Source organism: Ochotona curzoniae, unplaced genomic scaffold (assembly GCF_017591425.1).
Source record: "Ochotona curzoniae isolate NIBS_2020 unplaced genomic scaffold, NIBS_Ocur_1.0 contig_2861, whole genome shotgun sequence".
Classification (NCBI taxonomy): domain Eukaryota; kingdom Metazoa; phylum Chordata; class Mammalia; order Lagomorpha; family Ochotonidae; genus Ochotona; species Ochotona curzoniae.
The window spans coordinates 655,411-722,068 of record NW_024465620.1 but is presented as its reverse complement, the minus strand read 5'-3'; the positions used below and the strand labels follow the sequence as shown (position 1 = coordinate 722,068).

The window sequence follows — 66,658 nt, the reverse complement described above, 5'->3', positions numbered from 1 at the left end:
ATGTCAGCCTTGTCTGGTGCCAAGCCAGCTAGCTAGGTCAAGCGCAGGCTGGAAAACCACTGAGAGACAATGCCACGGTCCACTGACTGTCCCCTTTTCTCTTCAAAATGAGATTCTGGGGCTGGCACTGCGACGTGTCAGGTCAAGCCTCTGCCTGTAGCGCTGGCAGCCTCTATGGGCACCAATTCAAGTCCTCCTTTCTCCACTTCCCATCCAGCTCCCCGCTCGTGGCCTGGGAAAGCAGTCGAGGACGGACCAAGTACTTAGGCCCCAGCACCCACATGGGAGACCTGGAGGAAGCTCCTGGCTCTTGGCTCCCACCTGGCATAGCCCCAGACTCCTGACCCCTCTTTACAGCCCCAGAGAAAAACCCTATCCCAGGAGGCTGGCTCCGTCACTCTCCCCACAACTCCAAGGGAACACGGAGGAGATTGTACCTGCAGGTCAAATGCAGAGGTGCGTGGCAGCCCCGGTGTATACCCCCCGACACACATTAAATGTCCACTCCCTGAGGACAAGGGACCCCAGAGGGCCCCAGGAGATGGGGCAGTGGGGCGGGTGGCACTCACTCGGGTAGGGTACAGCCTGGTGCATCAGATCCACACTGGGGCCGCTCAGGGCCAAAGCGTTCACGGGGTAGTGGGGCCCCGGGTTCATGTACGCCATCATGATCATCGGGGGCAGGGGCCCAGGTCAGGCGGCCTGCAAGAGAAGCAATCATGACCACCATCAGTGCCACGGCACCCGGCGGCAGGGGTCACTGCCCTCGGTGGCCTCACCATCACGAGCGGCTGGCGCCATGGAGGCCGTGGCAGCATTCTCAAAACACAACTTTGTACGGACCACAAGGCAGAAGTGGCCGCTACCTCCACCTATGCAGATCTGGTAAATGGGGGCTGGGGAGGGTGGCGGGGGAGAGCGCCGTGGTGCAGCCAGCCCAGTGCTGCTGGGGTCGCCCACAGCCTGAATCCCCACTCAGTTCCCAGCTTGGGCTCCTGACTCTAGCTTTCTGTAACGAAGCGGGTGGGGGGTGACACTGATTGCCCACAGGGGTTGCTGCCACCCACGTGGGAAACCTGGGTGGAGTTCCTGGCTGCCTCCTATGGCCTGCCCAGCCCCAGCCGTCATGAGCAGCACATGCAGAGAGAACCATACACCCATATACAGATCATGGCCAGAGCTGAGCAGGCGGAGCCAAGGGCTGGAAACTCCATCATGCAAACGGCCAGCAGGGGCTCAAACACTTCCCAGGAGCATCAACGGGGTGTCGGGTCAAAATAACATGCTGGTGTCACACATGGCACAGGACCCACTGTGACACGGTGCCCGCCCCATTATACATCTTCAATCTTACATCCTTTGCGTCTGAAAGTCAAGTTTTTAATTAAGTATGCTCATGTGTGTATGTTATATGTCTCATACATGACCAAATAAATCTATTCTCTCATACTTTTATTATTATAACTGTCGTGAGAGTATGATATTGGAACATTAGGCGCCTTCCTGCTGCGCTGGCATCCCACACAGGCACCAGCTCGTGTCCCAGCTGCTCCACTTCCCCTCCAGCTCCCTGCTTGTGGCCTGGGAAAGCCGGAGAGGATGGCCCGAAGCCTTGGGACCCTGCACTTGCGTGGGAGACCTGGAGGAGCTCCTGGCTTTGGATCAGCGCAACACCAGCCGTTGCGCTCACTTGGGGAGTGAATCATCAGATGGAAGATCTTCCTCTCTTTCATCCTCTCTGACTTTGCAATAAAAATAAACAGATCTTTAAATATATATATTTATTTTTTTATTGGAAAGGCAGATTTACAGAAAGAAGGAGAGACAGAAAGATCTCCCATCTGCTGGTTCACTCCCCAAGAGGCTGCAATGGCTAGAGCTGAGCTGATCCGAAGCCAGGAGCCGAGGAGCTCGCCCGGATCTCCCACACGGATGCAGGGTCCCTAGGCTTCGGGCCATTCTCTACTGCCTTTCCAGGCCATAAGCAGGGAGCTGGATGGGAAAATGAAGCACCGAGATATGAACTGGTGCCCATAAGGGCTCCTAATGCTCGTAGGTGGAGGATTTAGCCATTGAGCCATCATGCCAGGTCCATAAATATTATCTTTTAATTCTGTCTTTCCACAAATGGGCTTTTTAAGAGAGAGCCTTATTAAATGACATATTTCAACATTTAGTTGCACTCTAGCCCCAAGTCCCCAGCTAGCCCTGTGGGTCCCCTGGGGTTCTGGGACACAGAAACACCGTTACCGCCACTTCCAGCCAGTGTCCGAAAAGCAGAGGAAAGGCTAAGACGGGCTGGTGTAGATTTCAGCCGCATCCCCACCTGCCTTCCTCCCAACTTGAAGGGACGCTGGCTCCTGCTTCTCACATGCTGAGTCCCAGCTCCGCTGGGAGAGATTTTTTGTTTGTTTTTTTAAACCTCCCCAGCACCAGGAGCTTGAAATTCAACAAAAAACAAGAGCCATGGTGAGCCCAGTCTGGTAGCCTATTGGCTAAAGTCACCACCTTGCATGCACTGGGATCCCATGTGGGAGCCAGTTCACATCCCAGCTGCTCCACTTCCCATCCAGCTCCCTGCTTGTGGCCTGGGAGAGCACTGGAGGAATGGCTCAAAGACTTGGGACCCTATACCCATGTGGGAGACCCAGAAGAGGCTCCTGGCTCCTAGTTTCAGATCAGCTCACTATTGGCTGTTGCAGCCACCTGGGGAATGAACCAGTGAATGGAAGATCTCTCTCTCTCTCTCTCTCTCTGTGTGTGTGTTTCTGTGACTTTCCTTTGCTCTGTAAATCTGAATTTCTTTTTTAAAAGACATGTGGTGTTTATGAGCAAGAAACATTTCTTTAAAAACCCAAGGTAGTGGAGGTAGGACAGGTGGCATGGGGCTTAGACACTGCTGGGGACGCCCACACCCCATGCCAGATGGTGGGGGAGGCAAGTGGCACAGGACAAAGACGCTGCTGGGGATGCCCACATCACCATATCAGAATTTCAGTCCCAGCTCCTCCGCTCCCGATCCAGCTTCCAGCCAATGCCCACTCGGAGAGGCATCAGGCAATGGGATCAAATAATTGGGCCCTGTCACCCACACGGGGTAGCTGGAGGGAGCTCCAGGCTCCTGGCTTCCTACTGGCACAGCTCTGGCTGCTGCTGCTAGTGGGGAGTGAAGCAGTGGATAAAAAGAGCTTTCTCTCTCACACACAAGAGGAAAATGAATAAACTTTTTTTCAATGTACCTATTTTTATTGGAAAGTCAAATTTCCAGAGAGAAGGAGAGACAGAGAGGAAGATCTTCCGTCCAATGGTTTACTCCGCAAGCGGCCACAACACTGGAGCTGAGTGGATCCAGAGCCAAGAGCTTCTTCCAGGTCTCTCACACAGGTGCAGGATCCCAAGGCTTTGGGCCGTCCTCCACTGCTTTCCCAGGCCACAGGCAGGGAGCTGGGTGGGAAGTGGAGCAGCTGGAATGTGAACCAGCACCCATATGGGATCCTGGTGCATGCAAGATGAGGACTGTATCCACTAGGCTATTGTGTCAGGCCCAATAAATAAATTTTTTAATATATTTATTTTAGGGAGTGGTACTATTGCATAGAGAGTAAAGCCACCACGTGCAGTGCTTGGAATCCCACATAGGTGCCAGTTCAGGCCCCAGCTGCCTGTTTTGTAAGAATATATTTTTTCTATTTGAAAGGCAGAGTTTCAGAGAGAGAGAGAGATGGATCCTCCATCTGCTGGTTCACCCTCAAATAGCTGCTGTGGCTACGTGAGGCCAAAGCCAGGCGCCTGGAGCCTCTCCCGGGTCTCCCACGTGGGTGTAGGGACCCATGGACTTGGGCCGTCCTCTGCTTTCCCAGATGCATTAGCAGGGAGCTGGATGGCAAGTGGAGCACCCGGGACTCGAACCAGCTCCCATATGATGTGATGGTCACAGCACCAGGAGGCAGAGGTGGCTCCTCCGGCTGAGTAAGACCTGGCAGGAGAGGCTCCTGCAGCAGGAAGGGCTGGGGTCTCAGGGGTCTGTCGCAGCAGTCACGTGGGACCAGAGCCGATCACAGGGAAAAGAAGAGGGTCGTGGAGGAGCTGAAGGGGAGTGGATCAGGGCAAGACAGCAGGACACAGGAAGCCTTAGTCCCGATGCCCACCCCGTGGGCCTAAGCGGGCAGGAGCTGAGTCCTCCTGCCCACAGCCCTGGAGTGGGCTACACCTGGCAGCCAGCAGAACGGCCCTTCGACAGCCCATTCACAAGTCCTCCCGGTGCAGGGTCCCTCCTCAGCACCCACCCCGGGGAGCCTGTAGACCCCCGAGGGTGAGCCCTTCCAACACGGAAGAGGGGAGGGGGATCCGAGGGTCCCACAGGAGGAAGGGAAGTTCCCCACCAACGATGCTGAACTCCGGGAACTGGCGTGAGGATTGATCTAGTCGTCCTGCAGGACACGTTGCAAACCAGGAGCAACAAGCACCAAGGGGAACACAGGTGGACCTCCCTGTATCCTCCCAGGAGGAGCGCAGTGGGGACACTGGGGACCCCCCCCAGGGAAGTCCTGGGCCCAGCCAGCCAAGATCACCAGCTGGCTTTGGGAACTGACCGTGGTGCTGACGGTGTCCTGGGGCAGGGAGACAGGGAGGAGTTGCTGTATTTGTTTCCTGAGCCGCGGGTCTGATGGGAAGGATGGCAATGTGACCTGGCAGGCTGCCCCACCCAAGGGCCCACCAGATCACTCATGTGTGTGCACCTGAGCCGCTGAGTTCTCTGCTGGGCCCTGTGCACCCACACCTGCCTCAGGGGAGGACCTGAAGAGATGACATTAAGGACACACGAGGGTTGCCAGCTGTTCAGTGCCTGCACCCAGGCCCTGGGGAACCATGACCTCAGGGGACCACGACCAGGGAGGGAGGAAACTTCCTGCAAGAAGGCTCTGGCATTGGCCCCATTACACAGAGGGGCAAACCGAGGCCCCATGCAACACAGCCCCCAGTCCTGTCAGACACATACACACGCACACACACACACACACACACACACACACCAGTGGCAAAGCCCGCACTGAGTTAGCTCCCACCCCTTGAACCTGTTCCCCACTCACACACACCCCGGAGCCCTGAGCTTCACTTCTCAAGCAAGAGAAGCCAAGAATAGGCAAAGAGAAAACAAGCGGCCAGGTTCAGAGGCCACACAGATGGCCAGTGGACAGAACCCTAGTCTCCTGGGCCTCTCCCTGGACCCTCTGCTATCTACCTGGGCTCCCCAGAAGCAGAAGGAGGCCACTCCCTCCCTGACCAAGGCCAGCCCTTCAAGAGATACCCTCAGCTAGTCCACGTTCACCCAGTCTTTGCAGTACCCCTCTGGGCTCCTCTGTCCTGGGAGGAGGTGGGGTGCAAAGGGCTGGAACCCCAGAGGGGACATGAAGAGCCAAGTGACAGGCTTGTGACGTGACCCTCCAAGTCACGATCTCGGCTCCCAGAGTCCCCCGACACTGTACACCTGCCACCTGCTCTTTACGAATGCCTGCCACAAGGCAGACGAGCGACAGAGAGATACCGGCCACTGGCAGGTAGACACCTAAAGTGGAGTGACGTTGCAGGCGGCGGTGGGAAGTCAGCTCACCCGGCCCCGCATGGAGCATGGAGACCGCACCCAGAGCTGGTCCCCAGGTACACCACGGCGCCCCCTCCTGCTGCAGGCTGACCCCATGCCCTGGAGACCCACACAGCCCTGGCCAAGACAAACCCAGCCTCCCTCCCCCTCCGCAGTACCTGTTCTGGCCAGGGTCCCTCTGTCCCACTTCTGTCTCACCTGCTCTCACCCTCACAAGGCAGGGCCGACCTCCGCGCTCCCAGCTGGCCCAGGTCCTGCTAAAGGAGTTGGTGACAGCAAAGCAAAAGGAAACAGGTCCCCTCCCGCGGGCTGGTTTTAAGCTCCAGGCCGGACTGGGCAGGGGGCGGGATGGTGGGGAGTGATGTCAGTCACACGATATGGCCTGGATCTTTGGGGTAATCCCTGCCGTCAAGGTGGGGGGGACCCCCTGAGCAGCGGGAGGTGACATTGGACTGGTGGGGGGGACCCATCTGCCTCATTCCCCCGCCGCCCCTCCTCCGACATCTCGGCTAATGGGGACGGGGAGGGGAGAACGGGGCACGTTCCAGCTCCCGCCTGGGCTCCAAGCCCTTCCCACCCCGCCCCTCGGGAAGTCCCTGCTGGTGTCTAACTGGTGCCCCTCCAGCCATGGCTTTGTCACAAAGACTGAGAGAGAACCACGGGTGTTCTTGGGAGATCCTTGGGAAAACCAGGGCATCAGGGGGGCTCTCCTCACACCATGGTCCTCCCAGCTCCTTCTGTGTTGGTGTCTGGGCTGCACCACCTCCTCATTCTCAGTCAATCTCTCTCTCTCTCTCTCTCTCTCTCTGGGCTCTTGGTGCCCCTGTGGGTCTGCTCTAGTTCCAAATACACATGCATGCGTGTACACACACGGCTGTTCGCAGGCAGGAATCTCTTCTGGCTGCCATTGTGCCTCCGCAGAGGTAACCCGTCTCCCGTCCCCGTGCCTCCTGCAGGGAAGACATTAAGGCCAGCTGGGGAATCAGGGCAGCTCTCATTAGGGTGACATACGGAAAGGGAGGGGGACAACTCCGGACGGCCTCCTGGGGGAAGCCAATCCCAGGACCAGGCCTCTGTCCCCACGCCACCCCCCGCCTTCCCCTCCCGCTCCACCACCCCAGAGCAGGGAGACGACAGATGGGCCTGTGGAGGAGAGGGCAGTGCTGTGTCACACTCAGCTCGCCCAGAACTGCAGCCTCTCCAGGGCGGAGGGGAGAGATGTGCCCGGGGGAGGCAGAGGGAGGGGGGACATTGATTTAGGCTGCGATAGGTGTTTTCTTTCTGGTCCACACCAGGTCCAGCAGAAACCTGGAACTCTGCCCTCACCCCCACATGGAATCCCTGCAGAGAATCTGGCGTTTCTTTCCAATGCTTGCCCCGCGGGGAGCAATGGTGAAGATGCCGTATCTCCCAGGGCAGTGCCGAGATTTGGCCCCAGCCACTGCCTGCTACAGATGCACACCACCACTCCCCAGGTCAGGCGGCAGCAGGGGTGGGCTGCGGGGGCTGAGTTCCCTGGGTCTGGGCCCTGTGCAGCATCTGCTGCTGTGGGCGTTTGGGCGAACTGGAGTTAGGTGTGCAGTATACCATGTTCATGGATTGGAAGACCCACCTCCCGCCCCAACTCTCACAGCTAACGTTCCCTGTCAGCCATGCCAGCCAAAGCCACTGCAGGATTTGCTGTCAGAAACAGGCAAACTGACCACACACTGTGTGCGCAAATGCCTAGAATGTAGTGTAGCAGTATAAACAGTCGTGCAAGAAAAGGAATAAGAGCTTACACTGCAACGGGTCGAACCACTTGTTAACACCAGCATGAGCAGCGGGTCAAGCCCTGGTTGTGCCCCCTGCAATGCTGGCATCCCATACTGGTACCTGTTTGAGTCCCAGCTGCTCTACTTCCAATTCAGCTCCCTGCTAATGAGCCCAGTGCTTGGGCCCTGCACCCAGGTGAGAGACCTGGAGGAAGCTCCAGCTGCCCCTGCCTTCTGCCTGGCGTAACCCTGGCTACTGCGAACATCTGGGGAGTGAGCCAGCAGGTGGAAGGCCTCTCCCCTCCTCTCTCTAACTCTGCCTTGCAAATAAATAAAATACGCCGTATTTTTCATAGATTTATTTTTATTGGAAAGTCAGCTCTACAGAGAGGAAAATCTTCTGTCTGATGAATCACTCCCCAAGCAGCCACAACAGCCAGAGCTGAGACGATCCGGAGCCAGGAGCCTGGGGGCTCCTCTGGATCTCCCACACCGGCGCAGGGTCCCAAGGCTTTGAGCCGTCCTCAGCTGCTTTCCCAGGCCTCATGCAGGGAGCTGGATGGGAAGCAGGGCCACTGGGATCAGAACCAACGCCCATATGGGATCCTGGTGTGTGCAAGGCGAGGACTTTAAGCTATTGCGCCGGACCCCATGCTGTATCTTTAAGAAATGTTTTCTTGGACATCACAAGCTGCCTTTACCTGGCTGCGTCAGCCAGGCCCAGGCCCTTCCGGAACATTCCAAGCCCACCCATCCTCAGGTTATCTCTGCAGGCCCTGCTCAGCTTCCCTCAGGCCGCCACCCCTGCACCCAATTTCCTGTTGTCCTAAATCCTGTGTTACCCCCGAAAAGGAGAGCAGAGGGATGGACACCTGGGCAGTCAGCATGCAGATGCACCATAAACTTTCCAAATCAGCAACGCTGGCTGTCTCCTCACCCTCTGAGACAGCTCAGGAGCCTGCAGGCCGGCTCGCCCTCCACCACCTCTCCTCTCCCTGCCCCTCGCCCCACGCTGCCCCTCGCCCCACACCCTGCACCGCCCGCATCTCCCCACACCGCGTCTCCGGCTCCTGCTTTGTCGGGCGCGCCCTGGTGGCTGCAGCCGGCCTTGCTGTTCCGGTCCCCAGGGTGAGGGCAGCGTGAGAGCTTCCGGTGGCTGAGCTGGACCTAGAGACCCCCAGCCAGTCTGGGGAGTGAGGCACTCAAGTCAGAAGCGCCTTCCCTGTAATTCCTGTTCTGTCACTCTGCCTTTCAAATAAAACAAGGGTCCAGCAAGAGAGCTTAATGGTTAAATCTTCACCTTGTGTCACCAGGATCCCATATGGGCACCAGCTCACATCCCAGCCACTCCACTTCCCATCCAGCTCCCTGCTTGTGGCCTGGGAAAGCAGTCAAGGACGGCCCAAAGCCTTGGGACCCTGCACCCATGTGGGAGACCCAGAAGAGGCTCCTGGTTCCTGGCTTCAGATCGGCTCAGCACTGTCCGTTGTGGTCACTTGGGGAGTGAACCAGCAGATGGAAGATCTCTCTCTCCTTTTCTCTCTGTAAATATGTCTTTCAAGTAAAAATAAATAAATATTTAAGAAACATAAAAGAAAAAAGACAGGTAGAGTTAGAGATCTTCCATCCACTGGCTCATTTTCCAAATGGCCCCGACGGACCAGAGCTGGGCAAGTTCGAAGCCAGGAGCCAGGAACCTCCTCTGGATCTCCCATGAAGGTGCAGGGTCCCAAGCCCTCGAGCCATCCTCTGCTAGCTTCCCAAGCTGTAAGCAGAGAGCTAGATGGGAAATGGAGCAGCCGGGACATGAACCAGCAGCACCCACAACGAACGCCTGTGCTACAGGCAGCAGGTTCATCTTAGGTGCCCCAGCACGGGGCCCTACGTTCAGGGTTCTACGTCCTGTAGAGACGATTGTGTGGTGTGAGGAAGGCTACAGAGAAGCTCTTATTTGGTCATAAAGACAAGGGTCCAGGCACAGCCGGGTCTGCACCCACAGAGCGTGTCTTTCGGGTCTGGGGGCCCCTCTCCGCGTCCGTGCTGGCTGCCACCCCCGAACCAGCTGATGCTCTCACCCTGTTCCGGGCTGCCTGAGTGCTCAGCGCTGTAATCCTCTTAGGCCAGGGCCGGCCCTGCTCAGCACCGGGAATTAACGGAGCTTTGGAAGAGCTTGTGATGGGGCCTGGGTGGGGCGGGGTGGGGGTGTGGACCGCCAGGACACAGGGAGGGACCCTGCTGGTCCTCAGAGAGGCCCAAGGGACACTGAAGGCCGGTGACACGGCACAGGGCTAGGGAGAGCACAGAAGGGAGAGCAAGGGGCAGCAAGACAAGGACACGGAACCAAGGGGCTTAGCAGCTGTGAAAACCAGGCCACTCCGCGACCCCAGCAGCCTCGGAGGAGCAGACCCCAGACGTGAGCGTGTGTGACCGCCTTCCTGGGCAGACAGAGCCCCGCCCCAGCACCCGCCCTGCATCTCCCAAGACACGCATGCACACCTGGATGTGCCAGGGAGCCCTGGCCTCACCCCTGCATGCAGGGGGTGGGGGGAGGTGTGACCTGCCTCAGGAAGCTCCAGGAAACGTCCCCACTTGTATTTCTGCCCTTGTCCCTGCACAGCCGCTACCCCCCCGGCCCCTCCCCGGCCTTGACCTGCCTCTAACTGCCCACCTGGCCCAATCCTCTTAGGCCAGTGTCTGCAGACGCTCAGCAGGTCACGGGGAGCCGAAGGGGACATGGGACATCTCGGCAGACGCCTGCCCCTCCTCCCCCAGCCCCCCCTGAGCAGCCTCTTGAGTGGCTGAGAACTCAGTTACAGCAGCAGGTGCAGTGGGGGTGGGGAGGGCATCCCTCAGTTTCTCCCTCCTGTCCTCCCCCCGCCGCCCCACGCACACACCAGGAGCTTTCAAACTGAAATGCAGGCTGCAGATGCCTACCAAGCCAGCACCTTGACCCTGGCAGCACACGAGGCTGTCCTGCGTCACTGTCCTCTGCCTGCCGCGTCCCCTCCCTGTCCTCCTTTCTGGATGCTTGGTCTCCACCCTGACCTGCATCCCTTCTCTTCCCCCTTCCTGCCTCTTAGCCTTCTCCTGCTCTGTCTCCATGAGAGAGACTCCTCCAGGGTGGCACCCCGGGGTCCGTCGCATGACCTGGGACAAGCCACGCCACCTCGCTGAGCCTCGGCAGCCACAGGTGAGCAGTCGGGCCTGGAGAGGAGGAGAGTCACACGCAGGGACCTGCAGAGAGCACCACCTGACAAAGAGGAGCGTCAGGGCAGCACGACGCCTCCCAGGCGGCCAGGCAGGTGTCCTTGACGACGGGACACCTGAGGCCCCACACCTGCGCAGGGAGCGATGCCACACCGAGGCAGGCCGAGACGCCACACCCCTGGGGTCTCCTCTCCCAGCCCCAGACCCACTCTGTGCTCGACAGAAAAGCAAGAGACACATTCCAGTAGAGGGAGACCCTGGCCAGTGACCCCGGACACTGTTCAGATCATGGGAAGCCGAGCAAGGTCCAAGACGCAGCCCCAGGAGAGAAGTTAGCCAAGTGTCACCCTGAGTCCCAGAGAAAGCACAAAGTGACAGCGAGAACAGCGTGGGTCCGTGCGTGCCGCTGTCTGCAATAGCGGGGCGCACAGCACAGGGCGTGGCCCAGGTGCTCCCTGAGACCCACAGTGGCTGCACCGTCCCCTCCGCCCCTCGCAAGCCCAATGTCGGCCCTTAAGAATAAAGTCTGCTCAAGGACCAGTGCAACAGCCTCGTGGCAAAGTCCTCACCTTGCACGCACCAGGATCCCAGATAGGCACCGGTTCATGTCCCGGCAGCTCCACTTCCCATTCAGCTCCCTGCCTGTGGCCTGGGAAAGCAGTCGAGCACGGCCCAAAGCCTTGGGATCCTGCACCCCTGTGGGAGACCCGGAAGAAGCTTCTGACTCCTGGCTTCGGATCGGCACAGCTCTGGCCATTGCGACAACTTGGAGAGTGAATCAATGGATGGAAGATCTTCTTCTCTGTCTCTCCTCCTCTCTGTATATCTGACTTTGCAATAAAAAATAAAGAAATCTTTAAAAGTTTGCTCAAGATGCTGGCTGCAATGAGGTCTCTTGCTATGGGCTTATTTCTGCACGGTAGAGAATTTCTGTTCAGGTCCCCCCGCAAAAATAGCAATACAGGTGTCCAACAGGGTGCTGGACGGCAGGAGAAGTCTGACCGATGACCAGGTGTCCAGACGGTGCCTGACTTCAGCCGGCTGCCCACTGGGCCGGCGCTCGGCTGCCCCCGTGTGGCCACCCACAGCACCTACTGCCCTGCACTGGTCCCATGGGCAGCAAACGCTCCAATGTTCCCAGGCCGGGCTAGGAGAGAATCAGGTCCCAGGGACAGAGGGTCGGGGCACTACACCGCCTGGGGACCACGGGCGCCCCCTCTGCCCCTCCAGACGACCCCCCGAGGGCCAGACACCCACCGAGGAGCCCAGGGCAGACAAGGGCTCACATGCAGCCCGTCCAGGTATCTGGGCCCAAAGGCCAATGTTTTCAAAAGAGAACACGAACTCTTTTTTCTCCTTGATTTATTTTTTATTGGGAAGTTAGATTTATAAACAGAAGAAGAGACAGAGAGAAACGATCTTAATTTGCTGATTCACTCTCCAAATGGCTGCGTTAGCTGGAGCTGAGCCGATCTGAAACCAGGAGCCAAGGCCACTTCTTCCAGGTCTCCCACGCGGGTGCTTTGGGCTGTTCTCGACTGCTTTCCCAGGCTACAGGCAGGGAGCTGGATGGGAAGTGGAGCTGCCAGGACACAAACATCTAGTAAGATAGATAAATAAAACCAGAAATGGAAAGGGACCCAAGATCCACCTTCCTCCTTCCTCCAGCTTTGGATCCAGCACTGATGCCCGAAGTGGCAGCGGCCTATTGCCAGGATGAGGTCAAATCCAGGCCTGTGGGCCTGGCGTGGTAGCCAGGTGGCTAAAGTCCTTGCTTTGCATGCACCAGGATCCCATATAGGTGCCAGTTCTAACCCCAACGGCCCCACTTCCCATCCAGCTACCTGCTTTGTGGCCTGGGAAAGCAGTGGAGGACGGTTCAAAGCCTTGGGACCCTGCACCTGCGTGGGAGACCTGGAAGAAGCTCCCGGCTCCTTGATTTGGATCGGCACAGCACTGGCCATTGCGCTCACTTGGGGAGTGAATCATCAGATGGAAGATCTTCCTCTCTGTCTCTCCTTCTCTCTGTATATCTGCCTCTCCAATAAAAATAAATAAATCTTTTTTAAAAAAAAAAAAAAGATGAATTGATTTACTTGAAAGGCACAGCTACACAGTTCCCTCGGTTCGCTTCCCCAGATGGCTGCCATGGCTGGAGCCGGGTAGGTCGGAAGCCAGGAGTCAGGAGACTCCTCCAGGCCTCCCAGGTGGATGCTAGGGCCCTTGGGCCCCTCTCCTGCTGCTTTCCCAGGCGTATCAGCAGGGAGCTGGATTGGAGGTGGAACAGCCCACTCAGCCTGGGATGACTGTCCATGTCAGATGCCGGGGCACACGCTGTGGCTGAGCTGCTGCACCTTACTGCTGGCCCCGCCGGCTCAGGATTCCGAGCCAGGGGGGCGGGCACGGTGGCATCACGGGTTAAGCAACCATCTGCATGAAGTAATAAAACACATCGTATCTGTAAGAACTGGCCGGTCACATCTTCAGCTCCTGCGCCAGTTGTGTATTGCAACGCAGTTCAGAGAGCAGACGTGCAGGGTCACAGGGCAGGGAGGGAGGGCATTGGTGGGAGGGAAGGGGTTAGGGTTAGGGTCACAGGGCAGGGGACTTGGCATTGTAGGAGAAGACTCGCTGAGCCCTGAACACACCCTTCCATGCTGACCACGTGGCACCTGCTTCCAGCTGTCCCACTTTCTTCCTAACCGCTCCCGTCACGCTGGGCGCACCAACGGCCACCACAGAAGCTCCTGGTGGCGTCCCGAGACCAGAACCTGGGCTGCCTAAAGATTCCTAACCGCGTCTGGGACTAGTTCTATATTTATGATGCTACAGCACAAATACATGAACACGCAGGCGATGAACTCCACCTTCCACACCTGCCACAAGATAACGGCAGCTCAGGTGGTGCCCTGCACAGAGGGAGGACCACAGAGGACGTGGGCAGGAGGCAGCCACCTACCAGCCCAGGGGACTCCTCCCACCCTGCCAGCACCCCAACCTTGGGACTGTGTGGCCTCCCACCTGCCGAGGCGACACCCTCCTACTTCTCAGCCCTGTCTGCCTGCCACTTATGGCCCCAGCAGACCACCACCCATGTTGGCAAGTCCAGGGCCAGGCAGCCTCCATCTTGCTGTACTTCACATCCCTGGAGCGGAGCTTGTGATGTAGCAGATGTGGCTTGGGGCACCCCCATGCTGTCGCAGAGCAGCGGTAGGGGTTCCGCCTACTCTGCTCCCATCCGGCTCCTTGCCACCCATGGGGTGGATCTAGCCAAGGCTCTTGGCTTCAGCCTGGCCCAGCCCTGGCTGCCATGGGCATGCTGGGGGGAGCCGGGGGCAGCGAGCCAGGGGAAGGGAGATCTTTGCTCTTCAATCTTCCACCGCGGTTGCACCCGTCCCCCTGGGCACAGCGTCAGAGCTGCTGCTGGACTCGGGGCCAGTGACGGGGACTGGAAGGACAGAATCAGACGCGCCCCCACAGGCCATTTGCACACACACACACAGAGGCTTCTGTTCATCCAATGTTTATTGACTTGTGCGCCGTTGCAGCCAGCGCTACAACATGAGACGCGTCCTTCCCACCCCTTTTCTCCTGGACTCCCTCTGGGAGGGAAGCTGGAGACAGATGGAAAACAGGGGTATGGGGAGAGGGGCAGGGCTCAGGGGCGTCCACCTGCACCCCCACACGGCGGCCGCAGGAACTTCAGGGAAAGACCAGGCGTCCGGCAGACATTTCGGTTCTTCCCATCATAAAACGGAGGCCGAGGGGGGCCAGTCAAGGTCCCTGGACTGCGGAGAGAGAGAAAGGGGGCGAGTGGGTCTGTGTGTACAAGGACAAGGCCAGGCTGGGGGTCGTGCAGAAGAGGAGGCAGGCCAGAGGTCAACTGAGATGCACGACACACAACGGACAGCAGCTGGTATCAGCGTGCAGGTGGGGCTCGACCGGCTGAGTGCTGGGCGGATGTCTGGGGCTGCTGGCCACCACGGCCACGAGTGCCCACTCGGTCCTCAGCACGATGCACAGGAGCCCCTCTGCGCTGGGAGAGTCTTGCCAGGGCCTTGGGCCGCATCTCTGTGACCCTGGGTAAAAGCCCCGCTTTGGTCAGTGCTGGATGACCCCCGTGCCAGGTGAACTCAGGGTGAAGGGCGCAGGGCTGCCACGCTGACTACTGACAAGGGACGGGGTGGGTGTGACAACGCCCTGCACAGCCAGCAGCCCCAGCTCTGCCCCCTTGCAGCATCCTGGGTCATGACCCAGCACCCAGCTCAGCACCAGATCTCAGGAATCAAGGCACAGAGGTGCTGCAGGTTCCAGCCTGTCCCCAGGCCAGACCGGGCTGGACCGGGCTGGGAGTCCACAGCGTCCTGGGGCAGCCGAGCCAGTTCTGCGGTTGCTTTGGGGGCAGCTGGTCAGTTCCGGAGTGAAGCCCTTCTACAGTGTTCCTGAACTGCCCGTGGGGTTTAACGTGGTGATGTGGGGGTGAGTTCTAGAATGTTCTTGGAGTCTGTCGGAAGTGCCAGGAGTGGGAATTCTGTTGCTGACACAGGAAGTGGGGAGCAGTGTCCAGTTTGATGGCTGCACAGGGGCTGGGATGGGGTTCCTGGCCAGGACCACAAGCTCCCAGAGTCCCAGAGGCAGAGTGCTGGGTTTCTAGCACGCCCCGCTGCCCCGCAGGCTCTGGGCCACCCCTGGGATGGGGAGGTGGAGGGGGCCTCACCTCTGCCCTCAGGGCCTTCAGCCCTGCGCCAGGGCAGCTGTGATGGCAGCCACCAGCTTCAGAAACTTGCTCTCCGTGTCCACGTAGCCATCACCGCTCTGCGGAGGGAGGGGGCAGGGTCAGCTGGGGCCCCAGTGCCGGCCCCACACTGGAGGGGGGAGGTGGGCATGGCTGGCATGGGCGGGAAGCAGCCTTACCTTCTTGGAGTGGACCAACTTTCCGGCTACCATCACTTCAAAGAATCCGGTGACCTGGGGGGTCCCCTCGCCACGCTGGGGAGTGAAGGGGAGACTGAGGACCCCCAGGGGAAGGAAATGGCGGGGGGCTGGGGCGCACAGCTGACCCATCCTCCCCCCTGCTGCAGCCCCTCGTGGTCCCCAGACTCACGATGTCCAGGCATCCTGGGAACTCCTCTTCCAACCTCTTCTTGAGCTGAAGATACTAAAGGCAGGGTGAGAGGTCACGACCTGGACGAGGTCACCACCCAGAGTGCCAAGGCCAAGGCTATGGCCGACCTTCCCCGCCACCTGCTCACCTTGGGCTTGTAGCCTCAAGCGCCACTGGGGGAGTCCAGGAGAGGGTCCGGGTGATGGGAGAAGAGGGACCCCAGCCAGGCAGAGGGCGGGAGCGGGAGGAGGAGCCGGAGAAGAGGGAGAGGCTGGGTTAGGAACGAGGTAGCACTCCCGCCCCCCACTTCCAGCAGGAAATTCAAGCTCCCCCCCCCATACCTCACCTGCCAGAGCCATTTCGGCATTGGAAATCCGGGGGGGGGGGGGTGGCTTCCACCAGTGCACAGCCCCTCACCTCAGCCCAGGGGAGCACGACCCCGGCCACCCTGACCCCAGCTGTCCCTGGTTTGCACCTGACCGGCCAGCGCCCCACTCCGGCCAGACACTTAACGGGGACGGGAAATCCACTGAATCCCTGTCTTTTTAAGCAGCTACTGCATACCAGCCCATTGCTAGGAGCCACGGGAATGAACAAAGGGCGCGGCCCCCTAACTCCACTTCTCTTTAGGGACCTCAGGAATTGGGGGGACGCTGTAACTGGCAAGGTCACCCCTTCCCCTACGCCACATGGGGAAACTGAGATCAGGAGAGGCGTGGGGCTAGCGGCCACGGGCCTCCATCCCCCCCTCAGGCTTGCAAGGCCTCCACTCAAAGCTCTGCCAAACGCAGGAACCTTCTGGAACATGAGCGCTTCCAGGCGCCCCCACCCAGTGGCTGCTCAGCCTGTACACTGGAGAAAGGGGAAACGAGGGCCAAAAGCGGCCGAGGTTCTCCCTCCTGCGCAGCTGCTCCGAGCTGAGGCTCCCGGCAGCCGCGTGTGTGGACGGCCCCGGGCCCCGCGGCCAGGGAGGGCCCGTTTCCCGTGCGTGCACCCCGACCGGCCACTCGACCCCCGGCTCCGTCGGCGCGCGGGGTGCCCGTGCTTACCAATACACGACTCTCACGGAGAGGGCCATGGCCGGCGATCGCAGCCTCGGCCGCGGGGCCGGCGCAGAGCAGGAGCGAGCGGGCGGCGCGGGGCGCACGGGGTGTGCGGGGCGCACGGGGTGTGCGGGGCGTGCGGGAGCCGGAGCGGAGTGCGCCCTGGACGCACCAGGCCGCGCGTCCACCTTCCCCGGCGCGAACCAACGCCGCCGGAGGGGAGAGCGGAAGGCCGAGGGGGACCCGACCGCGAGACGAGCACCCCACAAGCCGCCACCTCCAGGCTCCCACGCAGTCACCTTCCTGTAGCCCGTGATGGACCAGGGGGCATCCCGATAGAGGGGGTCCCGGGAGCAGCCTTCTGCGCGGCCCCACCCAGGTCCCCCTCCTAAGGGAATGGTACAGTCCGAAGGGGCGAGGCGGACGGGGGGAGGGGGGGCCAGTCCACCTACAGGTCCCGGATGCCGCCTCCATGCAGGTCCCTGCAAAGGCGCCCATGCAGGGTGCTGGAACCTCAGTTACCCGGCCTGGAAAATGGATGTGATGACTTGCAAGATCATGGTCCACTGATTGCACGAACGTGTACCCTGGGCCGCACCTGCAGCAACCCCCCCTCGGGTCCTCGGGGAGGTGGCGAGAACATGGCCACGAGTGGGCGCATGACTGATGCGCCCTCCCACCGGGGACAGCAAGCCCCCGCTCCTGGCTCTGGCCTGGTTTAGGGCCGGGCTGTTGTGGGCATCGAGGGAGGGAAGACCTCCTCCCCCGTGTGCATCTCCAGGACCCGTTGGCTACACTGGCTCCTGCAGGGGACACCTCCCCATGCAGGCCCGTTTGGCGTGTGGGCAGCCCCAGGACGCACTGCCCGGGGCTGGGGAAGGAGCTCAGCCCGCTGCCTGGCGGGGCAGGCTTGGAGCCCAGCATTGGGCTTGGGGTCTCCAACACCTGATACAGGTGCCCACCTGTCCTGTAGGAGTGCTCCTTGTGACTTATTCTGCATGTCCCTGGTTAAGGGCACATTAGCAGGGAACCCCAATCAGCAATGCGGCTGCCAGGACTCAAATCAGTGCCCATACAGGATGCCATCCCTCAGGTTGTCAATTTTTTTTTTTTTTTTTAGATTTAGTTCTTTTTATTAGAAAGGCAGATCAGATTTACAGAGATCCACAATGGCTGGAACTGAACTGACCCAAAACCAGCAGCCAGGAGCCTCTTCCAGGCCTCCCACACGGGTGCAGGGTCCCAAGGCTTTGGGCCGTCCTTGACTGCTTTACCAGGACACAGGCAGGGAGCTGGATGGGAAGTGAAGCAGCCGGGACACGAACCAGCACCCATATGGTATGTTGGCACTTCTAAGGCAAGAATTTAGCCATTGCGCCACTGCGCTGGGCACCCGTCTTCTTTTATAGTCGTTTATTCTGCTGTGTTCCAGCCTCAGTGAGAAAAACAGCCAGGAACCATCCTATGAAATAAAGTTCCGTCGCACAGCAGGGGGAGAGGAGGAGTCATTTGCAGAAGTGAGACATAAAAGATATTCAAAACTGCAAATCCTCTCAGCCCTACAACCTCATGGCCACCAGGGGTCACTAGAGTGCCTCGCCCACCACCTGCCCCAGCTTGGCCAGGCACAGGGCAGCCGCTCATGTGCCTTTAGCAGAGTTTTTGTTTCTTTTTATGATTACTTATTTTTATTTGAAAGATTTTACAGAGGGAAGGAGAGCCAGAGAGAGGGAGATTTTCTACTCGCTGGTTCACTCCCAAGATAGCTGCAAAGGCCAGAGCTGGGCTCATGCTAAAGCCAAGAACCAGGAGCTGAGAACGCAGTCGAGTACGGTCCAAAAACTTGGGACTCTGCATCCATGTGGGAAACAGAACCTCAGGCTCGCTCTCCTGTTCTGTTCCCGCCGCAGGCCACAGCTCCCCAGCCCCACGACTCTCTGACCCAACCCTCACCCCAGCACACACTAGCACACGCACCCTGAGACCTTCTGTCTTGCCTGCTTTGAGCCCAGCAGGGAGGCAGCGAGTCCCTCTCTCACACACACAGCAGGGCACGCCGTGCATCGTCGGCACGTGAGCCCACCCAGCAGGTTCAGCATCATCCACTGAATCGATGGATGTGATGGGGACTATCACAGTTCACATTTATCTGAACTGAGCAAAAGCCCTACACTGGACAGGAAAGCCAGTGCAGCCATTTGTTCACACCAAGAGGTCTTATCTTCCTGTCCGGAGATAAGCTTATCTCCCTGCGGGAAAGGGGTGGGTTGCACTTCCTGTCCCAGAGCAGCCCTTGGCTGTTAAGCGCATTGCATCCTTAAATGCCAGCTTTTTGATTGTTGAAATTTGGCCTATAGATGCCTTTCCCTGGTGGGCGGCAGAATTCTCCAGAGGGCCGCTGAGCTCCTGCCAGGCCTCATAGGTCTGCCGGAAGCACGCCACCCCAAGGCTGCAAGAATCTGGCATGGCTTAGTCCAGTGAACGCAGCACCCAGAGGAAGCATGTCGGGGTGCAGGCTACAGAGGACTAAGTACCCCAGGAGTCTGGGAGCTTTGAGGGGGACCCTGACACAGTGAGGTTGTCCTGGCCAGTCATGCTTTTTGCTTGTCCGACACAGCAAGGAGTATAACCCTGCAGTGGCACCACGCCCCCTTCCCAGATCGAGCCAGTCACTTCCGAGCCTGGGGAGTTCCTGCCTGCAGGGCCCCAGGTCACCACCCCAGGTCTGTGTTGGCACAGATCAGTTTGAGTGGAACCTACATTGCGATGGCTTCACCCGGTCTCCTGCTCCACCCTGTGTCTGACAGACGTGTGAATGGGCAACAGGCAGATGGATGGAGGGATGTGTGGATTTGGCAATGAGTGGGAGGACAGGTGGAGGATGGGCAGGGGGGCGACACCCTGTGGTGGGCTCTCACACACGGTGCCTTCTGTCCTCCTGCTTCTCGTGGCTGTGGGGGAGGCTGGCCGCCATGCTGAGGACTAAGACCGGCCCAGCCTGGCTACTGCAGCCTTCGGGGAGCAGAGCAAAGGAGCCCTCTGCAGCACACCCTTCCAACTAAACAAGATCTCGAAGTACATAAAGCCCCACTGCTTGCCCCATCGTGGGGCGAGGCTCAGCACACCCTCAGCACACACACACCCATCACCAGGCATCCGCCTGAGGGTGCCTCGGCCCCTCCCAGAAGCCGCAGCTGTCACCAGGACACCGATGACTCCCTGATGCCGGCGGTCCTCCCGAATCCCTCCTCAGCAGGGAACGCTCGGCTCTCCCGCCAGGCTGGGCACACCCATCACCCCTCCAACGCACAGGCTGAGAGCTTCAGTCAGCCGACGTCAGGACAGCAAGCTCGGGCCTCCCAGGAGCCGCCTGCTGGGTGTGCACGCTGCCCTGGAATGACAAGTGAGAGCCCAGGCCCGCCCGGAGGGAGGCCTGTGGAAGACACACGGGACAGAAGAGCCAGGCCAGCCCCCAGATCCTGACTTTATTCCTACATACGTGAAAGGCAGAAGGCACACACACACAGCTCCTCCCCACGGAGGAGCCAGGCCAGGACGATGCCAGGGGCCCAGGACGGAGGTTGGGTCTTGTGTGTGGGTGGCAGGGACCCCAGTGCCCATGCCATCACCTGCCACTTCCCAGCAGGCAGTCATTAGCAGGAAGCACAGCACAGAAAAAGGCCGGGCCGGTCCCTCAGGTTCAGGGCCCGCCGACAGGGGATCCCCAGTGATGGAGTGCCAGCCCCAGCTGCCGTGGGCATCTGAGCGACTGTCACTCCTGTTGTTCTCTGCAGAGCAGCCCCTCAGCAGCCAGCTCCGCCCGGTCCTTCTTTGCTCAGTGCAATCACAGCTGCGCGAGGTGGGCTAACGGAGCTGCGGCTTCCAGCTCCGCGGAGGCGGCTCACTGCACATCCTGTTTGCTGGCTCGGGGCTTGCCGGCGTGCGGCCCCAACCTGTTCCAAGCCCAGCACCACTTCCTCCCATTCTCCCCCGAGCGGCCTCTGCTTTGTGCTCAGCCTCGTCTTCCTGGCCATTTCCTTCGGCCGTATTCCCAGGAGTGAGATCAGCGGTGGGAAGGGCAGCTCGCCCCACACGTCAGGATTCCAGCTGCCCACGCATCTCCTGCCCCGAGCACGCAGGCGCAAGCTGAGACACCCTGACCTGCCCGGCTACCCAGCAGCTGCAAGCTGGACCGGAAGTGGGACCACAACTCAAGCCAGGCGCCTGGGATCCTCCACCGCCCACATGCCTGCGGCAGCTCTGGTCTGACCTCGGGATGCTGGCTGTGGTCCCCAGCCTGAGCTGCGCAGCGCGGCTCTGCTCTGGGGTGCCCACCCAGGGTCTGCCCTCAGCCAGCCACCACCTGATCACTAGCCCCAGGCCTTGCAGAGTGTGGGCACCTGAAGCTCTGACAATCTGGGGAACCCCTGCTACTCATGAAGTTAACACCCCAGGGAGATCCACCCTTTAACCTGACAATGTGGAAACCTCTAGAACACTAACAGAGTGCTAGCCCCCTGCATCCTGTGCCCCACCACCCAGATTCCGCCATTAACCTTCCACCGACCCCACTGCCTGGTCCCCCATGCGCAGGCTAAGCCAAGCCGCCACTCGCTCCCCCTGGCTCTGATGCGACTCCAGGCCCGAGCTGCCCCTGCTGCCAGCGCCTCAACAGGCCCAGAGCACACGCAGGGCCACCACGTGCCATCGAAGAGCCACCTTGACTGCCTCAGGAGGCAGTGGCATCCACTCCCCACCCCCGTCTCTGAGCCAGCTTTACTTCAGCCCTGTGGGGGCGGGAACAGAGCCGCTCAATGTCCCATGCTGTGACGGGGGACCCGGGGTAATGCTGTGCCCGTGGGAGGGGACAAGCCAGGCGCAGAACCCAAGCTGCTGTCACAGGCACTTTATTGGAGAAGGCGGCCAGCCACGGGCTCAGCTACAACCTGCAGATGGAGAACAGGACTGAGGGGCGCCTGCACAGGGCTCACTTTGTCCCCACCCCGCCATCTGGCTTCCTCCATTCTGGGGGTTCTGGCCGTCCTTCCGTCCCTGTGATCGGGGACCCTCGCCTTCCTCCTCCTCCTCCCACTGCCCCTGCCCGGCCAGCACCCCCATGCCACTCACTGGATCTCGCGGAACGCTCGCTTCTCCACCAGCTTCACTTTGTACTTGCGCTTGAACCTGGAAGAGGGCAGGGCAGTCAGTGTGGACCCGCCAGCTGGGCTCCCTGCCCCACGCCGCACCTGCCCGCCCCCACGCCGCGCCCGCCCGCCCCCATGCCGCGCCCGCCCGCCCCCACGCCGCGCCTGCCCGCCGGGCCCTCACTTGGCTCTCTCCCGCGGCTCGATCATGTTCCTCCTCTGGAAGCTTTTGAACCGGTCGCGGAGGATGTTGCCCTCGGGCTGTGGAGATGTGTGGGCCTCAGCAGGGCACAGGGGCAGCCCCCATCCCCGCCAGGCTCCCCTGGCCTCAGCTCAAGGGGAGGACTAAGGGGCCTGCTGGCCCAGGGGCTGGCAAAGGGGGCGCGGGAGACGGGGAGTGGCAGGGTCTGTATGGAGCCTTATGAAAACCCCCAGGGGACTGGAGGAGACGGGCGCTGGGAAAACCAGGGAACCGCTGGGAACAGTCTCCCAGGCCTGGCTGGTAGGAAGGACCCACGGAGCAGGGATCTCAGGCACACCACCCCCCAGGACCCTGTGCCCTCAGCCCCCGGACACTGGCCCACCTGGCCCAGTCCGGGGCAGCCAAGGTGTCACCCACAGCCCCGGGGGGCACACGGGGAGCAAGGATGGTGTCATCACGGGGCACAGGGTCCTGCCCCCCGCCCCGCCCCGCCCGCACCTTCAGGGTCCGCAGCGAGTCAGACAGCTCCGAGCTGAGCTGCACATCAATCTCGGGGGGCTGGTACCTGTGGGATGGTGTGGGGTCAGGGGTCAATCCTGGGAAAGTCCAGACTGGGGGGTAGTGTCTCCCAGAAGGGGCGCCCTGCGCCCAGGGGACCCCACCCGGGCCTCACTTGAGCCGCCCCAGCCTGCGGGGCTTGTCCGCCTCTGCCAGCCGCTGTACCCTCCGCTGCTCACGCCGCCGTGCCAGCTCCGCCAGCCGCCGTGCCACCTGGGCCTTGATCCCACGCAGCCGAAAGAGCTCCTGGTGCCGCAGGCGGGCAGCCCGCAGCGCGGCCTGCTGCACCCTCTGGGGACAGGACAGGCCGCCACCATGAGTGCTGGCTGCCCTGGGGTTCCCTCCCCGCCTCCCAACCCCGAGCCAGGCCTCACCAACGCACGCGCAGCCTTCTCCCGCCGCCGCTGCTGCTCCGTCTTCTTCTCGCCAGTGGCCAGGCGGGCAGGGGCAGACAAGCCCTCAGCAGCCCCAGACTCGGGGTCCTCGCCACAGCCAGGCTCGCCCTCCCCATCCGACTCCTCCAGCAGCCCCTCGCACATCTCCCGGAACACCGACTCCTGCGGGGGTATCAATGCGTGCAGGCCCAGGTCAGGGCAGAAGCCCATGGACCAAGCAAGGATGGGTGTGCGTGGGCAGGAGCGGGCTCACCTGCGTGGCGGCCTGCTCCGCCGTGGGCAGGGCCAGCTGCCGCTCCAGCTTCTCCGCCTCCTTCTGCCGCTGCAGCTCCACCTCGTGGGCGGCCAGGAGCAGCCTCTGCAGACAGTGGAGTGGGGGAGGTTCCAGCTGCGCCCCCTCCCCAGCCCCAGGGCGCCCCAAGGCCATCCTGCCCGCCCTGGACCTGGCGCTGCTAATACACTATCCGGCTTACTTTACCACCAGAGGACCAGGACATCCTTCCAGGTTGTCAGGGACAGCAGGGTGCCATAAACCCAGTCCCGGCCATGACCATAGCCACCCCAAGCCACAGAGGTGCTCCCTGGGAGGGGCACAGGCTGGGCGATAAACCAGAGCCCACAGGGCAGCGCAAGCCATGCTCAGTGGACAGGACCCACAGCTCCCCAGGTCAGACACAGCCAGGCTGCCTCTTGCACAGGCACCACGAACCTGGCAGGAAACTCTGCCTCGGCCTGTCACTGAGATGACAAGGCCACGACAGTGACTCAGAAGGGGGGCTCCCAGATGCCAGGGTTGCCCTCCCACCCCAGGGTAGCAGCCCTCTGCACACACAGCCAGCCAACCCTTCTGAGCCTGACACGGTCTGTGTCCCCCGTGGAAGTGCGAGCTCTAGGCCAGCCAGGGGTGTGGGTACCTGGTGGTCTTCGAAGGTGGGGTTGTAGGAGGCTCCTGCAGCTGTCACCTCCACGGCAGGTGCCTGGGAAGGCTTGATGTGCAGATGCGATGGACGCTGGGGAGATGAAGCCACCAGGTGATCTGGGCTGGTCTCCAGGTGTGCGCCCCTGGGCCACGCCCAGAGACAGGGCCTTCAGAAGCGGGGTTCCCAAGGACCCTCAGACCCCAAAGGTTCTGGGGCTGGCAGCCCAAGAGATCCCTGGGGAAACCCAGATTCCACAGCCACAGGGCTCACATGCCACCTCCCGGGTGCAGTACACAGACCGGGTACCATCCTGGGAAGGAGGTCCCTGGCGTGGCAGACCTCGCCCCCAGAATGCCTCCCACACTCACCTTCACTCCTTTCTTCTTGGTCTGTTCCAGAAAAAACTCATCCTGGCCAGCCAGGGGCCTGTCGAGGGGGTCTGTGGGGACAGCGAGGCTTTCTGGAGTGGCCCACAACAGGGCTGCGGCCCCGGGACTCCTGCCACAGTGACCACACAGGCCGAACAGCGGGGACGCCCTAGGCTGGGGCAGGAGACGGGACACCGGTGGGCAGCAGCCCTGGCCGCCGGGCCCTGACCATCACCCAGGACAAGCCCTCCCACATGGACTCTGGTGGTGCGCCAGCTGCACCACTGGGACCAGTGTCTGTGGGTGGTGTGAGACACTCACTGTCGGAGGCCCAGAGGTCATAGAAGGGCCGCTCCGCGCCCTGCTGAGGTTCCGGCTGGGCCTTGGGCGCAGCAGGGCGGCGGAGGCGGGCCTGGGCTTTCCGCGCCTCCCGTGGCAGTTCGCCTCGCGCCGCTAGCTTCTCCCACAGCTCCTTCTTACGCCTGAGCTTCTTGGCATTGGGGACCTGGTGGGCGAGGACACTGGGTAGGGGGCAGGAGGGGAACAAGTGACCACCTGAGACACAGCCAGGCCTCCTTCCAAGACCACCCCCCCAGGCTTCTCCCCGGCCCTAGGCAGCCTGCAGCATTACCGGGAGCCCACCCCTCCAGCCCCTCCCCCATCTGCTCTCCACAGCCCAGCTGTGGCTCCGGGCCCCCTGCGCAGCCCAGCAAGGCCTGTGGTGCCTGGATCTGGGGGGACACTCACTCTTTGGGGGCTGGAACCTTGGATGTGTTCTCCAGGACCAGATCGGCGCGCAGCGGCTTCTTGAGCAGCAGGGCCTTCCTCTGGACCTTGCTCCTCTTCCTCTTCAGCTCTGGCCGTGGCAGAGGAGGGCAGACAGGGTTCAGGCCTGGCCGGGCGCTGGAGGCTCCCAGTCCCCACAGCTCTGGACGGCCACGGGGGGAGACGGCAGGCAACCCCAGGAAGAAGCTCCTGGACAGCACAGCATGACCTCCTGGCTGCTCGCTCCGAGCCGAAGCCCAGCCTTGCAACCGCTCCCCCATCTCGCCTCATGCTGCCTTCTTTCACCCCAAGTTAGTTCTTATCCGTGCAGCACCCCCAGCCCCCTCCACTCTCCCGCCCAGGGCGACAGGGCGGCCTCACTTCCACTTTCTCAGACCGCCTTCCAGCAGTCTCCACCCCACCACACCACTGCTTGCTCCTGGGGTCCTGTGCCCCACATGCACGGGATTCAGGGTCAGCACCGCAGCCCCCTCCTCGCCCCTCGTCCCATCTCACCCTTTGCCTTGTAGCCAGTGTCCACGAAGAAGAGCTTGTCATCGGGCGCCTCGGACAACAAGCCCCTGAGATGGAAACAAGAGCCGCCGAGGTGCAGTGGGGTCAGCACCTTGCCCGGCCGCTGCGTCCCGCCTCGGCGCACAGGACAAGATGCAGCGGGCAAGGGACGGGCACTGATGCTCTCTACTCAAACACCTTCTGTGCCCGAGTACACCTGCCTTTACCCAAGCACCCCGCCTTGGCAGCAACAGGCACACCCGGCGTCCCGCCCCCCACCCCCACACACTTCCCCACAACCTGCCGCCCAGCCGAGGTGCCCGGCCCCCATGCACCTGCCCACCCACCCAGCCCCGGAAGCACCAGTCCCCACAACCTGCACGCCCCTGGAAGCCCAGACCCCCATAACCCAGCCCCTGCCCCCACAATCTGCCCGCCCGACCCCAAATGCCCCGACCCCACAAACTGCCCGCCCGACCCCAGATGCCCCGACCCCACAATCTGCCCGCCCGACCCCACAATCTGCCCGCCCACCCCAGATGCCCTGACCCCACAATCTGCCCGCCCGACCCCAGATGCCCCGACCCCACAACCTGCCCGCCCGACCCCAGATGCTCTGACCCCCAACCTGCCCGCCCGACCCCAGATGCTCTGACCCCCAACCTGCCCGCCCGCCCGGCCCCCACGCACCCGCTCGTGCGCTCCTGCAGCCGCACGTCCTCCAGGTACTGGTCGAGCTCCAGCCCGAGCGGCTCCTCGGCCAACCGCCGCCAGCCCCGCTTCCTATTTCTCGGGCCTCGCCGCCGCCGCCTGAGCGCCGGGTCCACCGAGGTGGGCCGCAGCCCCAGGAAGCCGGAATCGCCATCGCGTTTCCTGGCCTTGCCGCCGCCGCCGCCGCCGCTCGCGCCGCCACTGCCCGCCGCCATCTTGGCAAAGGCCGACGTCAGGCTCTGGCGTCCGGAAGTCCGGTGTGGGACGCACTCGGGGCAGCTCCCCCACCCTGCCCCGTGACGCACTTCCGGGGCCGCCTCCTAGGCGGAGGAGTCGGGGAAGCGTCTCTTCCTCCGGCCTTTGTAACGGCATCTGCAGGTTCCTAACGGGGCGGCCGGGCCGTGGCGTGTATCGGGATGTTGTAGGATTGCGGTGCTTTCCTCGAGCGGCGCACTTTCCCGTCCTCTCGAGGCCTTCGGCTACTGATTATTTTGTTTCTGTTTTTTTAAAATCTGTGCCCGTCGCGATGGCTCAATGGCTAAATTCTCTACTTGCAAGCGCCGGGATCCCATATTGGCGCAGGTTCTTGTCCCGGCAGCTCCACTTCCCATCCAGCTCCCTGCCTGTGGCCTGGGAAAGCAGTCGAGGACGGCCCAAAGCCTTGGGATCCTGCACCCGTGTGGGAGACCTGGAAGAAGCACCTGGCTCCTGGTTTCGGATCAGCTCAGCTCCGGCCACTGTGGCCATTTGGGAAGTGAACCAGCGGTCGGAAGATCTGTCTTTCCTGCTGTCTATAAATCTACATTTCCAGTAAAAATAAATCTTGAAATGTCTGTCTTGCAAAGGGAAAGTCAGAAACCTGAGTGATACATCGGGTGTTCCTGCCCCATCCTTAGGGAGGTTGGAAATATGAGACCTAGAGGAATGGTGTGGCTGAAAGCAGAGTGTCCCGCATGTCAGAACCCCGCGCCGTGAGGGGAACCGGAGAATAAATCATTCCTGCTGGCCTCCGTGTCCCCCTGGCCTCCGTGCACCCCTGGCCTCCGTGCGCCCCTGGCCTCCGTGCGCCCCTGGCCTCCGTGCACCCCTGGCCTCCATGCGCCCCTGGCCTCCGTGTCCCCCTGGCCTCCGTACGCCCCTGGCCTCCGTGTCCCCCTGGCCTCCGTGCGCCCCTGGCTTCCGTGTCGTCCTGTGTGGGAATGGGAGGATGCTGGCATAGGAGCTCCCTGTGTTTCTTCCCCACTTCCGGAGGCCGCCCCTGAGGATGGCCAGCCTGGTGTCCCTGCCCACCAGCCTGCGGTGCCCTGGAAGGACAGTGGCCATGCAAGGGCTGGCCAGCCTGGTGTCCCTGCTGGCCGGCCTGAGGCACCTTCGAGGGACAGTGGCCATGCTGGGGTGGCCAGCGGGGTGTCCCTGCCAGCCAGCCCTCAGCTCCCTGGAAGGGCAGTGTCCAGCCGCCGGCGTCCGGCAGAGGTCGCCGCGCTGCCCGCGCGTGGGCGGCCTGGGCGCGGCCTGGACAGCCAGGCGGCCCGCGTGGCCCCCGCCCCGGGGAGGGCGCGCCGTGCCCAGGCCTGGTTCCCAGGCCCCCGCGGCCGCCCGCAGGGAGGGCCGCCCAGTAACTTTTCTTCGGAAACTATGTGCCGGGCTGGCCCCAGGCCCAGGCCTGACTCACCAGGCCGGGACAAGGGCCCCACCCGGCCCCCTGAGGACGCGCGGGGAGCTCCCCACGTCCCGCCTGGCCCGGACAGCGCGATGGCCACACTGGGGGGGACAAGCATCGGCTTTATTGCTTGCGGGGTGGTGGGTGCGCGCGGCTCCGAGCGCGGGCCCCTGTCACCCTCCCTCCTGGGCGGGTGGGCGTGGACGTCGTCTCAGCCTGCCTCGTGAGACGCCCCCCAACCCCAGCTTCTTCTCGGGGTGCCCCGGCAGGGTGGAGCCCTCATCGGTGGGGTAAGGGGTCCCCTGAGCGAGGAGGGGGTTGTAGCACCAAGGACCCCGCGCCCACCTCAGGGCGGCCTTATAAAAAGAGGGGCTGAAAGGGAAGTCCCGGGCGTCCTTTCCCAGGGAGGGAGGCCGGCCTGGAGGGAGGAGGGGGTCCCCCTGCCTGCCGGCCACCGGATCCTAATCTGAGACCCCAGTGGGATCGTGAGTGGCGGGGAGGGACGCGGGACGTCGCCCCTCGGTGGTCCCGAGGCCTGAGGCCATGGTGGGGCGGGGCCGGGAGGAATGGGGCGGGGCCAGGGACGGAAGGCGAGGCTAGCCTGGAGGGACGCTAGAATGGAGGCGGGGCTAGGTTCGAGGGGCGGGGTTAGCCTGGAAGGATGCTCGGATGGGAGGGGCCAGGGGCCAGGGGCGGAGCTAGCCTGGAGGGATGCTCGGGTGAGGGGCGGGGCTGGACAGAAAGGAGGCTCGATGAGGGGCGGGGCGAGGGGCGGGGCTCGATGGGCGTGGCCTGGCGGGGAGGAGCCAGGGGCCTGCTCGGCAGGTGTGCACAGAGCAGGTGCTCAATAAATATACCAGAGTGACTGCGGCGCGGGACAGGTGCCTGCGGGGGAGCGTCTGTGTGCTGTGCCTGTGTGAGGGCGGAGGGGCCGGGACCCACTTCCCCCCGCCGACCCGGGCCCTGCTAAACGTCCTGTCGGGGAAAGGAGCTGGTGCCTTGCAGCGGGTGGACAGGGGAGCCTACAGCAAGGGCGGGCGGGCAGGTGCACGGGGCGAAGGCTCACTCGGCCGAGCCCTTGTGGCGACGCTTGGAAGGTGGCACGAGGCGGCGTGGCAGGTTGGTGGGCAGCCCGTGGCCCTCGAGCTTGGCCTCGATGAGGTGGCTGGCCAGTGCGAACTCCTCGTCATCCAGCATGCCGTCCCGGTCCACATCGCTCAGCTTCCAGATGCGGCCCAGCACGGAGTTGGGCAGCTTGGTGCCCACCATCCAGCTCTTGGCCTTGGAGCCGCTCAGCTTGCCGTCGGCCGGTGCCAGATTGTAAAAGATCTCGTCGTACTTGGATTTGTCCTTGGTCACCACCCACTCGGCCTCGTCGTCCGAGCCCTCCTGGCCATCCTCCAGGGCCTCGTCGGGGCCACGCTCCACGAACGGGCCCATGTGTGTGCCCTCGAAGGCGCCGCCTTGCACGCCCACCTCCGTGCTCTCCAGCTCTTCCTGCCGCAGCAGGGGCATGAGCTTGGCGATGTCGTGGGTCAGCATCTCGTCCAGCGCCTCCAGCAGCTTGGGCTTCAGCGAGTGGAACTTGGTGAAGTCGTGCACCATCAGCAGCTCCTGGAGCAGAAAGGAGGGACAGGGTGGACACAGGGCTGTCAGGAAGGTGAGCCCAGTGCCTGGAGCTGACATGGTCTGTGGTCTGTTGGGTTGCTCCTGCCTCATCCACCAGCAGCCCACCACTGGCCCCCAGGCTACCCCCACCCAGATCCAGCACTGTCCAGCACACTGAACATTCTACCCCACCCCCAATATATCCACCAGCCCCTTCCTCTTCAGTATCGGACCCCCCCCCACCCCGCGCTACAAAAGTGCATGGCCACCCAGAAGACTACACTTCCCAGCTTCCCTTGCAGTCTCCATGGCCATGTGATTAAATCGAGCAAATGAGAGGGCACCCATCCATAGCCCTGTGACTAAGCCCAGCCAACTGGACGACACCCCCCCACACACACACACCACACACACACCACACACCACACACCCCTCAACAATCACCTTGTGATACAGCAGCCCCTAGCTGCACATGCTGATTCAATCAGTTAAATAAAAAAACTAAAACTTGGTTCTAACGTGGCCAGTGCAGCCATGAGACACGTCTATCATCATGGACGCTGCTTTGGGACAGCCACATTCTGAAAGTGCCAATGCAGAAAGAAAGCAGAGGCAGGTGCTGGGTGCAGGGGACACCCCGTCCCACACAGAGGGCCTGGGTTCAAGCCCCACTCTGCATGCAGCATTTGGGGTCCCTGAATTTCCACCCCGCTCCAGCCTTGGCTGCAGGCATTTGGTGAGCAAACCCACAGGTGGAAGGTCTCTCTCTGTCCACCTTTCAAATAAGATAAGCTTTTTTAAAAAAGGAAGAGAGCGGTTGTACCCTTCACTTTCTGGTTAGCTAGAACGCAGACACAGCGGCTGGTGCTTCCACAGCCATTTTGTACCATGAAGTATTTTGGGCATGGAGGTCAGGCAGGGGAAAGAGACCAGGCAGATGTGGCCCTATGAAGCGTGAAAGCCACCAGGGAGGGAAGCAGGCTGCTGTGTTCCTGAAGCCACTACTGACATCTCTCTGTGGGGAAGGTGCTTCCCACCCCATCCTCGGGCACCCCCACCTGCATCTTCTCGCAGTCCGGGAAGTCACCGGGAGAAATGTGGTGCTCCAGCTGGATCTTGGCAAAGATGACCGGCAGCTTCATGATCAGCTGCTTCTTCTTGTTCTCCTTCCCGAACACGGATGGCATCTCCTTCTTCAGGTAACTGATGATGTAAGCGTGCACCTGCCGGCCAGAGTGCGCGCCCGAGTCAGACGCGGCCAGCCAGGAAACCTCCCAGCCAGACCCTGCTTCCTGACAGGGCAAGGTGATGGGTGGCTGCCCTGTGCCCCACACACCACCGCCTAGTGTCGCTGTGAGCCCAGGGTCCCTGGACATTCCTAAGGCACCCCCTGACCGGCCAGCCTCCTGCCAGGCCCGGCGTTTCCTTCCTGACCATCAACTGGGTCAGTGGCCTAACAAAATCACCGCTGCTGGCAGCAGTGAGGGGATTCAGCCACATGGGGAAACTGAGTCAGGGGCAGTGGGGCAGTGTGGTTAACAGGGAGGATGCCACGTGGAGGAAATCGCACGTGAGGGTGGGCGTGGGGCATGTGCAATGAGGAAGACCTGGCCAGCGTGGACCTCCCTCGCGTGCCCGGGGCCTGAGTGTCCCTGGGGCGGCCCCTGAAGAATCTGCCTCAGATGGGGTGGGAGGGCTTGGCCTTCACGTTGAAAGGGCCATTGTGGCTGGAGTATGGTCCTGTTTGATGGGTGAGTCCTGCGAGATGGGCCAATGGGGAAAGAGGACTGGGTCCAGGGAGGGACCCCCGGAGAGGAGAAGGAGGCAGGAGAGCCCTGATGACTTTTCCAGAGAGGAAGCAGGGGAAGGTGCCAGGAAGAGATAAGTGGGAGGGCGGGCTGGGCCGGGCGCGGGGCCCGGCTCCGGGGTTTGTCCGCTTTTCCGGAGCTGCCTCCTGGCCGGCCTGCGGGGCACCAGGTGTCCTGGTCTACCCCGCCCTGCCGTCCCCGGGGGTTCAGGGGAACCTGGGCACTGGATGGGGAGCGCTGGACTGCATCTGGGGAGAGCTAGCTGGGAGGATTTCTGGGCCTGGGGCGGGGCTCTGACTCAGCCCCTCTTGGCTGCTCCTGAAACCAGCACCTCGGGCTCCTCCGCACGCCTGGAACCTTCTGGGCCTCCCTGCCTAACCGGCTTCCTGCCCCACCTCCACTCTGGCAGCCTCCCCGGCAAATGTTCCCTGCAACTCCCACCCGGTCAATCCCTACTCCGCACCACTCTATGCCTGGGGACAGCACAGCCCAGAGACCCTGAGCGTCCTGGCCCACAACACCCCTTTGCCACTAAATTACACTGTCTACACTGAGCTCCACATCATCTTCCCTCCCCCAGGGAGGCCTCCCTGACTGCCCAGCCCTGGCCACGCTCAGCATCCTTGCATGGGGATGGTTCTGTATCTTTGTCCCCAGACCCTGCAGGATAGGGCTGGACCAGCCTGGGTCACTGCCCAGCAGACAGCCAAGCACAGAGGGGACTTTGTGAGCTTGGAGGACTGTTTCCCTGGCACTCACTCCCCAAATATTTACTCAGCGGGGATTCCTTTCCAGGCGCCCAGACCCACAGAGAGAAGGAATTCAAAGCTCCTAGCAGAACCCTGGAGGGTGGGAAACAGCAGGTGAGGCCAAAAACTGGGGAGGGAGCGGGCAGGAGGAGAGACTGACAGGAGCTGAGGGACCTGTGAGCCCAGAGCTGGCAGGGGGCTGGAAGCCACTGGGGCGGGACTAATGCAAGGAATGGGCAGGAGCAAAAAGGGGTGGGAGCAAGGGATAGCCTGGGGGTCCCTGTAGAAGTGGCTTCTTCCATCTGGGAGGGGCCGGCACCCATGGGTGATGGGCAGAGCTCCACGGGTGGCTGAGTGGTGACTCACTAACCAGGGCGACTGGGAGGACCCGAGCAAGGCAGGGAGTGCGCCCCCAGGTCCCTGGCCACGGCCCCTTCAGTTCCCCACCGCCGGCTCACCCTCACCAGGCGCGCCCGCTTCACCAGGTCGTTGAGTTTGCGCAGCGCGGCGTGGCGCGGCAGGCCCTGGATGTCGCGGAAGAGGTCTTGCTCCTCCAGCTCGAAGAGGCGCCGGTTGTCCGGCACCAGCAGCGGCTGCGCCCAGAAGGAGCCGATGTAAACGCGCAGCACCTCGGGCGTGCCCACCACCTTGCCCAGCGCCCACATGAGCGCGCCGTACACGCGCATCAGCTGCTGCGTCTCCACCATGTCGGCTTTGTTAAGCACCACGCGGATCTTGTCCTCGTGGCCCCGCAGGGCGCCGATGGCCTCCGAGAACTCGTCCGAGATCTCCAGTTTGTGCGCGTCGAAGAGCAGGATGATGAGGTCCACGCGCTCGGCGAACCAGCGCAGCACCGCGGGGAAGTCATAGCCTGGGGAGGAGAAGGGGGTGAAGTCAGCGCCTCACGCCCCTCATCACGGGGGCCACAGCCCCCCAGCTCCCTGCCGCGGGGGCCATCACTGCCCGCTTGCTCACGCACTCGCAGTAGGTCCCTGCTGGGTCTGTCTGCAGAGTGAAGCCCTGTAAACGGTGCCTAAGAGACTCCCTGTGGGCCTCCGTCCTCCCCACCCCAGTGCCTCTGCCCCTCACCCCGGGAGAGCTGCCCACCGCCCTGGCTGCGTGCTCTCACCATCACTCATATCCCACGTACTTAGTTTATGGAGCAACAATCACTGAACAGCTGGTTCTGTGGTACAGTGAGTTAACCCTGCCATACGTAACAGAACATCTCCAAGGGCTCTGGTCCCAGCTCCTCCACTTCTGGGCCACCTCCCTGCGGCCGGACAAGGCAGCAGAAGATGGTCCAAGCGCCCTCTGTACCCACGTGGGAGACCCAGAAGAAGCTCCTGGCTTCCTCTTGATCTAGCTTGGGCCACTGTGACAACGTAGGGAGTGTACTAGACTAGCAGATAGAAAACCTCTGTCTCTAACACTGCCTTTCAAGTAAATACACTTTTTTTTTTTTTTCAAGATCTTCATCCACTGCGTCTCTCCCCAAATGGCTGCATTGGCTGGAGTTAAGTGATCCGAAGCCAGAGCCAAGAGCTTCTTCCAGGTCTCCCACATGGGTGCAGGGTCCCAAGGCTTTGGGCCGTCCTTCACTGCTTTCCCAGGCTACAAGCAGGGAGCTGGGTGGGAAGTGGAGCTCCTGGGATTAGAACCAGCGCCATATGGATGCTGGCGCTTGCAGGTGGAGGATTAGCCAGTGGAGCCATCATGTCAGCCCCTCAATAATTAAATCTTATCTTAAAAAGAAAGAAAAATTATTGAGAGGCATACAGGCATGATGTCCTGTTCTTTGTCCAGGGCCCTGTGGAGGCCATAGAGGACGCAGAGCTGGCCCTGCCTGCCACGGGCTCCATCCGCCTTCATTCTTTCCTCTCGATTCACCCCTCATTCATTCATTCATCACCCACCATCACCTTCACTTATTCACGCGCCTGTCCACCAACCCAAGATGCCTGGGAGAGCAGGGGGTGTGGTGGGGACCCTGGCAGTGCCAACCCTGCCCGGCGCCATCTGCTCACCCTGGCACTGACAAAGGGCCCATGAGTCCTGCCTCGACCAGACCCAGGCAGTGCCGCTACAGCCAAGCTCCAGTAGTTCTGGAACCTTCCCCTGAGCTGCCTGCTCCTCCCAGGCTCACAGCCCACTGGGGACACAGAACCACCCTCCTCCAGAGGGTGAGGCTGACATAGCAGGGTCCAGGGAACTGTGGAAGCCCAGAGGGGACACCAAGCCCAGAGCAGTTGGAGGGGGTGATCATGGAGGGCTTCCTGGAGTAGGGGACGCAGAGGTGGATACAGAGCCTTCTCACTCACTGGGCCTTCGCACAGAGCCAGACCTCCCTGGGGAGCTGCTGACTAGAGGAGGCAGGCTCCCGGGGGCGGGTGCCGGGCTTGGAGGCAGGGCATTATGTGGGAGAGGAAGGGCCTAGGCCCTGGAGGAACAGCAGCTCTCTCCAACGCCCTCCCTCCAAAGTCTGCACAAACAGAGAGACTGGCTGGGACTCGGGAAACAGTGGCTCACGGGCAGGGCAGGCGGGGGTGGCGGGGTTGAGTCAGCGTGGGAACAGGCAACGTGGCAGAGGGCAGGCGCTGCGGTGTGCTCCCGCAGGGAACAGCGGGTCCCAGGCCACACTTAGCACGTACAGCCTTGCCCCCTGCACCGACACGCACTTACCGTGCTTTGTCACAGCCCCAAGAACATGACACCTAGTGTGTGCCACATCACAGGTTGCCTGGGCAGATACCTAATGCTCGCCACGCCCCACGGGTCCCAAGGGCCTAGCAGAGAAGCAGCTTGCCCCAGAGCCCAGAGTTTGCAAGCAGCAGAGGCCAGGATGGAGACCCACCACACCCCGCTACAGGTGCAAACACACACAGGCCTGCCCAGCCCTGTCCCACACCCTCAGTCACACCTGCACACGCATGGGCACAGCTGCCCTCAGCTTCAGGTGGCCCCATGTGGCCACAGTCATACACAAACACACACGTTACACAAGCTCAGAGCCACACTCAAACAGTGACGCATTTCACAAGAGACAGTTCTCCAGTTAGACCTACGGTGCAAGTCTGGCACTTCAGAAACTTCCAGCAAAATGGAATGAAGGGGCCAGAATCGTGGCCACGGTGGGTTAGGTCAGAGCCTACAGCAACAGCATCCCATATGGATGCCAGTTCAAATCCCGGCTGCTCCCCTTCCCATCCAGCTCCCTGGTGATGCACTTGGAAAGTAGTGGAGGACGGCCCAAGTGCTTGGGTGCCCTGCACTCACGTGGGAGACCCAGAGGAAGCTCCTGGCTCTGGCTTCCACCTCGCCAAGCTCTGGCCGTCATGGTCATTTGGGGGGTGAACTAGAGGATGAATGAGCTTTCTCTCTCTCCCAATCTAGTCTCTAACTGCCTTTCAAATAAATCAATGTAAAGACAAAGAAAATGTAATCAAATGATAACTTGAATCCAGGGCCAGGGCCATGAGGACTCCTGCCCAGGAGGCACAGACACACGCCCCCAGCCAGGACAGTCCAGGAATGGAGACCCCAGTCCCTGAAACCTCCTCCTCCCACCAGCACCAGGGGAGACCCTTTGGCGCCGAGAACCCGGCCCAGCCCCTGGGTGGTGGCCCCAGAAGCCACTCCTTCCCGCCGTGGCCGACGGCTTCAGCAGCTGCCACTGCACCCCCAACCCCTCCCTCCAGGCCGCACGCCCGCTGGATGCCCGCCAGGCCCGCTCTCCCCTCTGCCCTACACCTCGGCCTCCTTTGCCCCAGTTCCCGGCCCAAGAGGCAAGCGGGGGGGGCGGGACCAGAAGCTGGCGGGAGGGGTGTACAAAAGGGGGGAGGCTAGAGGGGTCCTGGGGGTGGGGCCAGTTGCTGGAAGGGAGGGGGCAGGGACTAGGCAGTGCTGCCAGCCCCACTGGAATCCACTCCTCCTCCTGCACAGCTGTTTATAAATTCCAGGCCCGGTCTTGGCCCCCGCCCAGACCCCCCTCTTCCCAGCCCCTGCTCAGCCCCAGCTGCAGGCCCGGCTCCGCCCAGCTAGGAAGCTCCCTGCCCCAGGGCAGTCCCTCCCAGTCCCTGCCTGCACCCGGAATCTCCTGGGCACTCCCTCTGCACCCCACAACCCGCCCAGGCATGCTGCTTCGGGTGGGGGCTCCATGGGTTCCTCCCCGGGGGAAAGGATTGAGGCAGCCCTCCATGGCCCTCGCCCCACAGAGGCCCCGCAGCCCCACCCGCCTCACTCACCCCTGCTCACTCTCTGCTTGGCGCCCGACAGGATGCCTGGGGTGTCGATAATGCTGATGCTTTCCAAGACCTGATTGGGGAGCTGGGCACACATGAACCTGGCAGCAGAAAGAAGGGGGGCATGGAAGAGCCTGAGCCAGGAGTGAGGGGGCGGAATGGGATGGGGGGCATCAGGTCCCATACTGTCTCAGGGTGGGGCGTGGAGAGTGCGGGTCCCACCACCGGGCAGGTGTGTGGAATGGTAGGATTTGAATCCAGGCCTGACAGCTCTGCGGGTGGAGGGGAAGAGGCAGAGGAAGGCCTGGGGGTTAGGTGGGGGTGCACACCTGTTGAGAAAGGTATTCCCAAAGGGGTTGAGCTTGCGGAAGGGCTTGTCGGGGTCCACCACGAGGGCATTGCCCGGCACGGTGCCCTCCGTGTCACCATGCATGACAGCCACGAAGCAGTCGGTGGTGGGCTCGGGCCCCACGCGGGAGCCGGGCACCTCCTGCTCCAGAAGGTACTGGATGAAGCTGGTCTTGCCCGTACTGTACTGGCCGGCCACCAGCACCATGGGCTTGCCGTCGAAGTCGGCATCCTCCAGGGCGGGCGAGTGGAAGGAGCCGAAGCGGTAGTGCTCCTCCAGGGGCAGCAGCTTGGCCCGGTACAGCTCCTTGAGGGCCGAGGTCACCGTGCGGATGGCCTCGGGCTGCTGGCCCCGGGCCCCGCCCCGCTTCAGCCAGCTGAACATGGCGGCTGGGCGCTGACCACTGGGCTCACAGAGACGCAGGTGCCTGCGGGAGGAGAGGGTGTTGACGGCGGGCTGCCTGGTGGAGATCAAGGCAAGGAGATGGGGTACGGGGGTGGGGGGAGGGAGAGGACGGGTGCAGGCAGGGAGAGCAAGGGGTCCAGGTGGGGTGGGGGCGTCAGAGGCAGCTCCACGGTGAGATGGGCGAGAGCGGAATGCAGGGATCAACCCTAAGCGGGCTAATCCTCCATCTGCAGTCCCAGCACCCCATGTGGACAACAGGTTCGAGTCCCAGCTGCTCCTCTTCCGATCCAGCTTCTTGCTAATAGAGCCTGGGAAAGCAGCCCAAGACGGCCCAAGTCCCCGAGCCCCCCTGCACCCATGTGGGAGACCTGGAAGGAGGTCCTGGCTCCTGGCTCCAGCCTGGCTCAGCCCTGGCCGTTGTAACTGTTTGGGGAGTGAATCAGAGCATGGAAGAGCGAGCTCTCGCTCTCTCTCTCTCCCCCCTCTCTCTCCTTCCTCTCCATCACTCTGCCTTTCAAAGGAACACAACAAGGGCATTTGACGGCAAAAGATGAGGTGTGGAAGCTGCCTGAAGGAGCGCACCCCAAAACCTCCCTTTTCCTGCCCCCTTCTCCGGTCATCACTGGACACGTTCTACTGTTCAGCGTGCTCCCAGAAAGGTCGAGACCAGCTGCCGCCAGCCCAGAGGGGACAGGGCAGCCCTGGATGCTGCCTGTGGGGTCTACAGCCACCACCCACTGTGGATGTGGGAGAGAAACCAGCTCCCGCCAGCACCCAGCTGCCCGCCTCCTGTGCGTCCTCTCCCTGCCGGGGGCTGCCGAGCAGGACCCGGCCTACTGTCCCCTATCTGCGGTGTTTGAGTCAAACGCTTCTCTGGCCAGTGCAGGTAGATGCTTGGAATTGAAGGAAGCTGCCCCGAGAAGCCGCTGCTGACCACATGAGTTAAGGACTTTGCAGCATTCCTGGGAGAGCTGGGCTGCGCCTGGCAGGAGCTGGGTCGCCTCGGGCTGTGGCGGGGGGAAGGGAGGCGCTCCCAGCTGGGCAGGACACCTCCCGGGAGGACTGGGGGCTCAGGACCCTGCTGGAAACCCCTCACCGGACCCTCCAAGGAGGACAGAGTCTGAAACCAAGGTAACTGCCCATCAGATGTGTTGGGTTCCTTAACGGGGCAACCGAGAAATGCACAAGCCAGGAGGGAGCCAGGGGCGAGGCAAGGGGCCTGGGGGCATCCCAGGGCGGCAGCGAAAGTTGCTTGTGGGTGGGCGAGGGGCAAGCCGGGGACGTGGGGGGCTCGGTGGCAGCCTGGAGTGGGGGGGAAGGGGCATCCGCAGTGACCCCTGTAGGAACCGGGGCGGGTGCCAAGGCCCGGGGCGCACTCACCGACGGGGCGCGCTGGCGACGGGGCCGGGTTGGCACAGGCTGGGCCGGGGGTCCCGCGGGGAACTGGGGGGCGCCCGCGGAGCGGCCTTGTGCGCGCGGTCCCGTCCGGAGCCGTCTGAGCCGGGTGGGGCCCGTAGGGCGCCAAGTGGAGGGCGGGGAGGGGCTGGGTGGGGAGGGCGGGACCAGGAGCCCCCGCCTTCCCACCCCAGGCCCCCCCAAACCGGGCCCGGCCTCTGGCGCCTCCTGGTGGAGCGGGCCGCCAGGGAGCGAGGGCTGGGCCCCCTTGGCAGCCTGGGGACAGCAAGGGTCCTACTGCACTGACCTCTCTCCACTTCTCCAGCCCCGCTGCCCCCATCCGCCTACTTCTCCTTATGCTTTTTATTTTTAGAAAGATTTATTTTTATTGCCAAGGCAGATTTATAGAGAGAAGGAGACACTTCGATTCACTCCCCAAGTGGCCACAACAGTCAGAGCTGAGCCAATCCAAAGCCAGGAGCCAGGGGCTTTTTCCAACTCTCCCATGCAGGTGCAGGGGCCCAAGGCTTTGGGTCGTCCTTGACTGCTTCCCCAGGCCACAGGCAGGGAGCTGGGCCAGAACTGGAGCTGCTGGGCCAGAACCGGCGACCCTATGGGATGCTAGCACCACAGGGTGGCTCATTAGCTTGTACACCGCGACACTGGCCACTAGATGACCTGTTTAGCTGCCCATTTCCCCCGGTAGGGCTACAGTGGGCATGTGGAGTGCCCCAGTGCGGGCACACTGCGGGTCCCTGGCCAGGCTCTCTACTGAGCTTTCTAAGGTGTGTGTGTGTGTGTGTGTGTGAATATTTATTTGTTGAAAGTTACAAACAGGGGCAGAGAAGGACACCTCCATGTGCTGGTTCATTCCCCAGATGGCTGCGGCTCCGTCTCTGACTCCCACAGGGTGGCAGCTCTGAGAGCCTAAATTTTTTTTTTTAAGATTTATTTTACTTGGCCCCTGTATGATAGCACAGTGGCTAAATCCTCGCCTAGCATGTGCTGGGATCCCCTATGGGCGCTAGTTTGTGTCCCAGCTTCCCATCCAGCTCCCTGCTTCTGGCCTGGGAAAGCAGTGGAGGATGGCCCAAAGCCTTGGGACCCTGCACCCGCGTGTGGGAGACCCAGAAGAAGCTCCTGGCTTCAGCCAGGCTGCTGAGGGCTTCTGGGAAGCAAAGCAGTGGATAGAAAACTTTGATTTTATTTTTGATTTATTTATTTTTATGGGAAAGGCAGTTCTACAGAGAGAAGGAGAGACAGAAAGGTCTTTCATCTGCTGGCCACGAGTCAGCGTCTGTCCCCTGTGGGGCGACTGCCAGGGGCCCCCGCTTCCCGCCCCCAAGTCATCCTGGGGCTCCATCCCCGCTCAGGCTGGCGTGGACACCAGGAGGCGCCAGTGAGCCTCAGCTCCAGGTGAACCCTAAAATCATTCCTTGCCACCTGCCTTCTCCCAGTTCACCACACTGGCCTCCCTGTGGACCCTCTGCCTTGGGGTCCGAACCCCCAGGCACCCCCTGCGGCTCTCTCACCTGCAGGGCTCCGTTCACACGTCACCGGCCACTCCATCTGGAGACCTTTAAGGGCAGTAAGGCAGATGGTTCACTGTCCAGGGACGAGGGGGCCGTGACCTCTCCCACCGTCTTCTGTTCCCCAAGTTCCGAGTCCAGGAGACAAGGATGTCAAGTTCATCCCAGAAGCTGTCTGGCCAGCCCTTGAACCTTGCACTGTGCTGTGTCCCCACCCAGGGATGTGAAGGTGTCTGGGTACCAGCTGACCTGGTCACCCTGTGTTTCTGTCACATTCAGACTCACTCTGCAAACAGGGCTAGGTGACTTCCTCTCCCGCCCCGAATCTCTGAATATTCCAACCTCACTCCTGGGACAGGAAGCCATCGAAACATGTCGTGACGAGAGGTTTAGTGAGCGAAGCCGCTGCCTGAACCCAGGGTTGCAGCAGGGGTTGGAGACCTGGCCGCTGCCCCTCCGCTTCCCACCCAGCTCCCTGCCAAGGACCCTGCGAGTCAGCCAAAGTCGGCCCGAGTGCCTGGGCCCCTGCAACGCACGTGGGACTTGCTGGGTCCTGGCTGGAGCCTGGCTCCACTCCGGCCATTGAAGGCTTCTACGAAGTGAACCAGCAGATAAAAGAATTCTCTGCAACTCTTGGCCTCGATGCCTTTCAAGCAAATAAACTCCCTTTTACAAGAAATGCAAGGGGCCCTTGCAATTACTCAATTGGCTAATCCTCCCCCTCCAAGCGCCGAGATCCCAGAGGGGCGCAGGTTCTTGTCCCGGCGGCCCCACTTCCCATCCAGCTCCCTGTTCATGGCCTGGGAAAGCAGTGGATGGACCCTATACCTTCATGGGAGACACATAGGAAGTTCTTGGCTCCTGGCTTTGGATCAGCTCAATTTCTGCCATTGCTATTTGAGGAGTAAGCCAGCAGATGGAAGACTTCTCTGTCTCTCCTTCTGCCTGTAAATCTGCATTCCCAATAAAAATAAATAAATCTTAACAACATGTGCAGGTGAGCCCGACGTGGTAGCTTAGTAGCTGAAGTGCTCTCTTTGCAGGCACTGGGATCCAAAGTGGGCGCTGGTTCTAATCCTGGCTGCTCCACTTCCCTTCCAGCTCCCTGCCTGTGGTCTGGGAAAGCAGTGGAGGACGGCCCAAAGCCTTGGGACCCTGCACCCGCGTGGGAGACCTGGAGGAAGCTCCCAGTTGCTACTTCCCACCTGGCCCAGCCCTGATCATCTTGGCCATTTGGAGGAGTTGACTAACCTTTGAAAGAACTCCAAGTGTGGTTCCATCTCTATAACTTTTTTCAAACAAATAGATTTTTTTGGGAAAAAAAAATGTTTTTAAAAGAATCCAGTGTTTAGATTTGGATTCTACCCCCTGGATTTTTTTTTTTTTTATTAATACTTCCAAATCGAAGGGGAAAGTGCAAAACACTTGTGGCAGGTGCCAAGCCTTGAGAGGGGAGACTCGCTGGGGATGGCTCGCGTGCAAGGGGACCTAGGGACGCCAGCAGGAGGCCCAGGATCCCCAGGGCGGATGGCAAGGTTGGGGCCAGAGTGTGCGCCGGCATCACGGGGGGCATCATGGGGACCTCCGTCCGCCTCACTGAGCCGGCTTCCCTTCTCCCGCTCACCCCAGGCCGTAGCCACCCTCGCTCCCCAACGCCAGAGCAATAAGGCCAACGGGGCACAAATACAGTCTTAAAAAAAAAAGGATCGGCTTTTAATTTACAAGAGTTCTAAATGTACAGAATTCTCCTTTTAAAAAAATCGTTATACACAATAAATACAGTACAAAAAAATTTATCTTACAGTACTAGTTCTGTCTCCGGGATTTCAACACGTGGCGTGGGCGGCTGGAGGCAGAGGAAGACTGGCCGCGCAGGTGCGCGCGTGCGCGCGTGCGTGCGTGTGTGTGTGTGTGTGTGTGTGTGTGTGCGCGCGTGTGTGTTGGGGGAGGACCGGGTGTACCCCGGTTTCTGGTGGCTGCGCTCGGATCCCAGCAGAGGGGTGAGGGGCGGCTGCGCGGGTCGCGGGGAGGACACAGGGGGAGGTGGGGGGGGACCCTGCTCGAGCCCCACCCACCTCTGGCTTCCTCCAGGGCTGCTGAGCGGTCAGGGCGGACCCTCCCTGCTGTGGGTGCCCTCCTGCGAGCCCCGCGCGAGTGTGAGCTGTGGTGGGCATGGGCACTGGGGGCTGCGGGGAGGGAGGGAAGAGGGGCCATCACTCTCCGGCCCCCTCCCCAGGCGCGCACCCCACTCCCGTATCTCCGCCAGGCGGCCCTCGGCGACTGCAATAACTTAGGCATTGGATGGGCGGTCCCGGCCGCCCGCTGTTATCTGTTCAACGTCCTGGTGCCCAGGCCCCCGTTGAAGCTGGAGGGTGGGTAGGCGTCGGGCCGGTGCAGGGGTGGCGGGGAGGCGGCAGGTGCTGGAGCCCCGTGTGGCCGGCCGGGCACCTGCTGCAGGTTCAGGATGCTGTCGATGGCACTTTGCAAGTGCTCCGTCAGAGTGTCGTCCTGCGGACTGTCGCTCGAGAAGCTGGCCTGGTCCACGTCTGGGGACTCGGACTTGCGCCGCTTGGCGGGTGGCAGCGTGGGGGCCTCCCAGCCGGCATCCCCACCCTGGGCATGGGCGGCTGCGTGCGCGGGCTCGGGCGGCGCGGCGGTGCCCTTAAGTAGCCGCTGGTACAGCTCGTCCTCCACGGCCGCCAGCTCGCGGATGAGGCCGCTCGTGGCCTCGTCCACCTTGGTGGGCAGCGGCGTGGGGCTGGTGGCCGCATGCTCTCGGTAGCTCTTGCGGAGCGGCAGGCGCGGCCCGGGGGGCGCGGGCCCGGGGGCCTTGCGAGTGGCAGGGGGCGCCGGCGGCGGCGGGTGGTCCACGGTGCCATTCATCTGGCCGGCCGGGGGTGGTGGTGGCGGGGGCGGGCGCGGCGGGGGCTCGGCGCTCTGGGGCGCAGGGGGCGGCTGGTGCACGGGGTCCAGCGCCGTGTTGTGCACCACCTTGCTGAGCCCGGCCTCCTGTTTGATCTTGAGCTTGAGGCCGATGCGGCTCCGCGCCTCGTACGTCTTGATGGGCGGGCGGTTGCGGGAGGGCATGGGGCCGTCTTCATCGGCGTCCAGGGAGGAGGCAGCGGACGACGAGGAGGAGGACAGGGAGGAGGACGCCCGCGCCCAGGTCACGGAGGGCGATCCACCAGCCCCGCCATGCCGGATCACAAGCTTGGTGGGCAGGTGCGACGGCGGCGGGGCGGAGGCGGCGGAGGAGGACGATGCGGATCCGTGGCTGGACAGCCGGTGGCCGTCGGAAGAGGCGGGGACCGGGAGGCCGAGAGAGCGCGAGGAAGACACGTACTCATCTGGCGGGCAGGTGCAAAGCAAGATGTGGGGCGTTAGGACATGGGTGTGGGGTCAGCAGGCACAGCCTGCACCCACAATGGCACATTGCCCCCAAGACACAGTAGGGACACCCCGTCACCTGTCTAAAACCAAAGCCCCAGCGGTCACCTGTGAGGGCTCACCTCCACCGGACAGGCATGAACAGGTATGTGTATCAGCCACATGGCCGGCAGGAGGCAGGCCAGGCCAGGCTTTATCCCAGGGGTCCCACTGCCCACCCTCCTCTATGGGGAGGTGCTTCCCCATCACCATGGCTGCCTCCTTCCACCAGGGTATTCTTTCAGCTCCCATGACCTAGGTGCTATTGTCCAGCCAGCTGACCACCGCTTAGATCCCAGACATCTCCTGGCTTCTGCCCAGCCCAGCCTTGGGGCCTGAACCAGCCAAGAGGGGCTAGCCACAGGTCCCCCCCCCAGCTCTATCGCTCTGCCTTTGAAGGAAGTAAATAATGTCTTAGCAAAAACGCCCATGACACTGCTGGACAACCAGCGAGTGGGCCTGCCGCCTCCTGTGTCCCGGCAGCCAGCAGTGGCCAGGGGGCAGGTTGGACTAGAGCAAGGTCAAGGTCACACTCTCAGACTAGGGTGAAGGCAGCCACTGGCCCCATCCCCAGGAAGGGAAGTGGGGCTCGGGCGCCACCCAGAGGCAGAGCCAGCTAAGACAGCAGGCCCACCAAGGCCAGGGGTTGGAGTGTCGACCCCCAGGCTCGCCCCTCACCGGGTTTCTCCTTGGCCAGCTGCTTATCCAAGGCAAGGGTGGTCTTCTCCTCCTGAATGAACATTCGGTCGATCATGACCATCTCCGCCGAGGGGCTCACCCTCTGGAGAGGAAGACAGAATGAGGAGAGGGGACACAGGGAGGGGGAGGGGCTGCCAGCCACTGGGGGCTCCTCCCTGCAGGGGTGGGCCCTGTGGGGTCTCCCTACCCGAGACTCCTCCAGGAGCAAGAGTCGGTACTTATTGAGCATGGCCTGGGTGCGTTTCAGTAGCTGGGTGGAGACCGTCTCAAATTCCTCGTCCACTGCGGGGAGGGGAGACGGGTGGGGTTGGCGTGGCCAGCCCATGGCAAGTGCAGCCCCCGCCTCACCGCGCCCTGCCCCCCCCCCGAGGCCTCACCCTTGTGGTAGTCGCTGGGGGAGGGGAGGGCGCCCTGGTACACGTGGTAGGGCAGCAGGCGCTGCAGAGCATCCTGCAGGGAGGGGAAGGCGGTCTTGCAGTCGGGGTGCAGCACGGAGCCTTGGTGTCTGTGCAAATGCTCCAGGAAGCTGGGAGGGGGGCGGGAGAGACCACAGTGCGAGCATGAGGCCCAGGGGCAGCCGCCCACTGCGCGTGGCCGCCAACCACGCCGGTTCTGACCGCAGCCGCAGGCCCAAGAACACAGACCAGTGTCCACACCCCCAACACACACTGTACAGAGAGGAACTGAGGTGGGGTGCACGGGTCCCCAAGGCCCGCAAGGTGAGGCCAGGGCCCAAATTCCCTGCCGTGGAGCGCCTGGCCACCAGGGATCAGCGTGGTGCTGCCTGGCTGTGGGCCACGGGCACCGGGAGGCCAGCCCCGGCCCAGGCCCCAACCTGGGTCATCATCGCCGGCCTGGTCCATTGCCCCTGGCCAACCGGGTGCTGAGTATTCATCCTGGCCCATGCACATCTGGCCCAGCCCTGTGCACCCTCCCCACCTCGTTTCTGCATCTGCCCTTTCACCCAAACCCACTCATCTCGAACACAGGAGGGGATGCCCACCCACTGCCCAAGGCTGCCCTGCCCCAGCCAGGAGCCTGAGGGACCCAGGCACCCAGAGAGCCGCCAGCCGCCCAGAGGGGCGAGGGCAGCCACTCACCAGGCCTCCTTGCTGGGTTGCAGTGCAGGGGCTTTCTTCAGCTGTGAGAGAGAGGGGACGAGGGAGAGACAACTTTGGGTGCCAGCCCTCCCCGCACGGTTCCTCCCGCTGGCCGCCAGGGTGCACAGAGGTGCTGGTGGCAGGACCCGGGCGTCCTGGCTCCTGACCCCTGCACGGCATTCACGCCCCCACCCCACCTCCTGACCTGCCCACCTGTCACCTCTGCTGTCTTGGGCTGTCCCTGGGCACCGTCCCCGCCCCCTCCCAGGGGCTCTTACCTGTAGTCCAGGTACAGGGCCCTTGGTCACACTCAGGGCTGGGAGGCTGCCGGCAAAAGCTTTGCTTTCGGCGGGGAGCAGAGGAGGGAGGCCTGAGGAGGGCAGGAGACAGGCCCAAGGTCCTTGGTACCACCTGGACTTGTGGTGCCCCAAAGCTCCTTATCCCGCACCCGTGTTCCCAGCCCCCGCCCCGGGCACGGCCACGGGCTCCTACCTGTGTTGGCCATGGGTGCCGGGGCAGGGGCATGGCTGGGGGTGGCGGGGGTCCCGGAGGGGGCCTGGCCGCTGACCAGCACCGAGGTCGTGGGGCTGGCCAGGGCCTGTGGTGTGGCAGCAGAGGCCCCGCCCGCTTTGTGCTGGAGGAGGATGCCGGAAGGTACCTGAGGGGCGGAAGGTGGGTGAGGGGCTGCAGGTGGAGGCGGCGGGTCTGGAGGGAGGTGGGGGGCCGGATGTGTTACCTGGTGGAACCTCTCCAGCAGGGCCTTTGGCTGGGGCAGAGCTGGGAAGGGGGCGGCCACCATCTGGAAGGTCCGTGGGGGCGGCGGCGGGGGCACCACCGGCTCAGGGACCAGGTGGAGGCTCGGCGGGGGCGTGGGGGACTTGTGCGGTCCCTGGCCAGCCGGGAACTGAAGCTGGAAGTCAGATGGCGTGGGGGCAGGTACCCTGGTGGACGTCTCAGAGGAAGCCACGGTGGAGGCTGGAGTCGGGTGGGGGGCGGGAGGCAGTGGCCCTTCAGGTGGCAGAGGAGGCTGAGGGCCAGGGACGGTGGGGGCTGGGGTGCTGGCAGCCTGGGGGACGCCCAGTGGGTTCTGGATAACGAAGATGCCTGGCAGGGTGGGTGGGGCCTGGGGTGGGGGACAGGGGTGCAGGGTGGGCTCAGAGGGGGGACGGGACAGGCTCTGGGGCTGGGAAGGGGGGCGAGAGTGGGGCTGGGAGGGGGGGCGGGAGGGAGGTCGGGCCGGATGTGGGGAGGGCATGTGGGGGCTGTCTCCCATTGGGGCCTGGTGAGGTAGCGAGGGGGACGAGGAGGGACCGGGGCCCTTCAGTGGAGCGGCTGCCGGGATCTGGGGGAGGGAGGGAGGAAGAGGAAGAGGGGAGAGTCAGCTGTGGCTGGGGCCCTGTTGGCCAGCTCCCCATCTGTCTGCCCTCCGCCCTCAGTCCCTCTCCCACCCCTGGCCCCTCCACTGTGTAGCTGGAAGCGAGCCCTGGGCCCCGCAGGGGTGGGTGGCAGCAGCGCAGAAAGCAGCACAGCAGTGGGGACACTGCACCCAGCGGGGTTGGGGGGAGCGGGAGGCTGGGAGCAGGGAGCGCAGCAGCAGGGGAGGGGGGCAGGCAGTGTCCCTGCAGCCAGGGACCACAGCTGGAGGTCCTTCCTAAGCGTCCTGGAACTCTGCAGGTGTGGGTGGGAGTTCCTGAGCAGGTGTCAGACACGTGACCCTGACGTTCGCTGGCTCTGGGACAGGCACACACACAGGGCAACCTGACCTACAACACGCCTGGCTGGCACCTCTCCCAGAACTGACGGTGCAGCCAGGGGAGCACCCAGCACCGAGCTGGTACCTGACCCCTGGGCCACAGAACCCACCCTGTCTGGCAGCATGGGTGGTCACCTGCACAAACTCGGCCCTGAGAGCAATGGTAATGCTGGAGCCATTTCACAGATGACAGACTGAGGCCAGGGAGCCAGAGCATCCAGCTGGGAGGAGCCCCAGCTCCAGGCCGCCCACACGCGGTGGCTTACTATCCCCGGGCACTGCCAGCCTTAGCCTCCAGGGAGGTGCCCCCAGCCTGGCCTTGAGCAGATGCTAGTCATTTAAAGCCAAGCACTTGTTCGTTCCTTTCCCAGGCCATCGGCAGGGAGCAGGATCTCAAGTGGAGCGGCTGGGTCTAGAACCCGTGCCCATGTGGGATGCGGTGTCGCAGGTGGTAGCTTTACCCACTGTGCCACAAGACCAACCCCTTGTGCTTAGCAGTTACACTTAAGGTCACAAACCACATTACAGAAGGGATGCGAGTGTGTGAGAACGAGATCTGCAACTCAGCACAGCACCAAGCTCACAGCTTTCCTATGTGAAAAATCAGTGAGAAAAGCAGGGCCGCTCGCCCTCGCACGGCGTGGGAAAGCACGAAGGGTCCTTGCAGGCACACCCGTCGCGCACACTCCACAGCAGGCCGGACCCTCTGCGTGGCCGCGGAAGGATGCCGCGCCGCTGGAGGAGCCAGCAACGGTGCAGGCCTGGGGCAGTCCTCCCTGGCTGCCCACGGACAGCAGTGTACAGCACGCCCTCTCCTGGGAACCCATGGGAGAGCAGGCAAGAGCCACAGACGGCAGCCCAGGCCCTGTCAGACGGCGGGTTCCAGTCCCCGCCACTCCACTTCCCATCCAGTTCCTGGTGACTCCATGCAAATAAATGCTTGGGCCCCTGCGCCTGGCCCTCATGGTGGAACTGAGGAGGGATCTAATCTCGCTTGTTCTTTCCTGCATCTTCTAAATCCTCTGAATGAGCATGAAGTTATTTTCATCTTTTTTTCTAATTGGCACGTGAGCCAACGGCTGAGGCCGGGGCCGCTGCCCACTGTAACAGCCACCTGGGCACGTGTGTGGGGCCAACAACCATTCTATCATCTAGGGATGACACAGCATCTAGGCCAGGTAGGGGCGGGTTTCAGGGAAATACCACGCCCCTCACAAAGACACTGGGGTGCCTGTGGGGGCTGGGACCCAACCCATGGTAGAGGGAGGGGCACGTTGAGTGACAGCACAGCCTCGTCCCCAGCCCGGCCTGCTGGGCTGCACACTCCACAAGCTAAGAATCATACCTGTTTTTTGTTTGTTTTGTCATTGCAAGGCAGAGGGACAAAGAGATCTTCCTTCTGCCAGTTCACTCCTCAAATGTTTCCAACAGCTGGGCCGGGCAGGGCTGGGCCAGGATGTGCCGGGCTGGGCCGGGCCGGGATGTGCCGGGCTGGGCTGGGATGTGCCGGGCTGGGCTGGGCTGAGGCCAGGAGCCCTGGACTCTAATCTGGTCTCCCAGGTAGGCACCAAAGATCCAGGGACTTGCACCTCCACCAGCTGCCTCCCCGGGCATGTCTGGCAGGGCGCTGGGTCAGGAGTGCAGCATTAGTCTTGAGAACAACATGAGATACAAGGGCAGACACAGTTCCTGCCTCTAGCTGCTCCCTTGGATGGGGTCTCGCCACCCGGCCAAAGTGCCCACCTCAAAATTGCTTGTGTTGCTTTAGTGAGTCATGTATGGCCAGGACTAAACTGAGCAGAAAACCACTCCCCCACAGCATCTGTCCATCCATGGGTCCATTTGCATTCCAGAACTTTCCAGAACCTTCCATCGTGCCAAGCTGCTGAGCCACTGTGCGACACCAGTGGCCTCATTCTCATTTTACAGATAAGGAAGCCAGGGCTCACACCAAGTTGGCCGAGGCAGGGCTTGGACACGCAGCTGGGCCTGGCTGTCTGCAGCAACACACCTCATGTGAGTCCTGGCCTTTCCACTTACCAGCTGGTAGGCCCTGGCTGGACAGACAGATACCCAGCATCCCAAATCAAGAGTGCCAGTTCGAGTTCCACTCCTGTCCTTCCCATCCAGCTCCCTGCTAATGTGCCTGGGAAAGCAGCAGAGGCGGCCCAAGTGCTTGGGACGCTGCACGCACACGGCAGGCCCAGAAGAAGCGCCTGGCCTCAGTGCCAGCCGCTCTGATCATCTGGAAGTGGATGAACAGGTCTCCCTCTCGCTGTCACTCTTTCAAATCAGTCAGTCAATCTGAATGCTGACTGCTCAGCATACAAGGGACCTCAACAAGTTCCTGAGCCAGGCCGACACGTGAACAAGCAAGACACGCATGTTCATTGCTTCTGCACTGGAATACACTCACCCTTCAAGTGCATTCCCACAAGCTTTGTGAAGTACCCTTGACTGTGAATTCACACACACACACACACACACACTCACTCACCTCATCCAATGACAGAATTCAAAAATCTAGGATTCAAGCAGTCAACAGCAGAAGTCAGGGCCATTCAAGGCCAAGCTCACGCTGCTTTCTGCCACCTTGGCCACTGCCAACACCTCCTCCATCCTCTCCTCTCCGCACGCCCCCGCCTTCAGGGACAAACACGCCAGCCACGCCTCCAGGCTACAGACTCCCTCCCCTCCCACGTGCCTACAGCTTGCCTAAGACAAGAGGGGATGTTTCCTATGTAAAGAGCCTCCATAAACCAACAAGATGACCGGCGAGTCCAGTTTTCAAATGACAAACAGTACCAACAAACTCACAGAACTAGAAGTGCAGGTAACACTGAAGCACAGCTTCAAAACAAACATATGTTCTGCGCCCATCAGACGGGTCAAGGTCAACAGGACAGACGACGCCTGAGCCTGCAGACCTGGCCACTTCTCCGTATGCGGAAGTCACCCTCTAGGCCTCAGCCACAGGACAGCAAGTGACCTAAGAGCCCAGCGTCTGGGGCTGCTTAAATCAAAACATGCCACCCGCAAGACACAGCTGCACAAAACAGCGAGGAAACCACCTCCTGTACAGCGTGCACCCTCTGCCCGTGCTCAGATGTGGCCATCAGCCCCCTTTCCTGCTGCCCAAGCATGGGGCACCCCCCGTCTTCGGGAAACACTCGGGGCACACGGGGCGGGTGGGCAAGGGCGGCACCGATTCCCAAGCCAGCGAGACAGAGGCAGACAGGGCTGAGCAGGGAAGCGGCGGCGAGCAGGAAGGAGCGGGGCAAGGCTGCGTCTGAACTGACAGAGGCTGCTGCGACGGTCTACCTGGGGGGCCGGCACCGGGGAAGCATGGCTGTCGGGGGCCTGAGGGCCGAGGCCGGCTCCTTGGGCTCCGGCTGGGGCTGGGTCTTGGGCAGGAGGCGGGGCGCTGACTATGACCGAGGCGGGCACGGAGAGGTGGGGGCCCTCTGTGGGGAGGGGCTGCTGGCTCCTCTCCTGCAATGGGCAGCCCCGCACAGGGTCAGAAGGACATTCCCAGGGACCCCCTACCCCTGGGAAGTCCAGAGAAGGGGGCGGTGGGTGCAGCACCCCCAGCTCTAGTAACCTGTCTGGTAGGCCCCTTGGCCAAACACCCACACTTCTGTCCTTGCCGTTGGTCTGTTTCTGTCCATCATGTCAGTTGGTCAACCTGTCTCTCCCTTTGTCTATTAGTCCCTCCCTATGTCTGCCGTCAGGCTGTCCCTTCTTGGCCTCCTCCCGTGGTGACCATGTCCACAGCCTCCCGGTCACCTCCCCTCCCCGACAGTCTCGGCCACCAGTTCAAGTCCACATTCACCTCTGGGGTTTCCCTTCCCGGCAGCCCACTCCTGGCCCGGGCCCACCTCCGTTACCTGGGGCAGGAACATCTGCAGGGAGTCCTGAGTAAGGATGGCCGTGGTAGCTGCGGGCGGTGGCTGCCCAAGGACCATCTTCTCCGGGCTGGATGCCAGGCCTGGGCTGGGCTGTGGGGTGCTGGCCTGAGGTGGGGCAGCGGTTGGAGGGGCCGTGGCCTGGGGGGACTGCTGTACCTGCGCCTGCTGGAGGCCCAGGGGCAGCGGCGTGCTGGCTGCAGGGGGTGCTGGTGGGGTGGGCTGCACGGTGAGCACGGGGGTGGCCTCCCCGGTGGTGGTGGTGGAGGAGGCAGCCGCCGCAGCAGCGGGAGGAGCCGCTGGCTGCACCAGCCCGTCGGGGGCGTTGAGCATGGCCACGGCGCTGGGAGGCAGGGTGACGCCCTGCAGGACTGTGGTGGTGGTGGGGCCCGCGGCTGTAGGCTGGCTCTGTGCGGGCAAGCTGCCCGCCGCCAGTGACACGGGCATCTGGAAGAGCGTGGGCTGGCCCACCTGGATGGGCGCAGCGGAGAGGATGTGTGTGGCAGCGCTGTGTGCACCCGAGGGCGGGGCCAGCACAGGGCCCAGGCTCAGCGGGGTCGCCAAGTTCTGGTTTGTGAGGATGGGGTTGGCGATGAGCTGTCCGCTGGCGTGAGGGGCAGCGGCAGCCAGGATCTGGCCGCCCACGTTGGCCGGCAGGGCGGAGAGTGGTTGCGGCAGCTGGACGGTGGGGGCGCCGGGCAGCAGGAACTGGTTCTGGCCGGGCAGCATGTGCTGGGCGGGGATGACGATGCTGCTGCCCTGGTTCAGCAGGTGCACGCTCATGGGCTTGCTCAGGGCACCCGGTGGCTGCGGTGGCGCCGCCCCAGTTGTGGTGGCCGGTGGCTGCTTGAAGACGCTGGCCTGCAGGGTGGGCGCGGGGAAGCCGGACAGCACCACGTTCTGGCCAGCCTTGCCAGCCGCCATGAAGGTCAGGTTCTGTGGTGCCTTGGGCTGTGGCGGGAGGGAGCCCGGCTCGCCCTGGATGGTGAGCGTGGCACCGGCGGACGGAAAGGGCTTAGGCGTCAGTTGGTACAGCTTGGGGGGCAGCACCCCTGCTGGCTTGGGCTGGATGGGAGTGGGCGTCCGGTGCAGGATCACGTTGGGCGCTGGGACCAGTGGCGTCGTGCCCAGGCCCGGGGCCACCGCCAGTGGCTGTCCCGAAGTTGCCCCGCCAGCTGTGGCCGTGACTGCCCCAGCATTGGCGAATACCGAGTTCCCGTTGAGTGTGGTGGCCACGGCAGCTGGGAGGTTCTTCTGGATGACCAGGCCAGCCCCCTGTGGGGAGACGCCGGCAGAGGCCAGTGTCACGGGCTCTGAGGGCCCGGCTGCCGAGGCCAGGTAGCCGCTGACGGGCACCTGCTTGGCCAGTAACTGAGAGGTGGGTGGGTTGAGTGCCATGACAGGCTGGCCAACCACCTGGATGGGCGCCAGGCCGAGTGTGGCCGCTGTGGCGCCCCCAGGGCTGCCATTGGGCAGGCCCTGGAGGCCCGGGATGGGCTGCAGGGTCACATTGCCAAGGCCCACGGGCTGCAAGAAGGGCTGCACACTCAGGGCCTTGTTGACCACGTCCTGGGGCGGCACCAGGGCCTGGTGCGTCAGCACGGTGGGTGGGGCCTGCAGCCCCAGCAGATCGGCGCTGCCAGGGAAGAGCGCCTGGGGCCCCGCGGCCACGGCAGTAGTGCCCGCAGCCCCGGCAGGGCCGGCCCCAGCATCTGCTGGCTGTAGGGTGGGCAGCTGGAAGGGGCCCAGGTCCAGCTCGGCCTCTGCCTCTAGGGTCTGCTCGGTGATGTTGGCTTCCTGCAGGCTTTGCTGGAGGATGTCGCAGGGCTGGTCGGCGCCCCCACTGCCTGCCGCCCCGCCTCCGGTGGCTGGCGAGCCCAGGATGTCATCTCCCAGGAAGTCCAGGTCCACGCTGGGGGCCGGCTGGCTGGGCGCTGGGTTCAGATGGTTACCGGAAGCTTCCTGTACGTGCAGCTGGAGGACAGGGAGGGTGGAAAGGAAAGGGTGATATTAGCAAGGGGCAACACTCACCTTGGCAGAGCAGCTACCTTCTAGAACATTCTGTGAGCAAGATCTGGCTGCACAGCCCTGACCCCAGTTTCCCTAGGGCATTTCTCAGTTGAAGGTAAAAAGGTAAACCCCAGTTTTTATGTGGGCGGAGCACTCCATAACACATGTCTGTGATTCCAGAGCCTCAGGAGGCTCTGTAAGCTAAGAGCAAAACTGGGCCAGGACCAAGGGATTCTGGGCATGGGCCACATCACGTGACCTTCCCAAGTCTGGCTAGCACGTGTGTGATGCCACCCACAGTGTACACCACACGGCCCCAAAAGATTCTGGGTTCTGGAACACACGGAAGACCTCGCAGCTGCCATTGCTGTGTGGGAATCCTGGTGCCAACTGTGCCCTGAGGTCCCCACACCTGCATCCAGGACCCAGGTGGGTAAATGCAGGGCTGGAACAAGGTCCTGGCCACCTGCCTGCCGCGGTGGACTACATCCAGATGGAATTCTGGGCTCCCAGTGTCAGCTCGGCTCGGCTCCGACTGCTGTGGGCATTTAGGGAGTGAACCAGTAGGTGGAACACCTATGCCTGTGTCTATATTTCAGATTAAAACAAAAAAAAAAAATCAAAAATTAAAACTGTGTGACATAATGTAGGCATCTTCTTATAGGAAAGATTCTGAATCACCCAAGCCTGAGCAGGTGCACACCACGCCGCCGTCTGCGTCCACACGGCTGTTGGCAGCCTAGAGAGGCGGTGCCACATCAAGGCCATGGCCGAGTCAGGGTGCAGCCATGGTCCCTGCTCACCAAGCCCCAGTCGCCGGGATGCGCTGTGCCCCGGGGCCCCAGACGCCCCCTCCTCTGCACTCCCCTGGGCAGCTGCAGTACCGCCTCCACCCGAGTGACCCGGCCCTCCCCGAGGTCCACGGCACTTACCCCCGGGCCTTCATAGAAGGCACCCTGGGCCTCCCCGGCATTGTCCAGGAGGTCATCACTGTCGAGCTGCAACAAGACCCGCCCCACCCACGTCAGAGGTCAGCGGGCAGGCCCGCACTCTAGAACAGAAACCAATTGGCGATTACTGAGGGCAAAGAAACGAGGGGGTAGGTCGGGACTGGAGAGGGGTGTAGGGACTCATGCAGAGGAGGGACCCAGGAAAGGGGCTAAAGTTTTGTACCTAAGGTGTCTGCAAGACAAAACCTTCATAACAATACACATCTGATCCCACAGTGCACACCAGACGCCACACTGCACACCTGATCCCACAGAACACACCTGACCCCACAGTGCACCCCTGACCCCACAGTGCACACCTGATCCCACAGTGCACACCTGACCCCACACTGCACACCTGACCTCACAGTGCACACCTGACCCCACAGTGCATACCTGATCCCACAGAACACACCTGACCCCACAGTGCACCCCTGACCCCACAGTGCACACCTGACCTCACAGTGCACACCTGACCCCACAGTGCACACCTGACCTCACACTGCACACCTGATCCCACAGTGCACACCTGATCCCACAGTGCACACCTGACCCCACAGTGCACACCTGATCCCACACTGCACACCTGACCTCACAGTGCACACCTGACCTCACAGTGCACACCTGATCCCACAGTGCACACCTGACCTCACAGTGCACACCTGACCTCACAGTGCACACCTGACCTCACAGTGCACACCTGACCCCACAGTGCACACCTGACCCCACAGTGCACACCTGACCCCACAGAGCACACCTGACCTCACAGTGCACACCTGATCCCACAGAACACACCTGACCTCACAGTGCACACCTGATCCCACAGTGCACACCTGACCTCACACTGCACACCTGATCCCACAGTGCACACCTGATCCCACAGTGCACACCTGACCCCACAGTGCACACCTGATCCCACAGTGCACACCTGATCCCACAGTGCACACCTGACCCCACAGTGCACACCTGATCCCACAGTGCACACCTGATCCCACAGAACACACTTGACCTCACAGTGCACACCTGACCCCACAGTGCACACCTGATCCCACAGTGCACACCTGACCCCACAGTGCACACCTGACCCCATAGTGCACACCTGACCTCACAGTGCACACCTGACCTCACAGTGCACACCTGATCCCACAGAACACACCTGACTTCACAGTGCACACCTGATCCCACAGAACACACCTGATCCCACAGTGCACACCTGACCTCACACTGCACACCTGACCCCACAGTGCACACCTGATCCCACAGTGCACACCTGATCCCACAGAACACACCTGATCCCACAGTGCACACCAGACGCCACAGTGCACACCTGATCCCACAGTGCACACCTGATCCCACAGTGCACACCAGACGCCACAGTGCACACCTGATCCCACAGTGCACACCTGACCTCACAGTGCACACCTGATCCCACAGTGCACACCTGATCCCACAGTGCACCCCTGACCTCACAGAAGACACCTGATCCCACAGTGCACACCTGATCCCACGGTGCACACCTGACCTCACAGTGCACACCTGACCCCACAGTGCACACCAGACGCCACAGTGCACACCTGATCCCACAGTGCACACCTAACCTACATACCGCACAACTGGCTTTGCGAGTGCTCCCTCTCTGTGGCTCTGCTGAAGCCACCACCCCATGTCACCTTCAGCGCTGGCTTTGGGAGCTGTTGCCATGCCACCTCAACCAGCATTCTTGCCTTGTCCCAATAGCACTCCTTTCTGCCACTCCTGGGCACCATGGGACCTACATTAGCCCTAGAGCCATCTGTAGTGCCCAGATGGGGCCTGGCACTACCCAAGTGTCCACTAGACATGTGCCTGGCCAAGGTCTCCCGCACTTCTCCCATGACCATACATCTGGCCAGAAGCTAGCTGTCCTTCAACAGTCCCATTGGACTTTCTGCAACCCTCCCCCAAACAATGTGCTCGCTCTCGAAGCCCAAACCCAGCAGCCATTCTGGACACGGCATCTCCCTCGACCTCAAACATAAGAGCAAGGTGAGCGGATGCACCCAGAGCCTGGAGCCTGCCCACCTTGCCCGGGTGTGCCCCCTCCCTCTCGGTGACTTGTCTTGGCTCACTGCAGTGCCACCATGCACTGGGGGAAGCCAGCAGCTGTGCTACAAAGCCCCTCATGGCAAGGACCCTCACTGGTGAGGGCCTGGGGCCTCCTACCAGCATCTGCAGGAATGCACCCCCACAGCCTGCCCGCGCCCAGGCCCAGTCATTGTCTAGCCTGTGACCTCACACGAGTAAGCCAACACCCACACGGCTGACCTGGGAAACCACAGGCCACCCAGGATCGGCCCCACGTCACCCAGCCACGAGGCCCTCAGCAGGCTCCCGTGGGTCCAGTGTGTCCTCCTGTCCCATCCTGCCCACAACTAAAGCACCTGCGGAGTTCTGCCGCCTTCTCCCCTCCCACGGAGTGTCTCTTCAGTGAGGTTTCCAGAACATGCCTTCCCACCTCGGCAGCCCCGCCCACCCTTCACACCACCTCCTCTCCTCACGTGAGTAAAGGAGCAGCAGCCCCAACCACCCCTGCGTTTTTTTAAAGGCTTGCTTTGCTGCACAAAGCTCCGCTTGGGGCTCTTTAATGTCACCCTCCTGGAGGCACAGACAGACCGACTCAGTGCCCTGACTGCGCCCCTCGCTGGCCCGAGGGGGCCGGGGCGTGTGTCCACCCCACTGCTCCACCGCCTGCCCAGTACTTGCCTTCTCGGATCCATGCAGGAAGTCGTTGAGGGCCTGGGGGTCACTGCAAGAGAGCAGAGGGGACACTGAGGATGCGGAGGCCAGCGGGGCGGGGTGGCGGGGGCGGAGGGGGCACGGAGCGGCTACTCACCAAATCACGTCCAGTAAGCATCTCCCGTCCTCATCATCCATCGCCACTGGACCGGGCGTGAGGGAGACAAGGTTAGGCTCTGGGCGTCCCCTGGCGGCTCTCAGGGCCCTCCCATGCCCCCTGCCCCGCCCGAGGCCGGGAAGCCCCAGCCCCACACGGGGTCTGGAGAAAAGGGAGGACGAACCGCCCACGGCAGGGAGAAGGCAGGGACGGGGGGCACCCCCTAGCCCCCGGTTACCTGCGCTACAATCGAATCATGAAGGAAGGAGGGGGTGTCCGCTCCAGGTCTACGCAGGGCCCCCGGCTGGGGAATCCAAGAGCGTCCTTGTGGGGGCCAGCTGTGGAGAGACCAGGAGAGGATGTGAGTGGGAAAGTCGGGGAGCGGTCAGGCAGTCGGGAGGCAGGGGGACGGGGTGGTGGGAGGCAGGAACCCGATGGCTTCAGGTGTGAGACTGCACGTGTGTCCACGCACACATATGTCCACACATACGCATATGCTCCCCGGGGCAGCGCCTACACACAGCAAGCAAAAACACTGCAGAAATACACAGTGTGTAAGTTCTGATGTCGCAGGTCCCAGTGCCACCCTCATGCCCGCTGCGTCCAGGTCACGTCCACTGAGTCGCCATCACAGTCTCATGCCCAAGGGACCTCCACTGGCTCCGGTTCCCTGTCGGGTTGTAACCACGCTGCTTTACGATTAGCTGTGGCCCGTCTCCTGCGGTGCTTTTCTAAGCTGACCCTCAGCTCTGGGGAGGCAGGATTACCCACAGGGCAAGCTTAGCATGACGACGGGTGGAGGGCTCTCGGCACCCACCAGGGTCTCAGGATACCCTCAACGATTAGGGCGCTGTCCCAGACTCCTTAACTGAAGAATGGATCTGATCCGAAGTGGGGGTCACAGCCAAGTCCACTCCCCCACGGACTAGGTCACACATGTCCTAGCAGTGCCCCGGGAGCTGGCTGCCCAGGGTGTGTGTGCGTGGCTCTGTCATCCTATAAACACCAGGGCTGGCTCAGACGCGAGCAAGCAACACCGAGCCACACGGGCTGGGACATCCAGTCTCACACCCCCTCTCCCTCCCTGGACTGTGGGTCCCAGAAAGATCTAGAAAGTGCCCATATGTGCATCTGATGCAAGACATGAGACAGGGATCCTGGCACGTGGCGTGCCGTGTTCCCTGGCTCTGGTGTTGGGTGGCCCTGCAGACTCAGGGACGGGTGCATGCATAGGAGCTGGCGTTTCCTGCAAGGGACATCTCCCAGTGAGGTCCCCGGGGCATTTCAAGGGGAATGTGGGAGACACAGTTCTTGAGGCGTTCCCATTCCTGGTACGTTGGGGACCTCCAGAGAGACTGGTATTTGGCTGTGTGACAGGCAAGGGTTACACACTGGAACTCAATGGTTTGGGTGCCAGCATCCCACATGGGCCCCAGTTCGAGTCCTGGCTGCATCACTTCCTGTCCAGCTCCTTACTAATACTCCTGGGGAAGCAGTGGAGGATGGCACCCACGTGGGAGACCTGGATGGAGCCGCTGGCTTCAGCCTGGCTCGACACTGCCTGTGGCAGACATCTGGGGAACGACCCAGCTGGCGGAAGACCTCTTTCTCCGTCACTTGCTGTCATGCCACGGGCAGGCTGTAAAGGGGCAGCTCTGCCCAGGTCACTCTGGGATGAAAGCTGTGTGTGAGTGAATTAGACTTTGTATGAGCCCTGATCCCAGCAGCCATGGTCACGGGTGGCCAGGGGGCCTCTGCATGCTGGGGCTGTTGGGCCGCAGCTCGCGATTCTGCTCCCAGAGATCACAGCCATTCGCCCAAGCCAGCCCCACGGTCACTGTCCCAGCCCGGTGGAGGCTATCTCTACCCACTCCACGCAGCACACACACCGAGTGATCCCATGCCACATTTCCCATGTCACTCTCACAGCATCCAGCGGCCAGCCAGGCCCAGGGGTTCTTCCGAGAGAGAGCCAGTCTGGCCTTGTCCCTTCAACCTGCTCAACAGAGCTGCACCTCCTGCTTTGGCCTCCAGGGGGCCCCCAGCAAACCCTCCAGAAACATCAGCCGTGTGTGTGTGTGTGTGTGTGTGTGTGTGTGTGTGTGTGTGTGTGTGTGTGTCCGTCCGTCCGTCCTCCACACACCTGGCCAGACCGCCCCAGGGGGTGACGTGGCCCCACTCCGTGGCATGTGCCCTTCACAGCGTGTCCCGAGGTATCTGCAGCGAGACTGGGGATAAGACTCCCGAAAATAGTCACCCCCAGCCACTGACCCGAACCTGAGGCCACTTTTATTCGAAAAAAGCAAGATGCAACTGATGTGGGTAAGCTCGAAGCCCCAGGACAAGTGTCCCTTAAAGAGACGCAAAAGGAGAAGTCCAGGGAGGGGCAGCCTGCAGTGCTGGCATCCTAGATGGGCGCTGGTTCATGTGCCGGCTCCTCCACTTCCCATCCAGCTCTCTGCTGACAGACTGGGGAAGCCACGGAGAATGGCTCCCTGCACCCAGGTGGGAGACCCAGGAAGAATCCCCTGCTCCTTGGCTTTGCAGCAGTTCGGCTCTGCATGCTTCGGCCATTGGCGAGTGAACCCGCAGATGGGACAGCCTTCTCTCTGTGTCTCTCCTCTCTCTGTCAATCTGCTTTTCGGACTTCACATATATTACAGATACACATATAAAGCCAGCAGCAGTTGGGAAAACTTATTTGCAGCTGAGCACACGGTCAAGGCGCCACCCTGTGGCGAGAAGAAGAAGTGCAGGGGCTGAACTGCGCGCACAGCAGTCCTGCCTGAGTCACAGCCAGCTGCAGTTTCTTAATTACTGCTGATTATTCTAACGCCTCCCATTGCAGAAAAACCTGAGTATCCAGACAGGCGAGCGTTGGCGGCGTCGGCCCCAGGGGCTGGCAGATCTGGCTGGGGCTCAAGCCTTGCCCTCAGCAGGTCCGGGCGTCATTAGGGGCACACGCCCCTGAGAAGGCTACACTAGAGAGAAAGGAGAGGATCTCCCAGCTGCTGGCTCACTCCCCCCAGGTCCACCACAGCCAGGCTGAAGCCAAGAGCTCCATCCGGGTCTCCCATGTGGGCGGCAGAACCGCCAGTCGTTGAGTCACTGCCTACCGCTTGCCAGGGTGCATCGGCTGGAGCTGGAGTCCGGAGTGGGGTTCCCCCAGGGCGGAGCCAGGGGCACCTGCCAACCTAGAATCCTCCCTAACGGGAGGGAGGTGGCTCAGGGCGTGGCAAGTCCGAGGCCTGGGTTCTGGGGTGAGCTTCAGGAAGCCAGCTCATGGAGCCCATGGGGCGTCCCGCAGCACAGGCGCAGCCCCAGCCCAGCCTGCACAGTCCCTGGCTCCCATGCAGCCCTGTTCCTCCTGAGGGCCGGGCACACACTGGCCACAGGACCTGTGCCCACGCTGTTCCCGCCGCCCCGCGTGCACTCCTGCCTCCAGGGCTGTGAGGGCCATCTCAGCGCCAGTCTCTTCACTCCCAGCAGCCTGCCTGGGGATCCTGCCAGACGGAAGTGTCAGCTGAGTGGGGGGGGGGGGGGAAGTGGAAGTTGGAGGGGACAGGCTCCAGGCAGGGAGGGAGGGAGAAGTGGCAGGAAGGTAGGGGGAGGGACAGCAATTCAGAAGCAGGGAGGGGGAGAGGGCCAGCCCCTTCTAGGGCTGCCGCCTACAGGATGCCCCCGCAGAGCATATGGCACACGGTACCCCCAAACCGCGCAGGGCACCGGGGTCTCGGGGCCTCGAGACATGAGCCGCAGGGACCTGGGCTTCCATCCAAACGCAGGAGGGGCAGGTGCAGGGTACCCCCAAAACACATTCTAGAATGTTCCCAATCCCCCTCTGCTGGAGAGAACTGATCCGAGAGTGGGCAGAGCGCGCAGTTTACGGCACAGCCTCCTGCAAGAGTCCTGGCGCAGGCTCCTGACCCCAGCTTCCTCAGGAGACAGAGGAGATGGCCTCAAGGGACAGGTCCCTGGCAGTCCCCCAGGAGACCCCGGCAGGGTTCCTGGCTGCTATGGTGGGCATTTGGGGAGTGAACCAGCAGTGGGCGCTCCCGTCCTCCCACCTGTCTTGATGCTTTTAGGGAGAGAGAGACTGGCCACTCGCAGTGCTGAGGCCCACTTCACAGACGCAAACCCCAAGGCCAGGGTTCTCCACCAGCTGCTCCGTCAGGGGAGGCAGGAGGAGGACAATGGGGATGTGAGCGGGGCCCAGGGTGACCTCATGGGCAACCCTTCCACTGTGAGCAGCACCCCACAAACTGCCCAGCCTCTCCCTGGACCCCTGCTGTACAAATGCCCTGCCATCAGACCCACTCCAACCATCAGCGGCCTTTGTCTTGATCCACCAACTGCCCCGCGTCCACACCCACGCCCACCAGGCCTTCACTCCTCCAGCCCGGCCTTCAATGGGATCCGGTTAGAACCTGGGTCAGCTTCAGTCTCACCAGAGGAAGAGGGACCCTGGGCCCCCTGCCCCAGGTCCCGGGTGCGCTCAGCGCCAGGCACGCGCTGGCCTGCTGACAGCGGTCAGGCTTGGCTGGCCCGCCTCGGGGCCTTAGTGCTGGCCACCCCATACCCTGCAATGTCGGCTGGAGTGTCCGAGGCCATTTCTGGTCACCCTCTGAGCCCCGTGGCGATGGCCCAAGGGGCTGACAGGCTTCCTGGCAGCATATGCAAGGCCCTGAGTTGAGTTCTGGGCTCCTGGTTTCTCTCTCATCCCCAGGGTGTGGTGGTGGAGCGGGGTGGGGCTGTGATCACAGGACGGTGGGGAGTGAACCAGCAGACACTACACACTCTCTCTGTGCCAGCCTTTCTGCCTCCCAGATTAAAAAAAAAAAAAAAAGTGCAGCCCAGCACCTGCACCTTGACCCCTACCCCCCCGTATCTCTCCGACACTGACCCACTAGGACACGGTCAATATTTGACCGGCTTATCTCAAGTTTAATGTCTGCCTCTGAAGTGGATGCTTGGGAAATATTTGCTCAACTTGAGGTGACAGTCTGCTGCAGCGCAGCATATGTGCGCTGCCCAGCCCGGGCTGGAGGGAGGCGGGAGCATCTGTGTACACAGATGACCACAGCCGTCTGGCAGGTGGCAGCACAGGGCTGCGAGCGGCGTTTGTCTCTGACTCAGAGCCACCACGCGGGGCTGGCGACAGCGGCTCCAGTTAAACCAACAGGCCAGCTGCTGACAGGCGCTACCAGGAAGCCTGGGGCGGCTGGCCAGCTGGGCTCAGACCCCACATCTCACCAATGCCGGACCAGCCGCCTCAAACGCTCCCCTCTGAGGGTCAGTGTCACCTTCCCGGGGCTATCGCCAGGGTGAGTTAATAGGGGTGAAGGTCACGACCTTGGCCCTCAGCAGCTGCTGCTGCTACCCGTGGTGCCTCCTCGGGTGGCACCGCCATCCTGCGCCTCCTGAGGGGCACCCCGGGCAGCAGCTGAGGACTTCAGCCAAGTGCTCAGGCCTCTGCCAACCCACACAGGAGACCTGGATGGCACCTCTGGCTCCTGGCTTAGCTGGGCCCAGCCCGACGTACTGAACCAGGAGATAGAAGATTCATCCTCCAGGCCAGCACAATGGTTCAACTGGCTAATCCTCCGCCTGCACACGTCGGGATCCCATAACAGCACCGGTTCTAATCCCAGCGGCCCCACTTCTCACCCAGCGCCCTGCCTGTGGCCTGGGAAAGCAGTCGAGGACGGCCCAAAGCCCTGGGACTCCACCCACGTGGGAGACCCAGAAGAAGCTCCTGGCTCCTGACTCAGCCACTGTGGCAATTTGGGGAATAAACCAGCAGATGGAAGATTTTCTCTGTCTCTCCTTCTCCCTATAAATCTGGCTTATCAATAAAATAAATCTTGAAAAGAAAATTCATTCTGTCTCAGTCTCTCTGCCTTGCACATACAATGAAAACATAAACATTAAAAATAAACAAAGCACTCGGGTCACACGTGCAGGGTCAGTGCTTCAGCCACAGGGGTGCTGCGCTGAGCCCCAACCCCCTGAGCCCGAGGACCCAGGGCTTCCGAGCTGCCAGGCCCAGCAGGTCTCTGGCTGGCAAGGGACCCAGGATGACCCAGTCCTGCCCATCTCAGGAGTTGGGTGTTTGAGTCCTGGCTAGGGAGCATAAGGAGACACAGGTACCACAGAAACCCTCCCACACGGGCAGGCAGCTGCACCCCCCACTCGCCTCCCACCCCCAAGTGCGAACCCACAGGGAGGGCTCCGCTGGCTCCGCTCTGCCCTGTCCACACACACAGGCAGCACCTTGGACTGTCAGAGTGACCACAGCAATGATAGAGACGCGGACACTGGGGACGCCAGGGCTATTGCAACCAGGCCAGCACACACCCCAGGCCAAAGGAGACCAGGGACCTGGACAGGGGCAGCCAGAAGCCACACGGGGGAGGAAGCCTGAACACGTGCCTGGGGGAGGGACGGCACCTGTGGGTGCAGACGGTGAGCTGGGACCTCAGGGAGGTGAGAACACGAGTGTAGAGGATAAAGTCCTCGCCTTGAACACGCCCGGATCCCATATGGGCGCCAGTTCTAATCCCGGCAGCTCCACTTCCCATCCAGCTCCCTGCCTGTGGCCTGGGAAAGCAGTAGAGGACGGCCCAAAGCCTTGGGACCTGCACCCACGTGGGACATAACAAAAGAAGCTCTTGGCTCCTGACTTCAAAGTGACCCAACTCCAGCCATTGTGGCCATTGGGGGATGAACCAGTGGACAGATGATCTTTCTCCTGCTCTCTGTCAGCTTGCCTTTCAAACAGAAATAAATACATCTTTTTTAAAAATGACAGAAACAGACGTGTTCCACCTACTGATTCAAATAGCCGAAACCCACCACACTGAGCCCGGCCACAGCCAGGCGTGCAGGTGCCCATGCAGGTCCCCCGGCAGGTGCAGGGGCCCAAGCCCTTGAGCCCTCACTGCTGCCTCTCTGGGCGCCTCAGCAAGAGGCGGGAGTCAGCTCAGCCATGGCACTCCACCGCGGACAAAGGCTCGGTCGGCATTCGCTGTCAGTACCGCTGCAAGGAAACCAGAACCAGCGACATGGGGAACCCGTCTCCCCGGTCCGTATACACGCAGCTTCCGTCCACGACCAGGAAGAGGCTGATACCAGTAGGGGTGGCCCTAGACTTTCCTGCTACAAGGCAGGAGCCACATTCAACATTCCCCACCGGCCCCCCGACCTCACCTCCTGAAGTCGGAGGCCCCGGGTGGGACGGCCCACGTACCATCACCCCATCACACCTCCTCAAAGCTGGAGAACGGACCAGCAAGACGGGCTGGGGAGGGACTGTCGACCCCGTGACCCCCGCCCACCTGCCTCTTGGAACTCCAGCGCTCATGCCACACCCAGCCTGGGCTGCTGTCTGGGGCCCGGGGTCCCCTGCTCTGCCGAAACATCTGGGAAACAAGCCCCAAGAGCAAAGAGAGCACACAGACCAGACGGCGCCCAACTCACAGAGGCCTGGGCTCCATGAGCCCCCCGGAGAACCTTACGGAACAGCCCGAGACATCACGTCCTGTGCCCGAGCAGGTGTGAGACGTGGCCAGCGGCTGGGGAAGACCTGCGGCTGCTGGACGTATCAGAGTCCCAGGCCACCTGAAGCAGTGTGCTCGTTTCTAACAAACATTCCTGCACCCCCAGCCCCGCCCCCTTCAGCACACAGCCCCTGCCAGGACACAGACAGAGGCTGGCCCCGGCAGCCATGTCCTGCACATGGCCCCAAGGTCCCTGGACACACTGGCTGCACCACAGGTCCTGGTCAGGTGCAGGTCCAGTGCACGTGGCAGCGGCAAGGAGCCAGTCCCAGGACAACGGGATGCAGAACTGAGATGGTGAGACGCAGCAAAAAAGCTGTAGGACACGAAGTTAGCAGAGGTGCTCGCCCACGCCCCAATCAGGAAGCATCCCAAAGAAGCAGCTAAGAAATAATCCTGGGGCCCGGTGCGATAGCCTGGCAGCTAAAGTCCTCGTCTTGCACCTGCTGGGATCCCATATGGGTACCGGTTCTAATCCCGGCAGCTCCACTTCCCTTCCAGCTCCCTGCTTGTGGCCTGGGAAAGCAGTCGAGGACAGCCCAAAGCCTTGAAACCTGCACCCGCATGGGAGACCTGGAAGAAGCTGCTGGCTCCTGGCTTTGGATCGGCTCAGCTCCAGCCGTTGCGGCCACTTGGGGAGTGAATCATCAGATGGAAGATCTTCCTCTCTGTATATCTGACTCTCCAATAAAAATAAGTTTTAAAAGGTGAGTATGTTCTAGAAGCAAGCAGCAGTGGCAGCCACATATTGTGTAGATGCAATGCAAACCATCGGGTGAATGGTGTGCAAATTACCCATCATTAAGGCTGTTCAAAGTGTCTTTAGTCATTTATTTATTTGAAAGGCAGGCACAGAGAGAGAGAGGAGAGAGTCTTCCATCCAGCAGGTCACTCCTCAGATAGCTACAACAGCCACGGTTAATCCAGACTGAACTGGAGCCAGGAAGTTCATCTGAGCCTCCCACGTGGGTGGTAGCCAGGATTCAAACCAGCATTCTGACATGGGATGCCCGTACTGCAAGCAGTGGCTTCACCCACTGAGCCGCAACACCAGCCCCAAAGGGAACTAAGCAAGGGAAAAAGAAACGCATCATGAGCCCCCCCCAACTCCCCTTCCCTCACTGCTGACTTGCCAAGTACCCCACTTCCTCAGAACACCTGCCCTGGTGGGTCCTCACAGGCCATACCCCCACCCTAGACATAGAGTCTGAAGACCACCGCAACCAGGACACCCCCACCCCTCACTAGCTTGGCCTCAGCCCTGCACAGCCCCTTCTGTGCCAACCGCTCGTTAAAGGTTGGGGGAGAGGGATGCTGGAGCCCCCTCGCCCGTCGCTGCCACGCACTGCCCACCAGCTGGACACCCAGGGGAGCGTCTGCCCTCTCTTCCCAGAGTCCCCTTGGATCCTGCAGGCTCAGGTCACTGGCCAGGGTTGGGAGAAGGGCATAGAAAACAATACAGACCCGGTCCCCACCACTCCAGTGCACAGCTTCAAGGGGCTGCAGAGTGGGGCAGCAGGTAACTCCCCACATCAGGAGGGGTGCCTGGGATTGGGCCCGCCCCCACTTTTTAAAAAAGATTTATTTTTATTGGAAAACTAGATTTATATAAAAAGATTTATATAAAGATCTTCCATCTGCTGGTTCACTCCTCAAGTGGCCCCAATGGCCACAGCGAAGCCAGTTTGGAGCCAGGAGCTTCTTCCAGGTCTCCCACGCAGGTGCAGGGTCCCAAGGCTTTGGGCCGTCCTCCACTGCTTTCCCAGGCCACAAGCAGGGAGCTGGAAGGGAAGTGGAGCAGCCAGGACACAAGCTGGTGCCATACGGGATCCCAGCACCCGCAGAGTGAAGATTTAGCCACTGAGCCATCATGCTCACACCGCCCACCACACACACACTTCTGATCAGCTAACCTGCGCCCAATGAGGCAGCTGGTGATGGCTCAAGGTCTTAGGCCCTTGGCACCCACGGGGAAACCCAGATGGAGGTCCAGGTTCTTTGACATTTCCCTGGTACAGCCCTGGTTAGGGCAGGCACTGGGACGAAAGCTTCTCTTTGCATTTCAGATGAAGATAAACTTAACTTTAAATTGTTACCATGGCAAGCATCACGCCTGAAATTTACAGAGAGAGGCTGAAGATGACACCAGAGTGCCCTGCAGTCCCAAGGGGACAGAGAACATGGAACCACCAATGACCCGATGCCAACAGCCTGCAGAGGACAAGCCCGACTGTTTCGGATTTGTGGGCGTTTTGGAGGGACAGATGGGGAGCCATATGGAACACTTTAAAAAGGGAGGTTTAAATGTCTGTTGC

General features: G+C 61.8%; 5 protein-coding genes and 1 non-coding gene across 9 annotated transcripts in view; all 6 read right to left on the bottom strand.

The window, feature by feature from the left end:
* CRX (cone-rod homeobox) overlaps nucleotides 1-669 on the bottom strand; it is a 2,328-nt gene extending 1,659 nt beyond the window's left edge. Inside the window, exon 1 of the mRNA XM_040978277.1 lies at nucleotides 570-669. Coding sequence (XP_040834211.1) covers nucleotides 570-669 — 100 coding nt within the window. The remainder of the gene's footprint in view (nucleotides 1-569) is intronic.
* Nucleotides 670-14,070: 13,401 nt separating this feature from the next.
* SELENOW (selenoprotein W) lies at nucleotides 14,071-16,832 on the bottom strand. The gene is made up of 6 exons (XM_040978276.1): nucleotides 16,717-16,832; nucleotides 15,816-15,840; nucleotides 15,668-15,721; nucleotides 15,478-15,552; nucleotides 15,281-15,378; nucleotides 14,071-14,351 (listed from the first exon to the last, which is right to left on the bottom strand). The coding sequence occupies exons 1-5, from the start codon at nucleotides 16,743-16,745 to the stop codon at nucleotides 15,298-15,300; spliced, it is 264 nt and encodes an 87-aa protein (XP_040834210.1). The 5' UTR covers nucleotides 16,746-16,832; the 3' UTR covers nucleotides 14,071-14,351; nucleotides 15,281-15,297.
* A 4,769-nt stretch (nucleotides 16,833-21,601) lies between these two features.
* Nucleotides 21,602-26,511, bottom strand: NOP53 (NOP53 ribosome biogenesis factor). Of its 3 annotated transcripts, none has more exons than XM_040977884.1 (13): nucleotides 26,266-26,511; nucleotides 25,579-25,643; nucleotides 25,045-25,159; nucleotides 24,619-24,818; nucleotides 24,298-24,368; nucleotides 23,924-24,019; nucleotides 23,263-23,367; nucleotides 22,989-23,171; nucleotides 22,730-22,905; nucleotides 22,555-22,621; nucleotides 22,039-22,115; nucleotides 21,838-21,894; nucleotides 21,602-21,656 (listed from the first exon to the last, which is right to left on the bottom strand). In XM_040977884.1, the coding sequence occupies exons 1-13, from the start codon at nucleotides 26,499-26,501 to the stop codon at nucleotides 21,650-21,652; spliced, it is 1,455 nt and encodes a 484-aa protein (XP_040833818.1). In that variant the 5' UTR covers nucleotides 26,502-26,511; the 3' UTR covers nucleotides 21,602-21,649. The 3 variants fall into 3 exon arrangements, with proteins under 3 accessions (XP_040833818.1, XP_040833819.1, XP_040833820.1); XM_040977885.1 differs by having other exon boundaries at nucleotides 25,045-25,153; XM_040977886.1 differs by lacking the exon at nucleotides 21,602-21,656 and having other exon boundaries at nucleotides 21,834-21,894; nucleotides 25,045-25,153.
* On the bottom strand, nucleotides 22,411-22,520 carry LOC121155187. The gene has a single exon (XR_005883630.1). It is a non-coding gene; the product is annotated as a small nucleolar RNA SNORD23 (small nucleolar RNA).
* Nucleotides 26,512-28,739: 2,228 nt separating the features above from the next.
* Nucleotides 28,740-38,599, bottom strand: EHD2 (EH domain containing 2). 2 transcript variants are annotated; one of them, XM_040978275.1, is made up of 6 exons: nucleotides 38,487-38,599; nucleotides 36,682-37,161; nucleotides 36,356-36,453; nucleotides 32,570-32,982; nucleotides 30,613-30,777; nucleotides 28,740-29,560 (listed from the first exon to the last, which is right to left on the bottom strand). In XM_040978275.1, the coding sequence occupies exons 2-6, from the start codon at nucleotides 37,083-37,085 to the stop codon at nucleotides 29,009-29,011; spliced, it is 1,632 nt and encodes a 543-aa protein (XP_040834209.1). In that variant the 5' UTR covers nucleotides 37,086-37,161; nucleotides 38,487-38,599; the 3' UTR covers nucleotides 28,740-29,008. The 2 variants fall into 2 exon arrangements, with proteins under 2 accessions (XP_040834209.1, XP_040834208.1); XM_040978274.1 differs by having other exon boundaries at nucleotides 36,682-37,128.
* A 3,117-nt stretch (nucleotides 38,600-41,716) lies between these two features.
* BICRA (BRD4 interacting chromatin remodeling complex associated protein) lies at nucleotides 41,717-57,566 on the bottom strand. Its single transcript, XM_040977883.1, has 14 exons — nucleotides 57,023-57,566; nucleotides 56,785-56,830; nucleotides 56,655-56,697; nucleotides 53,856-53,921; nucleotides 50,896-52,887; nucleotides 50,330-50,500; nucleotides 45,992-46,597; nucleotides 45,748-45,913; nucleotides 45,539-45,625; nucleotides 45,256-45,340; nucleotides 44,533-44,681; nucleotides 44,343-44,437; nucleotides 44,135-44,237; nucleotides 41,717-43,377 (listed from the first exon to the last, which is right to left on the bottom strand). Exons 2-14 carry the CDS (start codon nucleotides 56,823-56,825, stop codon nucleotides 42,356-42,358), a joined length of 4,626 nt encoding a protein of 1,541 aa, XP_040833817.1. The 5' UTR covers nucleotides 56,826-56,830; nucleotides 57,023-57,566; the 3' UTR covers nucleotides 41,717-42,355.
* Between the last annotated feature and the right edge of the window lie 9,092 nt (nucleotides 57,567-66,658).

Excerpts from the sequence above, each read along its gene's own strand:
- NOP53 (XM_040977884.1), bottom strand. The coding sequence starts at position 26,501 with ATGGCGGCGGGCAGTGGCGGCGCGAGCGGCGGCGGCGGCGGCGGCAAG. Across the intron at positions 23,172-23,262 it reads CGGAGCAGGCCGCCACGCAG|GAGTCGGTGTTCCGGGAGAT; the intron begins GTGAGCCCGCTC and ends ATACCCCCGCAG. Across the intron at positions 22,622-22,729 it reads CGCAGGCTGGGGCGGCTCAA|GTACCAGCCCCCCGAGATTG; the intron begins GTGAGGCCCGGG and ends ACCATCCCACAG.
- EHD2 (XM_040978275.1), bottom strand. The coding sequence starts at position 37,085 with ATGTTCAGCTGGCTGAAGCGGGGCGGGGCCCGGGGCCAGCAGCCCGAG. Across the intron at positions 32,983-36,355 it reads CAAGCAGAGAGTGAGCAGGG|GCTATGACTTCCCCGCGGTG; the intron begins GTGAGTGAGGCG and ends TCTCCTCCCCAG. Across the intron at positions 29,561-30,612 it reads CGGACTGCGAGAAGATGCAG|GAGCTGCTGATGGTGCACGA; the intron begins GTGGGGGTGCCC and ends TTTCTGCTCCAG.
- BICRA (XM_040977883.1), bottom strand. The coding sequence starts at position 56,825 with ATGGATGATGAGGACGGGAGATGCTTACTGGACGTGATTTG. Across the intron at positions 52,888-53,855 it reads CCTTCTATGAAGGCCCGGGG|CTGCACGTACAGGAAGCTTC; the intron begins GTAAGTGCCGTG and ends CCTGTCCTCCAG. Across the intron at positions 44,238-44,342 it reads TGCTCCTGGAGGAGTCTCGG|AGGGTGAGCCCCTCGGCGGA; the intron begins GTAGGGAGACCC and ends CTTCCTCTCCAG.